Source organism: Sorghum bicolor, chromosome 5 (genome assembly GCF_000003195.3).
Source record: "Sorghum bicolor cultivar BTx623 chromosome 5, Sorghum_bicolor_NCBIv3, whole genome shotgun sequence".
Classification (NCBI taxonomy): domain Eukaryota; kingdom Viridiplantae; phylum Streptophyta; class Magnoliopsida; order Poales; family Poaceae; genus Sorghum; species Sorghum bicolor.
In genome coordinates this window covers 12,738,134-12,810,222 of record NC_012874.2, presented here as the reverse complement: position 1 = coordinate 12,810,222, position 72,089 = coordinate 12,738,134, and the positions used below count along the sequence as shown (strand labels likewise).

At 41.1% G+C, this 72,089-nt stretch overlaps 4 protein-coding genes across 5 annotated transcripts; 2 read left to right on the top strand and 2 right to left on the bottom strand.

Moving 5' to 3' along the window:
* Nucleotides 18,426–19,892, bottom strand: LOC8057171 (probable carboxylesterase 18). The gene has a single exon (XM_002449245.2). The coding sequence runs from the start codon at nt 19,804–19,806 to the stop codon at nt 18,754–18,756; it is 1,053 nt and encodes a 350-aa protein (XP_002449290.1). The 5' UTR covers nt 19,807–19,892; the 3' UTR covers nt 18,426–18,753.
* Nucleotides 25,698–27,011, top strand: LOC8071541. The gene is made up of 3 exons (XM_002450536.2): nt 25,698–25,758; nt 26,005–26,461; nt 26,544–27,011. Exons 2-3 carry the CDS (start codon nt 26,015–26,017, stop codon nt 26,886–26,888), a joined length of 792 nt encoding a protein of 263 aa, XP_002450581.1. The 5' UTR covers nt 25,698–25,758; nt 26,005–26,014; the 3' UTR covers nt 26,889–27,011.
* Nucleotides 29,750–31,375, bottom strand: LOC8057170 (probable carboxylesterase 18). The gene has a single exon (XM_002449244.2). It carries the CDS (start codon nt 31,247–31,249, stop codon nt 30,176–30,178), a length of 1,074 nt encoding a protein of 357 aa, XP_002449289.1. The 5' UTR covers nt 31,250–31,375; the 3' UTR covers nt 29,750–30,175.
* On the top strand, nt 36,461–49,890 carry LOC8057169 (CCR4-NOT transcription complex subunit 11). 2 transcript variants are annotated; one of them, XM_021461837.1, is made up of 12 exons: nt 36,461–36,750; nt 38,801–38,905; nt 39,788–39,871; nt 40,741–40,794; nt 40,905–41,050; nt 41,154–41,280; nt 41,425–41,562; nt 47,284–47,355; nt 47,439–47,512; nt 47,611–47,752; nt 48,325–48,403; nt 49,259–49,890. In XM_021461837.1, exons 1-12 carry the CDS (start codon nt 36,499–36,501, stop codon nt 49,372–49,374), a joined length of 1,389 nt encoding a protein of 462 aa, XP_021317512.1. In that variant the 5' UTR covers nt 36,461–36,498; the 3' UTR covers nt 49,375–49,890. The 2 variants fall into 2 exon arrangements, with proteins under 2 accessions (XP_021317512.1, XP_002450580.1); XM_002450535.2 differs by having other exon boundaries at nt 36,462–36,750; nt 49,277–49,890.

Sequence of the window (72,089 nt, the reverse complement as noted above, 5' to 3'; positions counted from 1 at the left end):
ACGAGCGTGGAGGATGACCTGGCAGCAAGTGTAGTTCCTCTCCTCGTGTACCGCAGCTTTTTCGGAATCTATGATGGCTCACTAGGGTACTGTTTTGTTCTAAAATTTTTTTGCAAAATAGATACTTTAACAATTTCGTCTATATTTTACAAATATTATCTAATTAGATTTAAAAAATTCATCTCGCAAATAATAGGTAAACTACATAATTAGTTATTTCTATCTATATTTAATAATACTTTATATATATACTATAAGATTCCATACAATGTGAAATCTGAAAAGTTTTGTAAAATTTTTTGAAACTAAATAAAGCGTATGCTCAATAGGCTGTCTGCAATTAGAAGTAGAAAAGCTACTAGTCACGATGTGTGACAGCATGCATGCCTACAGTGGGTATAGGCGGCCTTATTTACTTCTAAAAAATTTTATAAAAAATTTAGATTCTCAGTAACATCGAATTTTATGACATATGTATAAAATATTAAATATAGATAATAATAATAATTAATTATACAGTTTGTCTGTAATTTGTGAGATGAATCTTTTGAGCTCAGTTAATCCATAATTGAACAATATTTGCTAAGGCCTTGTTTAGTTCGTGAAGAGAAAAATTTCGCGACACTGTAGCATTTTCGTTTGTTTGTGGTAATTATTGTCCAACCATTGACTAACTAGGCTCAAAAGATTCGTCTCGTTAATTTCGACCAAACTATGTAATTAATTTTTATTTTTGTCTATATTTAATACTTCATACATACGTTTAAAGATTCGATGTGACGGAGAATCTTGAAAATTTTTGGGTTTTTAGGTGAAAATAAACAAGGTCTAGCTACTGTAGCACTTTCGTTTTTATTTGACAAATATTGTCCAATCACGGAGTAACTAGGTTCAAAATATTTAATGCTCCATGCATACGACCAAAGATTTGATGTGACGGGGAATGTTGAAAATTTTTGCGAACTAAGGCCTTGGCCTTGTTTAGTTCAGAAAAAATTCAGATTTCGCTACCGTAGCACTTTCGTTTTTATTTGACAAATATTGTCCAATCATGAAGTAACTAGAATCAAAAGATTCGTCTCGCGGTTTACAGACAAACTGTGTAATTAGTTTTTGTTTTCGTCTATATTTAATGTTTCATGCATGTGCCGCAAGATTCGATGTGTCGGAGAATCTTGAAAACTTTTTTGGATTTTGGGGTGAACTAAACAAGGCCCTTGTTTAGTTCCCAAAATGAAAAGTTTTCGGTCACTGTAGCATTTTTGTTTGTTTGTGATAAATATTGTCTAAATATAGACTAACTAGATTTAAAAGATTTATCTTGCGATTTACAGATAAACTGTGTAATTAATTTTTTTAATTATATTTAATGCTTCATGCACATGCCGCAAGATTCGATGTGACAGAGAATCTTGAAAAGTTTTTGGTTTTTGAGGTAAGGGCCTGTTTAGATTGGAGATGAAAATTTTTTGGTGTCACATCGGATATGTCGGAAGGATATCGGGAGGGATTTTTAGAAACTAATAAAAAAACAAATTACATAACTCGTCAGGAAACTGCAAGACAAATCTATTAAGTATAATTAATCTGTCATTAGCACATGTGGGTTACTGTAGCACTTAAGGCTAATCATGGACTAACTAGGCTTAAAAGATGCGTCTCGCGATTTTCAACCAAACTGTGTGATTAGTTTATTTTTTATCTACATTTAATGTTTCATGTATGTGTCTAAAGATTCGATGGGATGGATAAAAAAATTTTAGGTCGGGAACTAAACAGGGCCTTAAACTAAACAAGGCCCTAAATAAAAATGAGAGTAATAGCTATAACTTTATGTCTAGGATGACCGAGGCGACAGGCGTGGGTCCTCTCCTCTTGCTGGCTCACTGCGCCGCCCACTCCCTGGCTGGCTTGCGGATGACCGAGGCTACAGGTTGCGTGCGTAGGAGTCCAAAGCTACTAGTTCGTGGGTGAAAGCTAAAGGCCTGGTTTAGCTGGTGAATTTTTTTTATTTTACCTACTTATAGCACTTTATTTATATTTAATAATTATTATTTAATTATAAATTAATTAAAGTTAAAAGAATCACCTCGTAAATTATAGATAAACAGTATAATTAATTTTTATTTTTATTTTTATTTAATATTTTATGTATACGATTTACTAAGCAATCTTAAAAAAGTTCGTGAATTAAATCAGGTCATAATACTGCTCACGACTGACAGTAGCATGCATAACTCATGAGTAGCATTAGTTTGACGACTGACAGTAGCATGCATAACTCATGAGTAGCATTAGTTTGACCTTGTTAGTACATCAGTTTTACTATGAATTTAAAATATTGATGTCTTTTATCCAGATTTACTTTGAAATAAAATATTAATGTCTTTTATAGTCTACTACTCTCTTCGGATAACTTTATATGGCGTAGTCAAATATATCATGATCACCTAAATTACAAGTTCACCATTCATTTATCCTATAATATATTTTTTATGATTATCAGGTTTATATTGTAGTAGCAAATATAGTTGGAGCCTATATGTATACTTATTTATCAATTTTAAGTATATTCATTCAAGATTATTTTATATTATAAATCCTTTATATATAAATACTTATTTAAGATACTCTCAAGCATTTGAGGATGTCGCCTTTTTTATTGTGCTCTCACGTAGTTTTTTTTGTTTGTGTTATTCTACTATCATAGCTACCTACTATAGCTACTCTATGCTAGCTTTGAGGTCTAGGCTAGCGCCAGTGTATAGCATGCATGAGCTAGCGCATGCGGCACGGAGCCAGCGCGCCTGCTGCCTACAACAGCACTGAAGACATGTCTTGTCGTGTTTTAGCGCCAAGATCTATGTCTCCAAGCTCGGCGTCAAGATTTATGGCTCCGAGGTACCGGTCACGTCAGCGCCACCTAGGATGCCATGCTGTCGGTGGGTAGACACCTCGGAGCCAAGATCTATGGCACCGAGACGTGTTATCTCAGAGCCACGAGTTCTCGCGCTGACCCCCTAGGTCCAAAGATGAGCATATGTTTTTTAAAGGGCCAAATGTAAATTTTTTCAAAAAAAAGGGCTAAATTGTAAAAAATTAAGAAAGGAAAACACCCAAGAATAACAAGAAAAACACAGCAAACTCAAGAAACAAGTGCCACTAGATGCAATTCTCAATGCAATACACTTGAATATCACTCAATCTCACTAGGATTAGAAATCAAGCAAGGAGATGAGTGGAGGGAGTGTTCTCTAGCTCAAAGTATGTCTTAAGTATGCCAAAGTGCGAGAAGGAACCCCCAAGATCGGTCACCTTCTATTTATAAGCCCCCTCAACAAATAGAGTCGTTGGCTCTATCACTGGGCAAAACTCGGAAGCACCGGACACGCCGCAGGGAACCACTGGACGCTAAAGCCCTGTGTCCGGTGCACAGATGTCAGCCACGTGTCACCCTTTGAAACTCGCACGTCGATTTCTAACGGCTATTTGCGAACCACCGGACATGGTCAAGTGAGCACCGGACGCGTCCTGTGCTCACCGAACACGTACGCAGAGAGGTTTGCAAAACTCTCGAACACCTGACGCTGAGCACGGACTCACTCTGGTGTGTATGTTGCTTTGTCAGAAACCATCGTAGATTTGAACGTTGACCCTAACAACCACCGGACGCGCACATAGCCGATCCCCTACATCCAATGCAGAGCCTCCAGTGCGCTCTACTTGCTCAGGCCAGATTCCGACAGCACACCGGACGCTAGACCCCTGCGTCTGGTGCCTCCGCGCACTGCATCCGGTGGAGTGAGAAACACTTCCACGACTTCCCAACAAATTCCATCGGTGTAATAGAAAATATGCTTTACACCACTCTCAATAGAGAATCCTCGGCAAGATATGATACAATATTTTTTTACCGAGGTTCACTTGCTTCCCAACAGGCTAGTCCTCGTTGTGGCGATACACCCACTTGATGGATCACGAGCTAATTTGCAGTTCAAAGCCAAACCCTCAGTGGGTGTCGCACATCCACTCTAAGATGGGGATCCTCCAAGCCACGAGCAATCCACTAAAGTAGCCAATTGCAATCTCCCGTGGGGAAGGCTCAAGAACCCCTCACAAATCACTTGGTGAGGCTCAAAACAATCTCCAATCATGAGCTCAACACCTCCCTTGCTCCAACTCGTCTAGGACATCGGGAAACACCCAAGAGTAACAAGAAATGCACACTTGCAATTTGCTTCTAGTGCCACAAGAATGAAGTCACAAATGCACAACACTAGGGTTTCCTAAATCCTCTCACCTAAGAGCACCAAGCAATGGGGATGGAGAGGAGAGGGAAGAGATGCTCTTGAAGCTCTCAGATCTATCACTAGAGTTCAATCTCTCACTTGAATGGAGCAGAAAGCTTAGGGAGTGAGAGAGGAGGAACAGAGAGCTTTCTCTACTCTTTGAAAGAGCCACCGAAAATCAGAAAATGTGTTCTATTCAGAGTAACGGGTCAGAAATAAGGGAAACGAGTATTTATAGTGTGGCATCAGAAGTTCCAGTGCCTAGGATTGGAACTTCATCTGACCGTTGGAGCCTCGTCCAAGCAAATCTGGCTGTTGTGAGAGACTGGATCCAAGCAGATCTGACTGTTGTGAACCCACCGAAACTTCTAGTCAGGGACCGGAAGTGAATCGTGACAGGTGAGGGCATGCGCAAAGCCTCCTGTGCGGACTTCTATTCATGGACCGGAACCTCCGGTTATGGACCAAAACATCTGGTCATGGACTAGAACTCCCGATCAGACACCAAAAGTGTTTTCTCAAATGCGAGCGCACCTCTCACAGCCCAACCGGAACTTCCTGTCAGATTGACCGGAACTTCGGTCCTGTATTCTTAGCACCATCTCAAACCTTGTTAGGTTGCTAACTTCTAGCTCCGAACTCTGAATTTAATGATCTTGGACATTTTGAAAAGCTTACTCAGAGGACTATACAATCCATATGGATACTCAATCCAAGTCATAATGGATCAAAGCAGTATTTCAATCTAAAAGTCATCCTAATGTCCGGAAAACACCGAAAAGCCTCTCTCTCTCTTCACCAAGTTGATCAAAATCAACTCCAACACCTTTTCCTTTGAAAATGTCCCAACACCACCAAGTGTATACCACCATGTGCATGTGTGTTAGTATTTCACAAACATTTTTATAGGCTTTCTCATGCAACTCACCATGTCACTAAGTACTACGTATATTCAAATGAGACTCACACTTAGTGACACTAGATAACCATTGTAACCAAAATATTTCTCCTCTTCATAGTACGGCTATCTATCCTAAATCCGATCAATCACTTCTCTACTCATCTTAGATCGATAAAAGTAAAATCCTATGTTTATACCTTTGCCTTGATCACTTTACTCCTTGTCCATTACCATGATCTCCACTTCATGCTTTCTCTTTTTATGATCATGTGTCCACCGCTCATGTCACATTGCTCTGTCTTCAAATGTGTTGCTATGCCTAACTCAAATCACTTAACACAATGACATTAGCAACTTGGTGTCATTAATTACCAAAACCAAACTTGGGCTTTCACATAGGAATTTAATTCCAAGACTCACAGAGAGTTGTAATCGTGCCAAGAGAGTTTCATCTAGATGAAACCTATTTCTTCTCTGTCTTCTTAAATACACCACTATGTTATAAAAAAATCCTATGTGACAACCTATTTAATGCAAATGAAACTTATATGAAACTTCTATTGAGACTGGTCTAACGATAAATATTAAGGGACATCCCTCCCATCCCAAAACGACGGACATTAAGAGATGGAGGGAGTACTTGCTTATGACAATCATAAACCTGTGCATGCATGCTTGCCGGTTCATCAAAATGGAGTTGCTACAACAGGATTATTATTGTACTAATACTAATAACTACTCAAACATTTGGAGGGATATGCAATCATGTTACATAAATGAGGTGTGATATATAATGTATTTGCATAAAAAATATGTACCAATAGTTTTGAATCAGCGTGGCGCATTGCCAATGTCATAGGGTGTGCTCGATCAGAATGGTTTGATAAAACAAAAGGAATTAGAAGGATCGTTCAATATGTTTCCCATCTTTCATTATTTTGATTTTGGTAAGAACAAATATTAGCAATGCAAATTGTAGGCTATGAGGCAGAATACGAGATTCTGAACCGAACACGGTACCAGAGCAGGCGTTCGTACCTTCAGCACCACATAGGCTTCTTCACCAGAAATAATGTTTCCATCCGAACGTTCGGACGGGAGACGTGTGTCGATAGATTTCCGTGCAAATCTTCCCGTGCGACGCACATGTATGGCAGTGATGTCTTTCCAGGTGATGCGGCGAGGCCCACGCATGGCCAACATGCATGCATGTATATATGGGCATACAACCCGAGCCCATCAGCCGGCACGAGGCCTATTTTTTTGCCCGGTCCAAGCATTACCCAACCCGATGACCAGCAGGCCCAGGCTGGCACGACCTGAGCGAGCAGGTCGTGCCTAGGCCTTACCCAGGCATGGTGACTGGCACGGCACGGCCCGCAATTTAGGGGAGGCCCGGTGGCAGCCTAGTACCTGACATGGCCTATTAAAAATCCTCCACTCCCTAGCCCAATACTATTTCTAACTCTAACTTCCTCCAGCTCAACCCCTCACTCCCCACCTTGCGCCGCGCCGCACTCACAACATGCACGCTCCTCGCTTCGTCACTCACATGCCTTTCCCTGTGCCTCCCTCTGCTCACCATTCCCCTCCTCCACATGGCCAGTCGTCCCTCCTGCGTCGCTGCCCAAGGGAAGCCAATGAGCAGCAGTCTCCTCCCGCTGGCGCTCAGCTAGCCGCTCAACTAGATCCCACCAGGCATGGAGGTTCGACCTCGAGCACTGTCGTGAACACACTGCCACCTCCGCGCGGGCGTCGGACACGAGCATGCCTACTATCACGGATGCCGACCTTGCTCCGCCAACTGCCGCACACCGCCCGAGGCTCCCTACCCCCCTTCCCTCTCAGTGGGCCTTGGGCTGCCCTAGCTTGCCTAATAGCTAATGCTTATCGGGCCAACCCGGCCTAAAAATTGGCCTAGCACGGCTGTGCATGGGCTAAAGGCTAGGCCTGCATGCCTGATAGGCACGGCCTTCAGGGCACACGGCGTGTCTTGTCGGCCAACCCTTCATCAAGCTGTGCCGGCCCATTGTCGGGCTGAGCCGGCCCGGCCCGGCCCGTTGTCATCATCTATACATGCATGCAAGCGAACGCTGCCCACTCGACATGAGATTGATTTTTGGCAGCGATAGTTACCTATGTTTCCATTTATTTTCTTTTTATTTTTTTCTTTTTCTTTTCTTTTCCTTTTTTCTGGCAGCGTGGAGTAGCTCCTTTCATATGTTTTTCTTTTTTTTTTCTTTTCTTTTCTTTTCTTTTCTTTTCTTTTTCTTTTTCTTTTCTTTTCTTGCTTCATTTTTATATGTATTTCTTATTTGTTTTATATGATTTATTTATTATTCTTTCTATTCTATTATTTCATTTTTCAAGTTCTCATCTTTCCTTTGTTTTCATGTTCTTATTAATTTTTTATTTCCTTTCTTCAATTTATTTTTTTGTGTATGTTCTATTTTAGCATTTATTTTATTTTTATTTTTATTTCTTTTGTTTGTTTGCTTTGTTTGCTTTTTTGTTTGTTTTCTTTGTTCTATGTTGTTTTTTATTTTATATTTTTACCTTTTATTTTCCTTTTTCCTTTTGATTTTGTTTTATTGTTTTCCTTACTTCTATTTATTCTCCTTTTTCATTTTTTAAGTTTTCTATGTTTCCTTTCTTATTTTATTTTTTCTTTTTATTTTATTTTTTAATTCTTATTTAAGTTACTCATTTATTTTATTTGTTCTATATATTTTATTATTTGTTAATTTGTTTCTTTTTTAATTATGTTTTTTATTTTTTGTCTTTCTTCCATTTTTTACTTTTCTTTTTTTTCCTTTTGAATTTTTCTTTTCGTGCATCATTAATTATTTTTCTTTTTGTGTATCATTAACTTTTTCTAATCATGTTTTGTCTTATTTTTATGGTATTCTATGTTTTTTCTTGTAGTATACATGTGATGTTTTATGTTTTTATTAGATTCACATGCCATACATATGATTTTTTTTATGTTCATGTAACATACATAATATTTTATAATATATTTTTACGATGTCCAAGTAATATAAATGTGATATATACATAATGTTCATATGGTATATACGTAATGTTTTAAATTTTTCTCTATTGTGTGTTTTTTTCTTATGCTTTCCACTAGATTTTATCATTACTTATTTATGCTATGTATTTATTTATTTTTTATATACTATAACACTAGTTTCATAAACATGAAACTATAATATTGTTCTTTTAAACTGAGAACATTATTTTTACAAAGATGGAAGATTGTTCTCTGAACCTAGAATATGGTCTCTCATCAATAAAAGAGAATGTTTTATCGTAATGAGATAAATGTTCGTTAATAAAATTTTATCTAAATATACATATGTGGGATCTTGTTTTGAATGATTTATTACAAGAAATATAATTGTGTAATCGGATTTTAATTTAGACATTTGGTTTAGCAGTTATGGTTTTTTTTACTTCAAAAAAAGCTTTGGCCTCACTTGCGGTCCTCCACTTTCTACATTTCAGCACACTGACAGCCTTGGCCAATAATGCGGGTGATAGAATAGGAGTCGGAAACCTGGAGTGGTTGGATAAAGTGAAGAAACAATCTAGGAATTTTGGAGCATACGCCAATGTCCTACGCGGGAAATTGCCGGATGATGAATTTCATCTGAAACGACTGGACTCTAAGACGCCCCTCTTCTTCACGGGTAAAAAGACCAAGCCCCATGTTTAGAAAAAGCTGCTAGCCCTTCGATCCCATTTGGATACTCGTGAAAAAGTTACTCCCTCCATCCTAAATTGTAAGTTATTCTAAAAATCTTAAAGAGTCAAAGCATTTTTACGTTTGACCAACATTATAGGGAAAAATACTAAGATTTGTAACGTAAAGTGAGTATATTATGAAAATATAATTAAGGAAGAATTTAATTATATTTAGTTTTTATCATAATAATAATTATTTTGTCATATAAATATGGTCAAACTTAGAAAAATTTAACTCATCAAGATTCTTAAAATGATTTATGATTTGAAATAGAGGGAGTACGTCGTGACTTTAAAGTCACCCAATCTCTGTGACGCGGCGCATGGGCTTTTTATTTTTTATTTTATTTTTTTATAAGGCCTTGTTTAGATTGGAGATGAAAATTTTTTGGGTGTCACATCGGATGCGTCGCAAGGATGTCGAGAGGGATTTTTAGAAACTAATGAAAAAACAAATTACATAGCTCATCAGGAAACTACAAAACAAATCTATTAAGCATAATTAATCTATCATTAGTACATGTGAGTTACTGTAGCACTTAAGGCTAATCATGGAGTAACTAGGCTTAAAAGATTCGTCTCACGTTTTTCAATCAAACTGTGTAATTATTTTATTTTTTTATATACATTTAATGTTCCATGCATGTGTCTAAAGATTCGATGGGATGGACGAAAAAATTTTGGGTGGGGAACTAAACAGGGCCTAAGTCTGGGAGTCTGGTTGACGGTGGGCCGTGGGCTTGGGACATGGAGTGGAGATTTGTTGTCTTCTTTGAGATTTGACGAGTAATTCTTGAGTTTTCTTCCCGTAGAAAAGAAAATTAGTTTGAGCGCCAAACAAGTTATATGTAGAGAGACCATAAGCATAAGTAAATTAAGCCCGGTCCAATCCATGGACCTAGTACAAGCCCGTCAGATTTTGGCCTGCCCATATAATCCTTAGTGGACAAGGCCTAAACAGAGTGTAGCTGCCAAAAAAACCATATCGAGAGTTGAGACAGTCCTCCTACCTAAAATGTTTATTTTACTTATTTTTTTTGAACTTATTTTACTTATTTTTCCAACTAGAAACAGCGGACAGTCCATCCAGACTCGCCATGGCGTGGTCGTGGGTAGGCTTTTTTCGACCCAATGTAACCAGGCTTTTTTTTGACCCGGCCCAAAAATGCTTACTCCCTCCATCCGACAAATTATTTTGCTGTCACATCTAAGAAGTCAAACATTTTTAAATGACCAATTATGTAGTAAAAAATATAATATTTATAATATAATACATAATTGATATTATTAGATAAATTACATAATATATTTTATAATAAATATATTTGATAATATAGGTGTTAAAGTTTGACTAGCACGTATCTCATAGCGTCTTTTTTTGGACAGAGGGAGTAGATCTAATAGACTAGAAGCTGAGAAAATACTGAACCAAGGCTAAAATTTCAACAAGAAGCTCAAAATGAACAAGAGAAGAAAATGAGATAGAAGCCAACCATGATGGAACATTTGTTTTGCCTGTTAACATTTATATTATTATATAGATAAATATTTCATTATTACGACAATGGAAGTGTAGGCTTCAGTTAAAGCATTCGTCAACTTTCTTATATTGTTCATGTGTTGATCTGGTCCTCAAATTTATTTATAGTCATATCCTGCAAAAGTCTCACTCTTATTTTTATGCTCATTTCAAAATAGAAATTAAATCAACCCCATGCAGTGAAAAAACAACATTTCATTCAGAAATAAGCATTTAAAAAAGAACATAACTCTTTTTTGTGAGGGAAAAAAGAACATAATTAAAGGTGCAGTGTGCCTCATAAATCAGAGTACCTAGAGGCAATAGAAATCACATCAGAAATCATGGTGAACACGTGGTAGTGGTACTAATAGGTCACTGGTTGTGGCTCTAGTAACACATCCCCGATACTCCATATGAACAGTATGTACATGATCATACATTGACAAATAATAATAAGTGACCATAAACAATAAGCTAGCATGGATGAATTAAGTGAGGGTTTGTTCGATGAGTCTCCAATCCCCTGTACAAATTGAATCGCAGCATCTATGAATGAATTAAGTGAGGGTTTGTTCGCTGTCTCCAATCCAATGGGATTGGAGGGGTTTTGGAGAGATTTAATCTTTATAGGTCAAAATCCCTATCAATCCGCTCCAATGCCGAATAAGCCTTGATTGGAAGAGATTGGATGCTCATGTAAAAAATGATTATTGTTATACTGCCTGGTCTAGTTGACCTAGGTGGCCATAGAAAACCTATATGCGGAATGTTTGACTTTAGCTACTTGTCAAAAACTCTAAGCACTGTTAATTTCATTAATGATAATCACCTTGTTAGTCACTAACCATGAATTCTCACCTTGTTAATCACTAACTATGAGTTAATAAAAAAAATGTTCCTTGTACTTCAACTGCAAAAAAGACAGTCAGAAATTTTGTTATCACTAACTATGGAACTGGCTCTAATGTAGAGTGAGTGTTGCATGTATTGTGGAGTAATGTCTGTAATTAAAAATGTGTTGCTTTAATGTATTGTAGAGTGAGCGTTGGACGTATTGTAGAGTGTGTGTTGCACGTTTTTTCAAAAACGTGCATGGCACGTGTTGCTTTAAGGGAAAATAGAGTTTGTTGATACAACTTGTCGTTTACATTGGCGAGGTGTCGTAGCTCACGACAAGCCAACACACAAACATAGGAATCACTGGCTCTAATGGTGGAGCAGGCAGTGTACTAGACTAGGAAACTAATTTTGTGACCGTAGGTGGGAAGCCGCAGCTAAGGCGCCACTGCACCATGCCAAAGTATCAATGAATCCCCAATTAATGCTGCCCACTGGGACAAATGTGTGCTGATGTTTCTTCTCTTAGGGCGTGATTGGTTACCCTAGGCTTGGCCGTCTGGGATGGAGGGGTCATCCGGGGCAGGGCTAGCAATGGTAGGATGATAAAAGTGCTTGTGTTTGTTTGCATTTCTGTTGTTCATACAAGATGCCCATGTTTGTGACTGGTTGCCCAACCGGATGGTTTTTAAGGATGATGTTGTGCCACATCCTATGTTTCGCTACCCGCACAAAGATAGGTGGAAACACCACTGCATGGTTGTGGTGTGGTTACGCCCAATTTTATAAGAACATGAAAAATAGTAGGATAACAACCATGATTTGCCTCAGTTTAGTTCAGCCTTTTCATGCTCAATGACCTTGGAGCTTCTAATGACATCATAACATACCACTGTTACCGACTAACAAAATGATCATAGTTCCTCAACAAGGTCTGTGTGCTTACATCAAGTGTTTGCTGGCATTGTGAAAACCATCACATGCAATTTTAAACCATGAGATCTACCTCCAGTTTGATCATAGGCATTTGTAACAGTGACAAAGAATAAACCACGTTAGAACTACCAAGGCAACAGACTGCAGGAGCATAAGAACAAATAACAAAGGCGTTGGCTTACTCCCTCCCTTTGAGGAAGGGTGCACGACAATTTTTCCATCTTCACAACCAGTGAACTCAAGCAAAGATGCAACTTCCTCTTCTTGTATTGGAAACCTTTTGTAGCAGCTCCTTGGAAAACCATCAACCTGGGCATGACAAGTTGCCCAGGTTGCATAGACCCTAGGCTGCCTGCCGTAGTATACAACATACTAAGTCATTGTACCCTTGAAGCATCAGACAAAGACAATGAAGATATTAGTTTGGCATGACCTAAAAGCTCTTATCATTGACAAATACAAGCACTTCATATAATATGAAATATCGAATCAATTTGCCTCCGGTATGATATAAGTTTGTATCATGATCATGAGCTTGGAGCATAAGAACAAAGATTATCACAGATAGAAGGGAACCAAGATCATGACAACCATGGAAGCATGAGACACGTCCATCCTAGCCATCACCTCATCATAACCAAGGTGTTATTTGGGAATGGATGTATCGCACGATTTGATGACAATCATGACAACAGCATAACTCAGAAGAATCACCCGTCCAGTACCTCATAAGCTCATGGCATTCAAGATCTTGGAATAGTTTTACAATCATCATAGGCATTCAAAGAAATTGACATACAAAAAATGCTTACTCAGTTTTGCCTCAGTCAACCAAGCATGTAGAAACAAAGCATGTGTGCAGCACTAAAGATCTTCGGTTTGTATGGATACAAATCAATGATCCACTATACCGCACAGATGGTTAGCATCAAATACTAGATAGACAAAACAATTTGACATCATAGACGAAAAAAAGGCCTCAACTAACTTTAATCAAACATGAAGTGATTACTAATCATCATTGGTAGCTGCCATCTAAATGAATAGAGCAAACATAGGCAACTTTAGCAAACTTAGAAAAAACACATGGCAACCATGGAATTTGTCGGAACATGCACTGTTTGCCATCAACTTGAACATTGACCCAAATGTTGCTAAACAGTGGATGGTTCCTACAGATCTGATGAATGACAATGACATAATACAACATTTAGTGAGCAGTAAAAAGGCAGCCACCTCAGACTATTGTTAGTATCATCATAGGCCATCTAGAAGATGACTAACATTGTCTACATATGGTTTGGATTTTACCTGGAGACTCTAAGGCTGTCATGCCTCGGTATGGCATCAGACAAAATAAGGGCATCATGTGGAGACCCTTCCCAACCAACCAACACATAAGTGAACCTCAAATCAAAGTCCACTACTGCTAATACATTCTGTGTGATGGTGTGCTTCCTACCTCTAAAGGCAGCTTGCATCCTCCTAGGCACTCTAGCTAGGACATGTGTTCCATCGATTGCTCCAATGTAGTCCTACGTAAAAAAAAGTTTGTGAAATAGATAACTCCAAGGTGAATTAACTTGTGATGACCACCAATGGAATGGAGGGAACACCAACCTTGAAGAAAGGGTACCACCTTCTGCTCCCAAGAATCCTAGGATGTACACTAGTACTAGGAGGAACAATCAATTCATTCCTCAACTCCCCCACTGCATACAACACTCTCTGAAAACCTGCTGATGGTCTCCACTGACCTTCTGAATGTGAGATCTACTACTCTGAACCTCTCATTGTGGCCAACAACATGCAAAAACATTGCTACTTGTTCTTCCACAGTAGCATGTATAGTGTATGTTATAAGACCAGTGCAAAAAGATCACAAAGCTGGAAAAAGGTGACCTTCTCATCCTAAGCAGATTAACACAGTGGACATCATCTGAATTGTAGATGTAGTTAAGGTTGTTAATCCTCTGTTGGTCCCTCTTTGTTAGAGGCCCGTGATAACTGACCAGGCGTCTGCAACTCTTCTCCTAAACCATACGAAATACCAACATGCCACAACTACAATCATAACAACGGCCACTCGCCATCTAGCTTGGAAGTTCATTTCTACGAATAGGAAGTGCATATGTATGGACTAATGAGCAAGAGAATGAACCATTTGAACTATTTGTGTTGTGAACTAAAAAGTAATTGCAAAGAATAATTAAAAAAAGGCTAGAAATATAGACACGGTTGCCACACCAAAAGGTGCTCCTCCAGCGCCTAATCAGCCATATGTAGTATAATAATCATCGACCTTAGCACTGAGTTCAGTTTCATAATAAAAAAAGCATCATCATCAGTACTATGCACACAGTCGTGCTCAAGATGCACAACAAGGCAAGAAACCACCAGATCTACTAGCAAGAATGCCAGATTTACATCACAATTGCACAGATCTAGAAGGGTACCATGACGAACCCTAACAAAAACATCACGGCCAAAACAAAATCTTATGGTACGAAATAGAGGGAGAGAAGAGGGGTAAGGCAAGGTATACTAGCCGAAGCACTGGAGAATCAAGAAGGTTCTGGCAAATGTGCAAAACGCCGGTGACAAACCAGTGCAGAGAAGGGAGAAGGGAGGGCGCACACCAGAGTAGTGGAGGGAGGAGAGTGGAGGAATGGAGGTGGTAACCCTAACTCCAACCCGCATGCGCGCTTTTATCGTCGGATGGAGCCGTCTCCCACCAAGCGCGCCTAGGGTACCCTCCAAGCGCTGCGCTGTCCTGGCTCGCGAGCGAAGGTCGCGGCGAGAAGACGGAGGCAGCCAGGACGGAGGGGCTGAAATGAACGATAAGACACAGACCAAGTATGTGAGTTGGGCAACCAAACACGAACCGATTGTATCAAATGGAGCCGGATGGGCCATTGCACCGACCCAATGGGGCAACCAATCACGCCCTTATAATTCAGTCCTAGTTGAGTGCAGAAGTTGTTTTCTGCCATTGCCCATCTGTGACCTGGACTGGTTGTGTAATGGTAGATTTTGAGCCATCGAAGCCTTCTGATTTTTTTTTCTACTGCTGCTGCATGGGCTTTCGCAAAACGTATGCTTTTTCTACTACTTCTGAATTTCGCAAAAGGAAAAGAAGTCCTAAACCGAGTCCAAAGATACAGATAGATTACATGATTTTGCACAAGGTAGAACGCGTATGCTTTCTTTGTTCCCTGGAACTCACCGTATGGTAAATTTGATTAATTGTATGTGGGACGACGTCCCCTAAACGGACTCGGTAAGTCAGTATCGACCCGGAAAAGGAAACAAGAACGTCCAAGGAAATATAAGACGAGAAGCTCGTGCGGCGTAGCCCAACCCAACCCAAGTGCACCGTGGCTTTGAAGACTCCCAGTCCCAGCCTCAAATCAATCGATCAGTTACGAGAAGACAGGCGGCAATGGCGGAAGCGGAGTCGGCGGGCAACACCATGTCATCATCCGTGGCGGCGATAGCGGCGATGGCGGAGAAGCTGGCGCGGAGCGTGGGGAAGGCGGCGTGGCAGGCGGGGACGACGTTCCTGGTGCTGGGCCTCCCGCTGTTGTTTGTGGTGGAGCGCGAGATGCAGATCCAGCAGATGGAGTATGAGCACAACTCCCAGATGGAGACACTCCTCGGCGGGCCACCGGCCGTAAACAATTCTTATTACTAATCGTGTCGTGTATATCGGCGGCGGTTGCGGCTCAGTAGGTTTTCGTAATTGTCAACCAGCTTAATTGTATTCTCGATGTAAATTAGGAAAATTTGAGGTCTTCTCTATCTTTTGCGTGTGTGGATTTGATCACTTTTATATGGTCATCACAAATCTATTAATAGGGATATTATAGGTGCTTAAAAGATTAAATTCAATAGTTTTGCATCTATAATCCAGAAATCCAAACAAACTATAATAATTCATAATCTAGGCTATTAAATCTCACTCAAAATCATATTACAATGACCCAGAGGTCATCAAATAGCCTCTATGTCATGGGTTCGTAACCACGGTGAGCATCATGGTTGTTCGTCAGAAGTCGATGTGTGGGTCTTTGATGGCTCAAACACTCAAAACACGGAAGGGACAACGATTTATCTTGGTTTGAGCTTTTGAGCCCTACGTCAAACAATATAGTGATCTTCGTATTAGGAATGTCCATTATGAGGACTACAATGATGGAAATCAAAAGAGTTTGGTAGGGGGTCGCTTGGTGTTATCCTGGTGTTCGCCAGTACTCTTCCTCACCGAGTAAGAAATTGACCCCTAGCTAAGGTTCTCTAGTTCTCTTAGGAATCGTCCCTCTTTCTACAAGAGTCATCCTTCCCCTTATATTCCAAGGAGGGACGGTGTATAAGTCAGTTTGGGTTCTAGTCTATAGTCTATGTATCGGGTGCATGAGTCCTATATAACGGCATGGATGGATGCAACCTTGTCATGTAGGATGGAGTCGATAGTGCATGCCGCAAACTGCCTCCTAACGTCGCTACCACCGTTCTGCCACTTGACTATCAGGAGTTGTCTACTGCAGTGCGGCCTCCTCCAGTGAGCCTTCTTGAGGCTTCGTTCCTTGGGCTGCAAGGCCCCCTGCCTAGCTAGAGGGGCTGATGAGTGGACCCTAGATCCTTTGCCACTAGAATTAGTGAAGTCCCTTGTCCTATTGCATCATGCCAATTGTGTGACCCTGCTGAATGAGTGGCCAATAGGGCCTCACACCCTCTGAATGGGCAGACGGCTTGGCATCTCTATACCTATTAGGTGTCGGATGCCTAAGCATTGGGATGTCAGTTCGTCACTCGAGCACTGGCTCAGGTATGCACTAGGTTGGGGTCAGGCTTGGGCTACCATCGCTCAGTAGAATAGGGTTTTGGTGACCCCACGAGCCTCAGAGTCGGGTGCGCGCGTGTGAGCGTATCCAATGCGTATAGCCCCTAAGCCCTCAGGCAATTTGTGAGATCGGTCGGGGCTCTGTTGGTCGGCTTCCTCTTTCCCGGGGACTTGGCAACACTTCTGTTTGACTCTCGTCACCCTAATTATAGATAAATATTGTTCGGCCCTTGTGTTTGTCATTCTTGGAACTGTAACGTGGCATTTAATGTTGATGTTCCCATTATGTCAAAATTTGGAACTTTCCAAGAAATATTTCTGAAATGGATTCAAAGTTGATGGATTAATGTGAGATTATCCATACTGTTAGTCGCTCTTCAAATAGAAATCCATTTTTTTACTAGCTTTCATTCTTTGTTGAGCTGTCCAAGATTTTTTTGATGACCCATGTTGTGTTGGAAGGGATATCTCAATGATTAAATCGATTGCATAAGACCTGTGGTAGCAATAGAATAAGGAAAGTATACAGAAAAAACAGTTCTTTTCAATTTCGATATTGTATTGCAAAACATAAATAATTGTTCAAATAAAAATAAAATTTATCCCAAAAGCCAAAAGAATGTATTGTATTAACCAAGTGTTGTTTTCTATGTAGGTGAAAGAAATTCATATTTACAAGCTGTAATTTGTAGCCTACATGAAAGAAAATCAAAAACAAAAAATGAAATCTAATGTTTTGGAGCTTGCTGCAGTTTTTCAAAGTAATTTTTGTTCTAGATCTGCCTCCGTCTACAACCTTTTGAGTCTATTTGGGTTCCATATTATATTGTAATTAACTTATAATTATGAAACATACGGACATACCATAAACTCCCTCTATCCTAAAATAGAATGCATTATAACTTCTAAAATTTATACTGAAGTATAAGGGACTCTATGTGATGGCCAAGTTCAGATTTAGCAAAATTTGTAAAAAGGATTTGAGGAGAAATCCTTAATTGGATTAATGTATGGATACATGCATCATTAGAGTATTTTTCTTGAGATGTCTTAAATCTTTTCGAATGCATTGTATTACAAGACGGAGGGATATGTTTGGTTCATCAGGCTGCTGATTTGTTCACTGTCACCATTGTTGTGCAGCTTTCACAGCAATTTTTTTCTTCATAACTTCAACAAAGAACCCCTCCAGATTTCTAAAAAAAAAAAACAAAGCTGTGGCTCCAACCTCAGTGCTGATTAAAAAGTCAAAACTACTGTATTTGTTTCTGGATGTATTTAAGGTGGTCAACCTCATTATTAATCTTCTAGTGCCAGTAGGCTTGTGTCCCCATCAGACACCATGCATCACGAAATCACCAACTTCATTTAGTTAATTATTAAAATTTACATCATTCATCAGACTTATCACACCAAACTTACCAAAGTAACAATTAATAACAATCACACACATTGTCTACTCTCACTTTTTATAAGTCACTTAACCACGCAAGCACACGAGCTATAATCCTCCAAAACGCCACACAGCCCACAGCACAAGACTCTGGACACGTCACTTGTACCAAACACCTCGCTGCACTGCACATGCCACGACGATGACACAACGGCGACGAGCACCGCCTGACCACTGCAGAGTGCAGACTGCTTCTTCTCCAGCTCCGGCTCCGACCACTCCCTAGTCGCTACTTCCGCCACCGGCGCATTCGGCGACGAACTCGGCGACGCGTATCATGAAGTCTCGCGCGTCGTCGAACCCGGGGAAGACGTAGAAGGCGTGGATGGCGTCGGGGTACTCAGCCACCCGCACGTCCTTGCCCATACTCTTGAGCATCTCGCCGTACCGGCGCTGCCAGTCCTGCAGCGGGTCGAAGCCGCCGATGGCGAGCAGCACGGGCGGGAACGCCGGCGAGTCGAGGCCCGCGGCGGCGGCCGGGGACGCGAAGTTTGCGGCCTCGTGGGTGCGGTCGCAGCCTGGTGGCAGGAACGCGCGCCACATCCAGTCGGTGCGGTCGATGGACACGATGGGCGCGGCGCCGTCCAGGCGGAGCTCCGAGGGCGTCCTCTCCTCGCCGCCGAAGAAGGGCTGGATGGCGATCAGGCCGGCGACGCGGACGTTCCTGAACGTGGCGGCGTCGCACGCGTAGCGGCGGGCCACGTGGTGCGCGATGTTGCCGCCGGCGCTGTCGCCCGCGACGAAGCAGCGGGAGACGTCGAGCGGGATAGTGGTGGTGGTGGAAGGGTGGTTCTTGGGGTCGTCGAGGAAGCGCAGCGCCGCGACCCCGTCGTCGTAGGGCGCCGGGAACCGGTGCTCCGGGGCACGGCGGTAGTCGACGGAGAGCACGGCCGCGGAGGCGTACCGCGCCATGCGGCGGCACGCGGCGTCGTAGGCCGCGGACGCCGCGGAGAGGTACGCGAACCCGCCGCCGTGGAAGAAGACGATCACGGGGAAGGGGGACGTGGACTTGGCCGTCGTAGTGGCCGGGTGGAAGAGGCGCGCGCGGAGGCGGCGGGCGCCGTCCAGGACGACGTCCCGGGAGGCGACGCCGCGGCAAGGGGAGGAGATGGCCGGGACACGCGGGTCCAGCAGCGACAGCGCGCAGCGGTTCAGCGTGCCGTCTGCCCGGCGGGTGGCGTCGGTCAAGCGGTCCACGAACTTGAGGGAGAGCCGCATGAGGCGCGACATCGGCGGCTTCGGCTTCCGCGGCGGCGTCGTGGGAGCCTCCGCCATTGCACCCGCGGCGGCGGGCGACGGCGATGAATGGCTGATGCGATGGATCGCTGCGGGCTCGCCGGAGTGGGTGTGGCTCTACTGGCTGAGGCGTCGAAGCTGCAGTTTTGCTAGTGGGTCGTATCGTATGTATTTATACGGGCAGGGCCGGGCCGGGCCGCGAGCGCGGTTTTCAAGATTCAGACGTGTGCTCTACTTTTTCCGCAGCTTAAGTAATTGCCACATAATTGGTTTCCTAGTTTTGGTGAACTTCGGGCCTTCTGGAAGAGGTAGGCAGAAAAACAACTTCACACTTCACCAACTTATATCTTATATATATTGTTATAAAAAAACTATCTTATATATATAATAATACTCCCTCTCCTATAATTGATTATTATTGTTCTAAATTAAACTATGCGGGTGTTTACTTCTAAAAAAATGCAAAATACAAAATACCAACTACTTTGGAATGATAGAATATAAAATGCTAAAATTTTTAGGGTCATGTTTAATTTCATCCAAAATACAAAAATTATTATCCTTATGAGGCCTCTTGAGGCTCTTTTGCGCCTTTTTTTGCCTCTTGAGGCCAAAATCCAAAATGGAGAGTCACCATCCTTTTGCTAAAGAATTTACATGATGTTTAGTCTCATTTTGCAAAATGATGAATCAAAACCTAAATTTTTTTGGAATAGAAGGAGAACTAGACACCCCCTGTATTAAGCTTCACTAAATAAATTAATAAAAATAACAATAATATTTGCATTATCACATGAGATTCATCAAATGCATGATAAATGTATTTTCATGATTTATCTGATATAATAGATGTTAGTGCTTGTTTCTATATATATCTAGTTAAATTTAGAATAGTTTCACTTTAAACAACTGAAATACATTATATTATAGAACTGAGACGTAGGTGGAATCAATTGTGAACAAACATATATTGTTAACTAATTACATGCTTCTGAGAGGAGTTTCGTACAACCTGCGTTGCATACCTCTTAGTGTTTTAATTTTGTTTCCACAGTTGGACCAAACTTATATAAAAGTATATTGTTAAATAGAAGCATACTTCATGTACTATTTTTTTTTGCGAGACCCAATTTACTTCATGTACTGTTGTGACTATAGATAATCTGGAATGAATTAAAATACTTATATGTGTTTACATGAATGAATAAACTATTATAAATGAATGTTACTAGATGGTGCGACATGTTAACATGCACAACTAAATGCATGCTAGTGGATGAGGGCACTCACAATGCAAGACTCTATCACAGAGTCTAAGACAATTAATTACATATTATTTATGGTTTTTTGCTGATGTGGCAGCATATTTATTGAAGAAAGAGGTAAAAAAATAAGACTCCAAGTCTTATTTAGACTCTAAGTCCACATTGTTCGAGATAATAAATAACTTTAGACTCTATCATAGAGTCTGCATTGTGAATGCCCTGATGTGACTCCTAAATTTCATACATTTATTGAGAAGACAACTAAATGCATGCTAGTAATTTAGAATATCGTGAGAGTGGATTAACTTAAATTTAGAAAAGAAAAGAGAATTGTTTAGTTTGGATTTGGGTGGTTCCTGAAGTTCAAACTTTACCTAGATATTTTGTATTCTTATTTACAAAAACAAATGTATGTAAGGTCAAGGTTTAAAATTAAAAAAATAGGTTGCAATCTTCTAAGATCAACTTTAGTACAAACTAAATTGTAAACATAGTTTGAAACGCATTTATGCTAAAAGACAATATCTCATTACCCATTTCAATTTTTTATAAATTCAGGTTTCAAAATCTTAGGCAAAATGGTTACTAACCTTATAGTTTGTAATTAAAACAAAATAGTATTATCATGAGATCTCCTTCTATTATCATAGTAGACACAATGTTTAGTTGTGTGGCCTTGGCTTAAACCACAGTTGTGACAATGTACCTCCCTCCTTCTCTGGTCTTTTTGTGGCCCTATCCTCCTTGGTCTTCTTGCCCTTCACTTTGGCCACCTTGACCTTCCCTGTCTTATGTTGTCGGTTGTTGTGGGGGCTATGATCCCTAGGTGTCTCAAGGCATCAACTAGTTAGCAGAGTGGCCCACTGTAGGTCGGCTGGTATATGCCTGAACGATCGAGGCCTAGCTAAGCTAAGCAACCGGGCCAGATACTAAGGCCAAGGTCAGCCATGACTCTTTCCTTCTGCCTTAGCCACATGCCGCACAAGGGTTTATGACCTCTTCGTCATCTCGACCCCTAGGAGCAATGGGGAGAGGTCATGAACCTTCGTGCGGCGTTCAGCTAAGATAGGAGAAGGGGTCATGGTAGACCCCCCAGCCTTGTTGTCTAGCCTGATCTACTTTTAGCTTAGCTGGGCCTCTGTCGCTCAGGCTCAAACTAGCTTTGGTATTTTGGGTCACTCGGTCTGGTGACTAATCAATGTCTTGAGATACTCGGAGATTATAACTCTGACAGTTGTTATGGGGGGTTGTCTCACTGTTCTTGACATTGCATCCCTCATGGTTATCATGATTGTTAGCTACTTCTGACTAGGTTGCTTGATATGTTGATGCTGAGTATTGGTATTCTTATTTTCTTATGCTCAAGTAGTTAATTTTGTAAGCACATGGAAACATCATTGTAGCACTTCACCTAGGAGTATTTTAGGGCATCGTATTAATATTCTTAGGGAAAGCGATGACTAAGAGTAATTGTTGAATAGATTTTTCTTGACTATATCACAAGTATTGTACCAAAGTCTAGTGGGGGTAACAATAAATAAAGAGGTAGTGCAACACATATTGATGTTCCATTGCAATAAAGATAGAATCTAATGGGAGGGCACTGAATGAGTATAAGATTCCTATACACTTCTTTGTGACTATCGCTATGTAATTGAAACATTAAATCAATACAAATGCATAGGAACATAATTTAAATAAGGTTTCCTAAAAGAGTGGAGGTTAAACCTAGGGTTTTATTAGAAACCTCTATTTTCAAAATACCTAGGGCTTGTATGTAAAAATGATAAATATAGAAACATAGGAATTGATTTTAAAATTTGTGGTCAAAGACTAGCAGTAAGGGGTACCTTATTTTGATGGATGATCTCATTAAGCTGGACTGCATCTATAGATTAGTGGACTTTTATGTGAATTGGGACAATGCTCGGTGGATTTTAATAGTCATAGGGTTTATATTTTTATTTAGAAAAATCATAGAAGGTTCATTTATTAATTAAAAGAGGCATTTTTAGAACATAATAAAATTGTTGAAATTGAATGTTTCATATTTTTTCTAGGTAGGGCATACAATGAGAAACACACACAGATAGTTTCATGATTTTATCATTCACCAATAATTAAATAAGAATTTAACAAGAAATCACACTTTTAAACATTTCTAGAAAAGAATAAAACCGACTCAGACTTTTCTCACTCACCCTCTGGCTACCCACACCCACTAATGCGCGGGTCCTAGGTTCAACCTTGGCTCTGCCCGCATTGATCGCGGTGGTGCCACCTTTGGTCGGTAGGTACTTGTCGCCAGTGAGAGCTCTAGCAACGACGAGGGCACCTATGCGCTTGGGAGGACCTCATGCATCGCCTAGGGGTACTAGCTAGATAGGGTAGGGCTCATGGCAAGCTTGTCACCAGCCATGGTGGCATGGTGGCATGGCAGACAGTGCTCCAGTGACTCCCATGTGGTAGAGGTAGACATGAAGAGTTGGCTAACCCCACGAGGCAACAGGGAAGCCAAATCAACAAAGAGGAGGAATGGAAACTCTATGGTGGGAACTGCCCTGGTGGAGTGGCTACGACGCTGCCCTTAGCCAACCACGAGGAAGATCATGTCACATGGCCAGTTGTGGTGGCCAGAGGCAAGGTGAGCGGTTCAAGGAGCTGTGTAAGGACCTAGCAAGGCTATGCACAAAGGGAATTAGGCAGGGGAGGAGTGGTGGTGGCAAAATTGATCGGTGCGGTGAGGTCATCGGCGGTGATCGAAAAATAAGAAGAGAAGAACGATGTCTAGCTTGTGCAGGCCTAACAAGGAGAGAGAGCGTGAGTTGGCTCCATTTTGGCACAAGGAGATGGCGAACTATGCTGCAGGATGAATTGGATAGAGCTACTATGGCGATGATAAATTTGGCTGGCAAGCTCTCAATGTCGACTGACAGAGCAGAGAGGAGAGAATGGTGGCCGGCTTGAAGGGATATGGGGGAGGGTGAAGCTTCACAACATCCAACTCCTGCATCATGACATGCCTGCAGAAGTAGTTGCATGTTGCATGCGTGAAGGCGACAAAAACGGTCATGAGACCATCGAGGGCGAGCAGCGAGAGCAGCAACCGCCGGTGAACACTGTAGCAGAGCCTCCTATTTCTTCATTTTCAAAATTACTTCCAAATTCATAAAATAACTTGAAAACTTTCGAAAACAAAAGTTGTTTAGTTCAAAATATTCTACAAGTTTGCTTTTAGGACCTAAGTCTAAATTTGGGTGGAATAGAGAGATATGGAATGGGGATGAAATTTAAATTCAAAATTAGGGTTTTGAAATTAGTTTTGCCTAAGCAAATTTTGGGAAATTAACTAGAGACAATCATGGATCAAACATCACAAACAATTGCACAGTTACACAGTACAAACTTAATACTAAGCAATGGAATAAAGTTTGGATAAATTTTATTCATGAAAATTTATTTGAAAATTCATCAAAGATTGAACTTATTAGTTGTCCCTAGGGACTTAGGTAGCAATGACTAAGTTCTAAGAAATAGTTATTGAATTCAATCTTTGAGTAATTAATTAGTGGTTAAACACGTATAAAACATAACAACCAACCACATAGAGACCAAATACACACATTATACATGGTACAAAAAGTGAACTTAGTTTATTTATAAAATTTCACATACTAATTCTCCAAACTTTTAATCTAATAACTGATTTCCAAGGACTTAGCCATATAATGACTAAGTGTATAATCAGCATTTGTTCAACTTTTGGAGCTCAATTTTAAACATGTTTCACATGCAAACATCATCAAACTTTGATTCCTCATTATAAAGCATACTTCACACTACAAATTTTATTCCAACAAAATTTTATTTGTTTAAGCCAATTCTCATATATAAAATCACAAAGAATGTTAAACATTAATATTGTCAACACTTTGAGTATTAACTAAAGCAACACATTTGCAACATATGAAAGCTATAAAGAAACATGAAATGCATTTATGACATGACTCTTGATACTCATGCTTAATGATGCTCATGATCAAATTTTAATTGGCACTTTAACATCTGGGATGTTACAGGAGGCTGATCGACAGCAACAACATGAGGCCTAGATCCATATGGCCCAGATCTGTGTGGCCAAGATCTATGCGTCCTAGACCCAAGGCCATGTGGGCTTTTTTCTTTTCCATTTATTTTAATTGATTTACGAAGATGGGCAAAGCAACCGCCTCCATTAATCCTCCATTTACCATGACCTTTGATTGGGGAGGCGGTTGCAATGCCTGCCTCCATTAATCTATTTGGCCCACCTCCAAAAAGTTTTTCATAGTAGTGTATCTCTATAGATCTATAGTTATCTAAATGGAATGGCACGGTATGGACCAACACGCACCCAGCGACTAGATAAGGATGAGCTAGAAGATATCTAAAAGCTTTAGAGATGTATAGATTCTTGCGTGTGCCACGCACATAAATGTACTCTAGCTTTTAAGAGACTCCAAAGTTGTCACAATGATGACAAGCCATTAACATGACGAAAAGCAATCCATTAGGCGGCATCAACCTTTTCTCTTATTCGTTCAGTGACGTGTACATTATTTGTCCGTTACCTTAAAATCCCCTTGTAATCTTCTATATAAACCACCAAGACCACTATTCCTCTCATACCAATCATCGGCTGTTTGATCAACAATTTGAAGTAGAAGTTCGTAGAAGCTTGAGTAAGGTAATAAGTCTACCTTGTTAATTCTATAAGTTTATCACTAATGGAGAGGGTGACTACATGATTTGTTTAAGGATTATTTTATTATTTAGTAAGTGATAAGTCCTTTATTATGTTCATCTAATTTTGTATAGTTTTTATAGAAGGTCATACATTTTATTGATTATGTCAATTTGTAGCATTATCTTATAAATTAGATAGTACCTAATTCAAGGTGTGTGTGTGTGTGTGGAATCTTTGAACATATAGATCCTTAGCAATGTCAAATGGATCTGAAGATAGAAGTGAGCATCCACAAGAGTTGAATGGATCATCACCAACACCTCTGATGACACCACAAGAACAAGAAATTGATGATTTTTGGAGGAGAAGACAAGAGGACATTGAGAATTTGATGAACTTCAACAATCACAATCTACCCATAGAAAATATTGAAGAAATCATTAGAGCCAATCTTGGTAGTGTCATGACATCATCTGACACTCCACCATATGTGACAAAGCTATGTGAGCTATTTATCCAAGAACTGGCAATCCGCGCTTGGATGTGTGCCTCATCCCATGGCCGCTACACCATACTTGAATCAGATATCACAGAGGCCATTAATTCGACCAAGCCTTATAGTTTCCTCAATGGTGTTCTCCCAAGGCATGGGACAAATCATGATCAAGAATCCACATCCAGCAATATGTCCCAACTACTACAGGTTCATAATATAACTTTGGAAACTCCATTTTTATCCATTATCATAACTCATTTAACACAAAATGTTCAATTTGCTTTTTTAGGAGACACAATTTCTTGCAGCAAGTGATGAAAGTATCAGAACTGCCACACCAACCATAATGACTCCTATAGTAGGCCATGGAGAAGTTGTTGATGGTGATCATCAAAATATTGGTGTGCAGAGATGCCCTGAGAATTATGATAGTGCAAGTGCTAACAACACTGACTCTACTAAGGATATGGTGGCTTCTGAGTCTACATTGCACAAATTAGTGAAAGAGGAAGACTCACAATTTCCTGAAGAAAACCATGTTCTTACAAGTAGCAATGCATTGGAGATGAAGAATGATGAAGATCTTAACAATATGTCTACCACCTCAAGTGGAAGCACTAAAGAAACCAAATAAAATACAAGTTGATCATTTATCCATTGTGTCATCAAGTGTTATATTAAATGATATGGCAGAAGCATCAACTATGTATGCCCTACATATAGAAATAAATTATGGGAAACCTTGTCTTGAGTTTTCTATGATTGGATTTTACTTGTATTTCCATCCAAATTTGTTAAAGTTGAACTCATAAAGGTTGCCTCTTCTTTTTAATCCAATAGCTATACATATTCCACTTGATGCATTGAAGTACCAATCGGAGTATCCAAACATAGGCTGGTTACACATAACAAAAAAATATTAGGTGGCTTGTTGTAGTTAGCAGTAAATAATTATCACTACTACACAAATGATTTTAGAAGATAGTGTCCAAATATTAACGGAGACGGGCACAAAATTCAGTCGCCTTGTAAAATGGTAGGCTATTAACCGAGGCAGTCATTTCTATTTACCAAAGCAATCATGTTTGCCCACCTTGTAAAATCAATTTATGGAGGTTGTCCTAAAATCACTTTATAGAGGCAGGCCTTTCAAAAGGCCCACATATAAAAATAGGTCCATATAAAAATATGTCTATTAAAAGGTCTGCCTCTAGAAATAGATCAAAAGCACACCAGCATACCCAAAACCACAGTCGCATGTACAATAACGTGTTAGGGTTTGGAAGGCCATCAGTGCCCTTTTCTCTTCCTCTCCCTCAACTGCCAGCAGTGCCCTCATCTCTTCTCAATGATGACTACCAAGCTCTCTCCTTCTTCCACCCCATACTATTTCTCTCTTGTTTCTTTTCCTCCCATCATTGCACCTCCTCCCCTCCCTTCCCCTAGTGATGCACCCCTTCTCTCTATCTTCCCCCCTAGTGCCGGATTCGACCATCTCCTCCTTGGCGGCGGTGGTCTAGCCCCACGTCCTCAGTGGTGGTGGATCCACCCCTCTACTCCTCGGTGGCAGTGGTTTTAGCCTTCTCCTCCTTGGTGGTGGTGGATCCGGTCTCCTCCTCCTCCTCCTCCTCCTCCTCCTTGGTGGCAGCACATCTGGCCCTGTCCTCTTAGTGGCGGTGGATTCGACCAGTGGCAGCGGATCCAGCCCTTCCTCCTTGGTGGCAGTGGATCTGGTCCTCTCCTTCCTAGCGATGGATCTAGTCCCCTCCTTAGTGGCAATGGATCTAGCCCCCTCGGCAGTAGTGGATCCAGCCCTTGCTCCTCCTCGACAACGAATCTAGCCCCCCTCTCTTCCACGATGGCGCTAGGGAGATGACTAGAGCTGGGGCAGCAGATCGACGGTGGCAGCGTGAGGCCTAGATCCGTGTGGCCTAGATCCAGGTCTATGTGGGCTTTTCTTCTTCTTTTTGTTTATTTTAATCAATTTACAGAGGTGGATCCTCCATTTACCATGACCTTCGATTGGAAGTGGTTGCAATGCCCACCTCCATTAATTCATTTGGCTTGCCTCCAAAAAGATTTTGTAGTAGTGTATCTATATATAGTGGTGAAGGACAGACAGAAAGCAAGGTGTGGCATGGTAGATCGTTGGAGCTCCCTGCAGTGACTAATTGCGTAGAAATTGAGAGGCCATGGCAAATTTGAGGTAGGAGAGCTGGCACACCTAGCCCTGTTGAGAGATTCGCCACTGTCTATATAGATCTATAGTTGTCTAAACAGATGGCATGGTATGGACCAACACGCACCCAACAAGGCGTGGTAGGGATTTATGGAGCCTGACATGACATGGTTGAGTTATGAGGCTATCTCATTCGTGTGGCATGATAGAGCCTTACATGTGTCATGTGTGTGAGCCTAGCAAGCCTATGAAACTCGATGGCATGACAAAGGCTCTAAGTTGGAGACCATGGCCGGTCACTATAGCCCATAGATGAAGATATGTTGAATATGAAGCCCGATGGCATGACAAAACCTCTAATTAGAGACCATGGCCGGTCGGTTGTAGCCCATAGATGAAGATATGTCGAAGGTGAGGTAATGACAGTCGACAGCCAAGGACATCTAGGCTACCATGCCCTCGAGGGAGAGATAGATTTGAAGGAGCTAAAGAAAGTTGGCTTTGGTGCGGAGGCGTCAAATCTGGCCATGGAGGCCCAAGATCCACCAACATTGATGGTGGTCATGGTTGCTCCACCATTGTTTTGTAGGGGTGAAAGTGGTGTGGATAATGGTCTAAACAGGTCTGATTTGAATCCAAATTTTTAGGATACGGAGAAGAACTTTTAATATCCATACGGATACGGATAATGGATTATCTGCAAATTCTATGCGGATTATCCGATGTTCAAAACAGGATATCCAAAAGTTTCTCTCCGTGACTAAAGAATTCGGGATTTTAAAAAGTTTGTTAGTTGAGAACTTTTTTTTGTGATGCGGCTATTTGATGTTCTAATTTTTAAATTGAGAAACTTGCTAGATATTATTATTTATTGGCAAGTAACTTATCATTTTCTAGTGAAGATATCATGTAAAGGATTAATTATCAGGGTGAGAGCCGCAATATATGGAATGCAATGCAAGATTATTATCTTCTCCTGTTCTAGTTCTTTACTAAATCAATTCTTGATAAGCATATGTTACTCGACTATTTAAATTCGTCTTCAATCCGGTTCCGCTCCATATCCGTACCAATTCCAACTTCCTGCACATGGAGAGGCGACCTGTTTTCATCCCTAGTTGTTGGCACTTTAATCCTCCCTGCACATGTATTGTTGTTTATGCACATATTTTATTGCATGTTTTAGTGATACTTTCATACATATTTGCATCATATGTGCCACTTGCTGGCTAATATTGACCTTGTGTTTTCAAATACGCTTTGTATTTCTATTCATGTTTATAAGAAATAAATATGGCATAAATTGGACACTTGCGTAACACAAGTTGTGTTTATATGGACAATGGACTTGACATGGGCTTAATTGCACACGTGATAGAAGAGGCTCGTTCATTAGTACAAATGATGAGCTAATCATGGGCCTGGATTTGAGGTCTTCGTGTGTCTTGATCCTCTAGCCCAAGGACGATCCACTAAAAGCCCACATGACATAAAGATGGTTATTCATAGGCCTGCTGCCACGTCCATGACATGCCAAAGACCATTTTCGATCGTCATCATGACCTCACACTAGTGCAACTATGACGCGTCCCACACGGGTTGCATTGCATGATGAGAACCACGTCACACTCGACACCACCGTCCCAGTCCACGTCACCGACCCCAGTCACTCGACACCTACAGTAATCCTCTGCTAGCAGAAGCATCTCGGCGACAGCTGCGCCTGCGCCGTCCGTCGCCGGTCACTCGCTGCTGCTGCTGCCGGCGACGATCTCCTTGATCCGTAGCATGAGGTCCTTGGACTCGGCGAACTCCGGGAACACGTAGAAGGCGTGGATGGCGTCGGGGTACTCGAGCACCCGCACCTCCTTCCCCTTGCCGCGCAGCGCGTCGCAGTACCGCCGCTGCCAGTCCTGCAGCGGGTCGTACCCGCCGACGACGACCGTGGCGGGCGGGAAGGAACCGGCGGCGTCGAGGTCGATGCCCGCGGTGGCGGCCTCGGGCGACGACGCCTCGTGGTCGCGGTCGGCGCCGTGGGGCAGGAACGCGCGCCACATCCAGTCGGTGCGCGGCACGGAGACGATGGGCGCGCCCACGAGCCTTAGCTCGGCGGGCGTGCGCTCCTCGCCGCCGAAGAAAGGCTGGATGGCGATGAGGCCCGCGAGGCGGAGGCTCGCGAACGCCGACGGGTCGAGCGCGTAGCGGCGGGCCACGTGGTGCGCGATGTTGCCGCCCGCGCTGTCCCCCGCGACGAAGCACCGCGCGGCGTCGATCGGCGGGGCGACCGCGAGCGCGCCGGGGTGGTCGGGGTCCGGGCCGTCGAGGAAGCGCAGCGCCGCGTAGCCGTCGTCGTAGGCGGCCGGGAAGCGGTGCTCGGGCGAGCGGCGGTAGTCGACGGACAGCACGGCCGCGCCGGCGTACCTGGCGATACGGCGGCACGCGGCGTCGTAGGCCAGGGACGCCGCGGAGAGGTACGCGAACCCGCCGCCGTGGAAGAACACGACGACGGGCACCGCCGCCGCCTCCGCGGCGTCGGCGGGAGCAGGAGCGCAGGGGTAGAAGAGGCGGGCGCGGAGGGGCAGGGCAGGGTCGATGGTGACGTCCCGCGAGGCGACGCCGTTGCGCGGGGTAGCGGACGCCGCGACGGGCTTGTCGAGCACGGCGAGCAGGCGGCGGTTGACGGTGCCGTCGGCGCGGCGCGTGGCGTCGGTGAGGTACCCCGCGGCCAGCACGGAGAGCCGCGTCCGCCACGACATCGGTGGCGCCACCCTCCCCTTCGCCGCCGCCGGCGCTGGATCCGCGGCTGCTTCTCCCATGGTGGTCGCCGCCGTCGCCGGCTGGGCGAGGATCTCGTGTGGCGTTGGTTGGACTCTCTCTCTCTCTCTCTCACTCACTCTTGGAACCGAGCGGGGGAGTGACAAGTGACAAAGGCTGTTTTGTTTTGTCCACCCGCCGCCGTCACGATCTTGGTGCTGGTGTCTTGATGGGATCGCGGGACAGGGGTAGTAGTAGACGCACGGTCGCTGATGTGTGGAGCCGACCGGGTGCGGGACGACCTGTCAGCAGCGTAGGCACACAAACACACAGGTCGGTCGCGCGCCGGGCGGTTCTCGTGGATATTTACGAGGAACAGGCGGACGACTCGTGGCGGGGCCGAGGTGTCAGCGGGGGGGAGAGGCGCGGCTTCGACGCCGGAAGCTAGCGCAGCGGGTGGGTTCTGGTTGGTTGGCGTTGGGACGGGGACCGCGCGGATGGCATTAATTAATTAATTAATCAAGATTAATTAAGGCCACGCCGTGGGCCGTGCCGGAGGCCGGCCGGTGGCGACGGGGGGAGGGGACCGGACGGTGGTGAACCGCACGCACGCAGCTTGTGACTGCAACCACCACGGCGGCCAGCATCGAATGCGCTGCCGTGGCCGCCGCGCACGGCGCGACGAGAACGGCTGGGCAGGACGCAGACGCAGGAGGGGCCCAGAGTCCGTCGCCGGCAAGCTAGGCCTTGTTTACAGGTGAAAATATTTTGGTGTGGCACTTTTATTTGTTTATATTGTCTAATCATGGAGGAACTAGGCTTAAAAGATCCGTCTCGTGATTTACAGCAAAAATGTGTAATTAGTTTTTATTTTTATCTATATTTAATGCTTCATGCATGAGCCGTAAAATTTAATATGACGAAAAAACTTAAAAAGTTTTTGCAAAATAAGAATGGTAGCATTTTCGTTTGTATTTGACAAATATTGTCCAATTCTAGACTAACTGGGTCAAAAGATTTATCTCGTCAATTCCGACCAAACTGTACAATTAGTTTTCTATTCTCATCTATATTTAGTATTTCACGTATACGTCTAAAGATTTGATATGACGAGGAATCTGAAAAATTTTACAAAATTTTTGGGGCTAAACAAGGCCTTAATTCTATATCTGCAACTGCAACCGCACGGCATGGATGAGCGGGGAGCCGTGTTGGAGACTTTGGAGTCCGTCGAGGCGTAGAGGAGAAGGAAACTCTTCAGCCGACTTGGGCCCAGATCCAAGGCCCGGATACGGGTCATGGATCGAATATGGCCCATCGATTTGGTACGGGGGAGTGCAGCCTTCTACTAGCTCAGTCCGGGCAGGTTTTTGCTGCCTGAGCCCCAACGTTAGCCACAGCCCAGCTTCTCTCTTTCCCCTTTTTTTTTTCGAGCAGAGCCCAGCTTCTTTCTGGTATTGGGTGGTTTGTCAACCGACAATAACTAGAAATACTGGCGCGGCTTTGCCGCGCCCTTGATGAGAACCAGCCTATCGTATAAGAAAGGATGGCTATGGTGTGGAGACGTGGATAAGGTGGAGCGAGAAATAGTGCAGATCAAACTCCTATTAAAACATTGTTAAAGAAGCATATGCGCTTAAGTTTGTATAAACAGATAATCTGAATAGTGATAGTACCTCGGCATACAAGACAGAATCTTAGCTTGAGGTTTATCTTGCAAATTTTGTAAATGGAAATTCACAATAATATCTTTCTAATTTATGATGTTTGTTGCATTCCTCACACCAAAATATTGCATTGCAATATTGGCAACTGTACTTAGGTATTCCCAAGTATGATCTTTGCTCATATATTTCTTTTAGGTATTTAATTTGCTCGAGAGAGAAGTATATCATGCCATAACGTAAAGATAAGTATGTATGTTTCTTATTTGTTTGTATGCATCTTCGTTTTACAGCTTCTTGTATAATCTGGTTGTTCGTGTGTATCTTTTTTTTGTCAACCGAATAGGTTTGTTTCTATTCTTTATAGTTACTACTATAAAGTTGATCAGATTGAGATGCTCTTTTTTTCATTTCTATAACGAAAATTGTATTTGCCGTTGTATAACAGGACAAGAAGAGTTAGTAAATGAATAAAATAATACCAAAAAAATCTTAATAAGATCTAACAAATTATCAAAAAGGTGCTATATATAAATGAATTAAAAGGTGGAGAAAATAGTTTGTTTTGGTGCTTGTTATTAAAATTACTATGTCATTATATTATAATGTTTTTACCTTATTATTATTTTTCTTCTTTCTTTTTTTTCCATAGGAGATTGGGGTGGCAGCAGACAGTAGTTAAGGATATTGAAGGTTGCTGCTACAAAAATTAAGAGAAAAGTGGTTATTACCTTGCGATCCCAGATGGGGATCCCCAGTTTGTTATTGATGTTGAAAGTTGGTGATGTTGGCGTTCACCAATTAAGACTTTCAACTGATGAAAAGTAATTGCGAAGGTGATGACCAGAAAGAGTTTGAGGGATGAGTGACTAGTTATACACTTGAACTATCCCAGGTGTCTAGTTGGAAGATGGGAGAGTTATCTAGAATGTATTGTTTTTGGAGAGTTCTAGAATATGTTTGCTGGAACAAAAGCCAGTTTAGAACTTATTGCAACTTGCAAGGGTGTTGCTGCTTGAAACGTGGCTTGGTAGCATCCTAGAAATGTGGCTGTTTTTTCTGCTTGACATGTGGCCAAATGAGAGGCAAGATTTCATGGTGCAGGATTCGTCTTTTAAAGATGAGTTTTGTTTTCGGCCCAGGCTCTTCACTGGACGGTTTCCTAAAAAAAAAAAGGGACGGAGAAGAAATATCAAAAAGAAAAAAGAGGGTAAATTCTATCTCCGTGTGCTTTTACAGATTTCTTTACAGTTGTCTCGTCGTATTTCTCGCTCTAAAACTAGACATCTTACCACTTCAACTCTTAGAATCATTCAAATTAACGTCATGTCATAGTTTAGAGTGGGTTTAATTTAATTGTTAAAAAGTGTTTCCAAACCTTTTTAGTTAAAAAATGGTAAATACTTGAGAAGATTTTAAAATTAAATAAGACACCTCTAAATTTCTAAAATTTTATTTTTTTCCCTAGAGATACATTTAAAATAAAAAATATTTAAAGGTCGTGAAAGCATCTTTAGAAGTTTTTAAAAATAGATTTAACTCGTGACAAATGGGTAAAATATTTGGAAACATGTAGAATTCACAAAATATTCTAATCGATGTATAAATATGTTATAAGTTTTGCATAGAAAAAATATGAGATGCAACTTGCATGAATGCAACATACATTAATCTTGACTGGCATTCGCAAAGACGTCACATGTTTTTTTTTTATGAATGCATTCTAACTATGTGATATACTACTCCGCATTCAAAAACATTGCCTACTACTATGAACCTAGATACACGACATTCCAAACTACTTCTGAGTTTTGTGTAGCTTGTGTTGGATGCCACACGAGAACAACCTTAAAACACCACCTGTGATATATTCGATTTACAAAAAAAACTAAACAAGGTGGCATCCATATCACAAATTTCACCTGTCATTTTTTTTCAAGAAAAAAAATACAAATAATAGGCAAATATTGTGAAACCAAAACGAGTGCCTTGTGGGTTTCAAACTTAGGAGCTATGACGGAGTGCTTTAAAACAACCTACAAACACAAAGTGCTCGAATGTTATTTTTTTTCTTCACCCACCATAGGCCTCCAATAAGCATCCACCTATATGTGAGAAATAAATGTTTTAACAAGATGTGATACATGGTTACAATTAAAAGATAGAGAGATTATCCTCAAAATGGAAAGATGTTTGATAAATTTTGATTGTTTAAAGCTATTGAGTATTTAAAAGATGAGCAAAACTAATAAACTTACACTCAGTGAAGAGATAGATTGTTGGATAAAAGCGAAATAATATCTACTTTTAATCGTTTTTCCTCCTCTAGGTTACTAAAAGGATATATCATATAATTTTAAATAAAATTGGACACTTATATTTACTTATCTGAAACGTTGTACTATCGTAAATGGATATCAGCGAATACATTTCACATTGATATGTTAACTAAATGCATGTTACTGTATGATGCGACTCATTGACTTAGATAGCTAGAAAGTAAAGTAACTATGATATTTACATGTGCTAGTGAGCTATACTTGTACGTGAAAAAATGATTGCTAAGGTGAATAACTTGCAAGTTGAGATAGAAGGCTAGTGGAGTTTGCACTAGAAGATACCATGCACGTTGTTGCAGAGATTGCGAAGGATTTAGGATGAAATTAAGTAGAGATGATGTGGATAACTTATAATTAAGGGGCTGAAAGTTAGCATGATGACATGACTATTAGTAAGAGATGATATGAATAGTTAGCGCAGATGATGTGGATGATTTGCATGTGAGATAGACTTATAGTAGGGATTAGCTTATAAAAAATAAAAAATATAGAATATATATAGTTATAGATATAGATATAGATATATAGATAGAGATAGAGATAGAGATAGAGATATGAATTAGACTAATGCTTTTTTTATGTTCCGTATCTTCGCCATTGGTCTCCGACCCTGCTTTCATCTCTAGATTTGATCACTAACTTCTCACACGCATGACTCTTTGCTAAACCAATGCATATTCATTGTATGTACTAGTTGTTGCGTCACTCATAGCAATCTATTAATAAAACCCAAAAAATTTCCAACTTTTAAAAAAATCTTACATAATCTGGAAAACTAAATCTGTCTATGACATACTTAACATATTTACTAAAAAAATATAGTCTATGTATACTATATTTTTTACAAAATTAATTGATGGTGTACAATAAATACACGCTAATATAATGATAATAATAATATCTAATATAATATATTTTAACAACCTCACATATTTGCCCTCTGTGTGAATATTCAGGTCTTGTTTGGTTTCCAACAAATTTTACAAAATTTTTTAGATTCTTCATCACATCGAATCTTTAAACGCATGCATGAAGTATTAAATATAGACGAAAATAAAAACTAATTGTATAATTTAATCGAAATTGATGAGACAAATTTTTTAAATCTAGTTAGTTTATGATTAAATAATATTTATCAAATACAAATAAAAATACTACAACAACGTCGGTTTCTTAATTTTTTTTGGAATTAAACAAGGCCTCACCTAACCCGCAAAAAGCATCCAAAATAAACAAAAACTCAGGCGCCCGTCGGAGCCCAATAAACCCATTCGACGTCTCGTAACCCCTCCCGTCCCCCGCGCCCCAATGTCTGACAAGAAGGACGACGAGGCCGGCACTTCGCCGCCGGCGCCGCCGAGGGTTGCGGCGGCGGCGGCGGCTCCTAAGCCATCCACCTACGCGCCCATGGGCGCGCTGCGGGGCGAGGAGTGCGCTGACCTCCTGGCGCTGGTCGCCGCCGTCTCTCGCCCGCTCGAGGACGCCGTCGCGGATTTCCTCGCGCGCGTGGCCCCCGAGCGCCGCCTCCGGTTCGGCAACGCCGTCCGCTTCGTCCTCGAGGTGCGTGACTCCTCGTCACCAGAGACCCTCCCCGCCGCTTACGTCTAGTTTCAGCACGCGCCGCTCTTGTTCGAGCCGCGTGCCGTTCGATTGTTGGGTTCTCAGGTTTTTAGGGGTGCTTGTGCAAAGCTGGTGGGCGTGGTGGTTGTTGGAGGTCCGGGGACCAGGATTGTTTCGGGGAACAGTTAGGTTCGGCAATGGCAGGGCCTGGCTTATTCACTTTTTGGCTTGGTTGTTGGATTGAATTTGTGGTTTTTGGATGGGTTCTAGCGGCAATTCAGTGAAAGCTTACTCTTTTCGGTTTCGGCAGCCATGTCTGTGATTCTAGCTGCTTTGTTTGAACTAAATCTTCAGTTGAAAAATCAGTGGAAGTTTTGGCTTTGGTCGATCTTAGAATTGTGGCTCGTGGTGAGCACACTAATAATGAAATTAAAAATATAGCTGCAGCCTTCTTATATCTCACTCAGTTGTCTGCTTGGGCTGTGGAGGCTTCAGTGGATGTGGATTTGACAATTGTGGTTAGTTGCGTGCACAAAGAATGGCAACATAATTAGCTGCTTTGGTTACTGTTGAGTTTTTGTTGGAGTATTTGTATGGAGCGTAGCAGTGCTGCAGCGGATTGTCTGTGGGTCAAGTTACTTCGCACAAATGAAAAAAAGATATCAGGTAACATTCCAAAAAAAGAAGTACCAGGTACTGATGAGGTTGTTTGGTGTCTGTGTAGTTTGAATCTTTTACTATTTTAGCTTTTGTCTAGTGGTCTTACCATGATCCTTATCCTAAAGTTACCAGTGCAACCATCTGGGATCGACACAGCAAAGGGCAGTGCCACAGCATTTCTATGCCTGTGGAGAGTAACCAAACCCTCCTACAGCCAATGCACGAGATATCCAGAGTTCTGTCCTGGGAACAAGAAATAAAAATCATATAGTCAGCTAGGCATGAAAATCTGTACACATCATGATGTCTTCTTACCTGTTAGTTGGCATAATCAATAGGCTAAGCTGAGATTTTTCTACATTCTTTCGATCATTTTTGCTGTAAACTGTAGCTTTTGGTTCTTTTATTCCACCAAAGGCCGTGGGAAGTATGTGTATTGTTCCACGTGTTTTGTAGTTTCAATATAAAGGGAAGTATGCGTATGGTTCCACGTGTCTTGTAGTTTAAATATAATAATAAAGGGTAGTCAAATGCAAGTTTTCTAACTCCTAAAAGCAATGCAAGGTTCTGATTTAAGAAGAGCAATAATGTGTTTCATAAGGTTTTGTTACATTTGTTTCATTTATACAGTTTTATGAGTTCTCCATGGCAAATGTTCAATTTATCTCATCTGTTTCATAATTGAATTATTAATTTTTCTGTTTTAGAGAATTACAAATAAGAAGGCACAAACACAAGTGGCTTCCAGAGCAGATAGGCTTGACTATATTTGTCATATCACCATTCCCAAAGCTTAGCATCATAAATTTGTTTGAATTATAGTAATAGTCCACAGTTCAGGCTTAACTAGTGTGTTGATTAAAAAAAGACCGGTGGGAGGAAGAAACTTCCTGGACATTTTTTTTATTTTTTCAACACAGAGCATAGACTCTTGCATGTCCAGTAAAGTCCCTGAAGGTTGTTTTTTCACATGTGAGAATTACATCCCCTTGGCGGCACCGCTCTTTGGGACCAGCAGCTTACCGCAGTTCCCCTGGCTTACCAGGTTTATTGGATAAAGAGTATGAACCAACGAGGGGCCTTTTTTTTTTTTTCTAACTCAGCCTGAAATCCGTTGCAACAGGGTACTAGTTGAGCTCTGTTGACCAGTCATATTGCAGGCTTCTTTGCATAATCTGTGGATTCTAAAGGAAATGCTGTTCTAAGCAAGCACTTTACTGTGTCTTTTAACCTCAAGGACCTTTGTGCTCTTCTATCACTGAAATGAATAGAAAAATAAGCAGGCCCGAAGTTTACAGTCTAATTGATGTTCTTTTCTTCCTTGGATTTATTCTCTTAGCATAGCAGTATTAAAGCCAGGCTTTAATTATGTTACTTTTTCTCGAACCAGGACAAGATGATGCTTCAACCTGCTGAGCGTTTAGTTGCATTTGCAATTCTACATCAAGGTTATTCCTCACAGTTGGCAAATCCATTTCTTCCTCTTTTAATAAATGTAAGCTGTAAAACTTGTCTATTCCTTTGTTATTTCAGTTTCAAGTAGTAAATCTGTTGCCATATGCATTAACTAAGCAATAACTGAATGGGAAAACAAAAGTCTGTAGACCCACTTTATATGTCACCTACTTTTTACTTTCCCATGGTATTACCTGAGGCCTAATATCTGGTTTGACTGAGGGATTACTTAATACATGCTGACCTGTCCATTTTGTTATTTCAACGAAAATTGCCAAATAGTAACTACATTCTGTTATTTTTCTTTTGAGTAAATTATATTTTGCCAATTGCCACTGGCAATTGAGCTACAGCTTCAGCAAATCCCAGGTCTAAGCTGTAGTCTCACTTAATCCTATATACAAAGTGACATGGCTGCAAGCGAATGCCATCCGGTTCTGCCGTTAGCAAAATAAATTATGCCTGAAAATTTATACTTGATATGTACATTTTTCTTGCTATGTTTTGTTTATTGTTATGACTATTCAAAGGGTTGTTGTGTACACAGCTAGTAAATGGTTAGCGCTACATGAATATTGTCCTGCGATTTACTTATCGTGGGATTCGTGGCTTCCTTGAGTCCTTTGTATAGAGCCATGTATGAACTTGTTACCTTGAGCAAGGTGAACCTGTTGCAAAGTATCTTAAGTTTAGAGGTCTGATGTAATGTTATACCAATCTGCATAATATGGCTACGTTACCTTTTGTTTATCATCGTGCTTAGCTGTGGCTCTTTTTGCCCATATAAGAAGACAAGTTACTGTTGCTATTGTTCTTATGTACCACACCAATGTTTTGAAGATCTTTGTGCCTTTTGAAGTACAACAAATCATGTAAATGTTTCGACTCTGGAGTCTTTCATGACTTTTTTTGTTTCTTGCAGGCTGCATGTGATGAAACTTCTGAGAAAGCAGAACAGGCATTTCTCCACGTTTTGTTAAGTTCGACTAATGGGGACAATAGTGAGGTTGTGTAGTTGTCCAATTATGTATGATGATTATTTTGGAAACATTATATGAATTCAGGCTGCATGAGTGCTGACATATTGCACAGGACAGTGATGAAACATAGTGCTGACATATACTTTCCTTCCCTAAAATATAATTGTCACATCTTATATCTGAAAATATAAGGCATGACTTAAGTTGAACTTTGATCATTTATTCTTGCTATAAGTTGGTACCAATTAAAAATTATGACCTTACAATTTCAGTTATACCACTTCTGTATCACAAATCTAGTTGAAACCTACAAAGCTTAATTATTGAAATACACACGCACCATACATTGTTGGATGGAGCAGTGTAGATGATCTGGAAATAACAAGGAATAAAAGAGTTTGTTTGCCGTTAGATGGCAGTGCAAACATTCTGTATTGGATGACTTGCAGTTGCAGCTGGCAATTGGTGACTGGTTCCCACACTGGAATTTGTTTTTTTTTTCTACTACTCTGCTAGCTTATCCTCTAATTCTCCACATTTTATTGCCTGTATCAAATAACCAGATAACATCATATTACAGTCCAAGGTGGCGAGATTATCTTGAAATATGTGTTTGGGATTTAGGTGTTCTGGCATGAGAAGATTAGGGAGTAGGATATTTGGTTTCTATGTTTAGGGGATTGTAACTGGATATAAGTTACTAAAGTTCAGCATTAGTTTCTTGTCACATTGCTTACATGCATAAAAAAATGTTAGATCTGCTGAGGCAGTTCTCAATTTATATGTTTACTAAAAGATATACTTCGCAGGTTTGTGAGGTAGATCTCAGTTTGTACATTTCCACAAAAGATATATTTGGCATTGTATACTAACTTTGCTTTTCATTAATGTTCAGATTCTGAAGCAGTCTGCTCTCGATTACTTGAATGGATCTGATTATGCATCTCAGGTAGATGATTGTATCTTCATACAATTATGAAACTTAGTTGATACACTTGGTAGGTAAACTATGTCCAATATATGTAGGATGAGTTGTTAAGATGGGCATCTATTTTTTAGGTCTTTTTGCAAAGAGAACAGCTCGAGAAACAATATTCCTATGATGCTGCACGACCTCTGCCCTTCTCTAGTAATTTCAGAGATGCCACTGTCAGAAGTGCTATTCCTGACCCAGATGTTTTTCAAAGCTTCGGTAATTCATTGGAGTATGTATACACAACTATCTGCTTGCAATGATTGTTTGGGCATCCGTTCATTTTGCTTCTACTGGTTTGATTATGAACCAAGTTCTTCATTCATTATTCACAGGGTGTCCTCAATAATACCAAATAGAGATGACATGGTTGCTACATTACTTCAACAAACATCACTTAAAGGATTGCCTCCTCAATGGATACGACCCTCTCCACCAAGACTTGAAATTTTTGAAGGGGAGGTAAGGTTGCAATTTTTTAAGAGTTCATTTTTTTCTTGAATACGCAGGAGACCTGCACATCATTGCATTAAGAAGAATTGTTTGTTCATACACTAATTTAATTTCTGAACATATGCATTTATCTATGAATGTACTTATGTACAGTTACAGTGGCTGAACATAGACAACAACCATGAGCTACTATGGGATGGTACCATGTGTGCAGACACTAGCCGAGGTGCTGTGATTCGAGATCTGGTCGACCAAGCTTGTAAAGGTCCACTTGCAGTGGCCCAGCAAGAGGTTCTTTCTGCAACCTTATTCTCAAATGGATATGCTGATAGTTCCGTCTACTGAAATAGTACCTGATCCATAGGATTTTGCATCATTTAAAGAAACGTGGTTTTGTTAGCGCTTGATTATTTTACCATTTGTTTTTTTACTTGATTTCTTTAAATATTTTCTATAAAATAATAGAACTAAGCATCTAAGCCCTTCATGCTACTTATTTAGTTGGTGTACCTGTTGCTTCCTTGTGGGTAGAGCCCATACCCGCAATATGTGGGTGAGGCTGCATCCATCTGTGCTCTATTACTATCTTGTTCTCTTCAATTACTATCTTGTTCTCTTCAAAGTTAGCTTCACTGGTTCTAATCCTGAATTCCTCGCTGATAAGCATTGGATATTAAGATGTTACTGAGTGTAGGTTGTGTAATTGGTGGCAACTGGCAGTGAAAGCATTGAGTATTGATGTGTTGCTGAGTGTTAGTTGTGATTGTGGATGGTCCAAGGGAGCACCTTGTGGAATATGTTAGCGTGTGATGATTAAGATGACAAGTGATGGTGTGCAAAGGCATAGCGTTGGCTAGGCAACTTTGGGTCCCCAACGCTTTATGCAACAAAGGGCTGACCAGTGCGAGTAGTCTCAATCTGTGGCGACTTGTGATGATGTGAAGGGCAACTAGAGAAGTCCATGGGGCAAGAGTTAAGTTGGGAATGTCACTTTTTCATTGCATGCAAGAGGATAGAGCTGTAGGATTAATAGCTTACTTTTCTCTATAAGACTAGAGAAGATGGCATGGAGATTGTCCGTTCCAACTCAATCAAATTGGCTGGTTTATGGAAACTATAATTTGTTGGATTGATCCTATTAACTATTGCTTTGTTTAAAAGGAGTAACTAAGTCACTAATATAAAAAGCATGAAAGGGTGTTTGGTTATTTTAAGTAGATTTTGTACTATACATTTTTTAATATGCTAATTAACTAGAAACTGAGTTCTATTTGAAATTAGTCTTAAAAGTGAATATTTATAGTTCATATAGAAATAAGGGGCCTAGTAGAGATATATAAATAAAAGAAAATAAGGGACTCACACAAAGCAACTAGAAGGGAGTTTGCTGGACCCTCAAAAGGATGGTCTTTGTTGAAAAGGCTAAACAATAGTTTTTTCTTTTTCCTTGTGGTATGGACTATAAAGGGTAGAACACCTTGTTTTTTTCTCATTCAATATCATTCAATACAATGCATTTTTTTACAGTGAAATACTACACGTACATTACATCCATAGTTTTTCGACCAGCTGGTGAGCAAATGTGGTAATGAAGTTTTGTGATAGCAGATAGTGATAAGCGTGACATTTGGGTGAAGAAATGCTCTGCTATGCTAAAAACTTAAATCACATTATTCAAAATCAACAACTCCAGGATGTGTTTGCGCTTGTTGCAATTTATTTTACTTAACTTTTAAAGGTTTATTGTGTTGCAAATGCTGGATTGACATTTTTCTGGATGGTACTATGTATTGTTCTAATGCTCATCTTATTGTTTAATGCTAATATTTAGTATATATGCTATAACAGAAATGCATAGTTATGCCTCCTAAGCCTAAGGATGCATTCCGCTATGTCTACAGGAGGCGCAACCGGAACCATGGTAGCGGGCCAACCCAATCATTGGGTTTCGAACAGCATTAAAATTGGAAAGATAAATATTATAGGCATATTTGTTTGTTGAATCGTTACTATGTTCCAAGATTTAATACACTATTTGATTTTCTTAGCATAATTGTTAGGTACTTGTAGATAGGACAATGTGGAATTGGTCCACAGAAGAGAGAGAGCTTATTATAAGTATTGTGAGAATGTGAATATTGTGGATATTGGATTATCTGTATTGAGCCCTGTGAGTTGGTTAAACAATCATAGAGATAGAGATGGAAACTAATCCTATCCTACCATAACAACTTGGATTCTCATGGATCCTTGCCATAATCATAGCATGAGCAATGTGAATGCTTAGACTAGAGTCGAAAGCGACAAGGTTGTTCAAGTAGATCATAGCCTCTTTTTGTTGCCAATGTTGCCGAGACCTATGTGTTGTTTACATGCCTTGGAAAACAAATTTGCAGGCCTAAGGCACCAACATGAGCACGCGCGTGCAAATAATCAACTTGATCTTCATTGTATGCCCCACTAGCGGCTTTGAGGGCGGTAGATGGTGTTTATTTGGATAGTGGATGTGTTGCATTGAGCCCTTGGGTAGTTTATATATAGTACAAGACTTGGGAGGCAAGACAACCACGACATATGAACTACCAAATATATAACATCCCTCCACAGTCATAGCGGGAGCATTGCAGTGGAGAAGAGAAGCCAAAGGCTAACATCCGTCCCCTCAGAGTAGAAACCAACAAGGAGCTCATGCGATTATAGCCCTTTGTGCCAATGTCGAGGTAGCCAAACGCGAGGGTGCAAAAGGTATGGTCGAAGAAGCTATGCTGGAGATAGCCGAGGTTGACGTAGTTGTGAAATGGTCGCCGATGTCGAGACAGTCGCACATATGAAGCCGTAGGCGCACAAGAGGCGCCATGGTGGCGACGAAGATGCGTCGAGGCAATTGTCGTGGAAGGGGGTGATGCCGAGATCATCGCATTTAGGGCCAGCGTGGACATAGAAGAAAGGTGACGATGCAATTGAGGCAAACATGGTGGGAACGGGAGGGTCGATGCCGAAGTCGATACAGTCAAGCCACTTGAATCGAGATGTATGCCAGGTTTGCCAGACCTAGCAACATGTTGGGGATGAAAGCACACGCTGGTGTTGCCAATACCAGGCGTACAAGAGAGAGGGCTCCAACCAGGAGTGGTTGTGTTGGATGAAGAAACAAGTGCTGGAATGGACTCTTCCAACCCGAAGGTGTAGTTGGATGGATGTATTGCATTGAGCCCTTGGGTAGTTCATATGAATTACAAGGCTTTTGAGGCAATGCAACTGTAGAAAGATAGGAGGGGTGACCTTTAATATATATAGCCCAATGGCCTAGGGGTACAACATGTCCCAATAAAACGTATACAAGACTAGACTGTATATGTCTAATACCCGCCCGATGTCGCAGCGGGAAGTAAGCCCTTGGGCATGATGTTCGAAAACCGACAAGTCAACGGGACATGGAGCACTCGAACCTGTCCCAAGGCAACCTTGTTGCGGATGAAGTGAATGTGGATCTCGATGTGCTTCGTGTGAAGATGGTGGACAGGATTAGCGGTCATATAGGCAACACTAACATTGTCACAGTACACGATGGTTGCAGAACCCATGGTGCCGTTGCCAGTGGCCGGCAAGGTGCTCGCGCCGAGGACAGGCATGGAGCCGTCACTGGTGGTTCGCATGGTGTTGGAGCCGCATGGGAGGGAGAGCGCAGTGGAGGTGGATGTACGGGCGTAAGGGTTTCACGCGCGTGGAAGAGGAGTCGTGTGATCGTGGGGAAGTCGCAGTGCTCGCGTGGGCGAGAGAGGAAAGAGCGAAAGCGGAAGGTTACGATCTAATTGTGAATGATACCATGTAGAAAGATAGGGAAACACCACACACTCTCTTGGGGGGGGGGGGTGACCTTTCATATATATAGCCCAATGGGCTGGGGGTACAACATGTCCAAATACAACGTATACCAGACTATATTATACATGTCTACTGGCAACTCACAGATACATATGACCGTGTACGATACACAATACCTAAACTACCAAATATACTCTAAAAAGATAGCCCACAACTGCGAAAAGAGTGAGTAACATGAGGCAGACCCATTGCCTGGCTGGGTAGTGATCTCAACAATGATGGTGTTGACTCATACTTTGGTTCTCGGAAGTGCGACACCTCATGGTTGTGGATGGTAAGATAGTGATTATCTAGCGTTGGATGACAACTGGGTGGATATGCACTTGGATTGGCGCAAATAGGGCTTGGCCTAGGCGGGAGGGGCGACTGCCTTTGGCCTACGCGGCTATGGTTGAGAGGGGCCCATCAGCCGATATGTGCACTATGAGGGATAGCAGATGCAAAACCTGCAGAAGGTTCCCAGGCCCAGTAACAAAAAAAAAATGTCGCATGTGTAGTTGCCTTGCCTGTCGGCCTTTAGTATGTTCTCAGTGCTCTTCGCCTTGCCTTGATGGTGCCTTAGGCTCCTCCGTCCTTACTTGTTCACCACCATAGAGAATAGAATTGGCAGCAAAACCATCAGCAAGCTAGTTTTCTTCAAGGTTGTACGGATTGTTTGGATTGTCGCCGATTCTTTTGCCATTGCGTGATTTGATCTGCGTTTATTTTTGCTGTTTGTCAGGGGTTTGAATTCTGAGAATTCAATTTTGGGTGCTTTTGCATCTCTAGAATTGGGAATACTGATCTGTTGCTACTATTTTAGTTTTAGGTATACACATTGTTTTTCAAGAATTAAGCATACTATTATTATTACCTGCTTTATCATTTTATAAATGATAATGCCCATTCACCCTAGGGCCCTCGAACTATAGAGCCGGACCTAGAAGCAAGGGACGCAGACCGGTCTATGATCAGGGAAAAACAGAGAAAACCTGATCTTAAGTGTTTGGAAAAATGTCTACATGTTAGCATTGCACTGTGTTGACAGCATACCAATAGTGTGCAAACCCCATGAAGATCATCCCTTTGGGGGTGGTGCAATGTTGAAGCATGGAGATGATAGTTCAGGAGCTGTGGAGCGGTGGCGATTGCTTTGATACCATGTGAGAATATGAATACTATAGAGAAATTGGATGATTTCTATTGGGCCTTGTGAGCTGGTTGTATAGTACATGATGGCTTGGATGTTAAGATATCCTAGAGATATAGATGGAAACTAATGTTACCTACCATGACGACCCAGATCCTTGCCTTATATCGAACAAGTATTCCTATTTTACCGGCATGGCCCCAAAGAAAGATCTACCAAATTTCTTATACTTCCTCTGGATGTTAATACTTGATGCTCCGGCTAGTAGCCGACCTAGGATTTGTAGTTGGGTGCTCCCAATAGAAGCTTTTATTTCACGTGTAACTACCGAGCTGGGTGTAGTAGAGAGCTAGCTCAGTGGGTTCTAGGCCTTTACTTCTAAATTTAGGTTTGGTTAACTAGCCAACTAAACTTTATTTAGCTTCCATTGAAATTGACATGTTATTATTTTATTGTAGTCTCTTGTGTTGTTTGATACCAACTTCAAACTGAGCTTACTGAGCCAAGCCAAAAGTTGAAAGTCATTCAAAATCACCTAATTTGATTTTAAAGAAAAATGAGTTCAATCACAACATTTTTGAAACCAGCCACCAAGCTGGCCTGCTGGGTGTATAACTATTCCTAGGTGCTGCCTATGGGCATGCCTAAAACCTTTGTTCGTCTATCTTGAGTGATTGGTTAACCACCTTGTTGAATGAAGAAATAAAAAAATAGGAAAAACTAAAAATGAAAGATCTAGATAGGGAAGTCAGTTATAGGACTAGGAATACAAAATTTTAGTGCTATCTTTAGAAAGATGGAGTACAAAAGTAATAAATCATAAATAAACTTGCACGTATTTGAAGTATACTGGTAGTAGCCGCAACATGCAATGTGGTTCTAGGTCAATGAAGTGTTTATCTGGCATAATGTTACAGGATAACAGCAGACGCTCTATAGTGGTAAATTTTGAAATTTTGATCATTTTACATATCTAATGAATTTATTACTTCTTGCAGAAAATTATTGAAGATCTGGCGAAGGACTGGAAGCTAGTCTATCATTGTGGAATGACACCACAGAAGCTCCCTGTATGTGCTTGCTTCTGACAAAGTGCTGAATACTTTGCCTGCTTTGCTATTGGTCTGACGGTCTGACCACTTTCTGTTTTCAGGACCTTGTTGAACATAATCCACTTATAGCTGTTGAGGTTCTTTCAAAGCTAATCAACTCTCCAGATATGGATGCGTATAAATACTAGCTTTTTCATTTGTTTTATCTTTATCCTTATAATTATTGCGTTTTTTCTGCATGTCAGGTTTCACACTTGCCTTCGTGTTTGACAGATACTTCGATGTTATTGTCCGTATGGATATGAGCTTGCATTCAATGGAAGTAGTAAACAGGCTCACTACTGCAGTAGTTTTACCACCAGGATTTGTTCATGACTATATCTCAAACTGTATTCGATCATGTGAAGACATTAAGGTCTGTTTTTTAATCATGCATTCCATCTTTTCTGGTAGATCATCTTTTGATAATCATGGTAACATTGTTCCAACGTCAGTTCTGGGCTGCTAAAATGTTTATTGGGTTGAGCACTGCTTGTTTTCGATCAAATTCTGTTTATCCCAGGAATATGAATTTCATTTATATGTAAATTAAAAGTATTGCATTATATGGACCTAACATCCATTCTTCAATACCAAATGCAGCCACCTCCTGGTGGAATCATTGCATTGATTTATGCTTCAGAGACCAATTCAACATGTTTTTTTTTGGGGATAAATAATTATGAGTTAATGATGTTGTCTATGAAGTGTTGTATTCACACTATAATATTTCAAGTACAGCAATCTATTTATTACTCCTGATGTACTATGATGTAGTGTTAATATTTTCCTATTTACTGCTTCCTCCCTGCACATGCTAAAATGAGGGTCCACTTTTGTTTCTGTTGACTATTTGAATGAAAACTGAACATTCCTATAATGTGTCAAATGATACACATGGCACTTTGCTAAGTGTTGATAAACCTTCTTAACTAACATTGTTTGCAGGACAAGTATATGCAAAATAGACTAGTGAGACTAGTATGTGTTTTTCTACAGAGCCTCATTCGGAACAAGATAATAGATGGTGAGCAATTCTCATATTGCACTTCTAATGCAGTTCTCTATCTACTTTCTCTATTATACTGAGGAAAATCATTAGAGATGTCTTTAGACTCAATTTTATACTTTTAATCGATCTAAACTAGTATAATTAACACTCAATAAATTATCATATTTTATCTTCTAGAAAAAGTAATTACAACCTTTCATGCAGATCTTTAGCTTTTCTAGTTTGATGAAACTAATTTTCATTCGTTCCTTTTTCATTGTGTATCTGTTGTAAATCTGTGTTCCAATTCAACATGTTTAATTGTTTATCTATCTGTTTATGTGGTTTAGTCATTAGTAGGGAGGTGCCTCATTGTAGTTGCCACTTACCTGAGATTTTTAAAGTTTTCATCCTTTTATAGGAAGGTTTCAAATGGAATGTAAACTGGTGACTGGTGTACTTATTATATGTGAAAATATTGAATTGTGCGAATTGTGTGCATAGCAAATTAAGTTACCTTCTGGAACTCAGTTGGAACAATCATAGAAGCATGGATAATCCGTCTTCCCAAAATCGACTGAAATTTTAAGTGGTCATTTTTTCCTTCACTTTTTGATGTTGGGATGTAGTAAAATCTGTTGCACAAAAAAGATGGACAAAATTGTGTCCTTTGGGCCCCTCACATGATATCTGGACTTGTTTTCAGAGAAAACTATTTGGTTTCTTTCACTGTTCATAGAAGAATGCTATTTCACACACGTTGATTTTCCTTCTTCATTTGAGGGCCTGTTGATTTAGAGTTTTAGACTTGCGATCATTTGTGCGTTACTTATTCTGTTATTGATTTTAAGACTGAAATTCAATGTTGTGCAAAGGATGACATTTTTCTAGATGCTTGGGTTTGTGCAGTACAAGATCTCTTCGTCGAGGTGCAAGCATTTTGCATCGCCTTCTCGCGAATAAGGGAGGCAGTGGGGTTGTTCAGGCTCCTCAAATCTCTCAAATGAAGAGCGCCGCGCCATCTGCTGGCTGTTGGATCCTGTAAACAGAAGTTTCCATTGTGTACATCCATGGCTCTCTGCTTTCGTTGCCAAACTGGTTATCCTGGCATAGGTCTGGTCTGGACTCTGTAGGGCATGGCTTTTGTTGGTGTATTAGTTATCATCAAGCTGTGTTCCCTTCATCATCTCAGAAAGACATTGAGTAAAAACAAATCCATAGCTCTTTGACAGGTTGGGTTGGAGGTAGAATTACTTCTAATGGGAGTGTCGCGGCAATCTGTAATGTGCAATGCGATTCCCCGTGGGGCTTGGCGTTCTTGTGCATCAGGCAACAAAGGCAAGCCCCTTAGGTCACAGTTGGCTCGAGATGAGGCAATGGTGCGACGAACTCCGAAACAACTGGGGTAGAGTAGCCTACTGGTATACTTTCTCTATGACATTGTACATCTTTTGAGCCTCAGAAACGGGTGCTTTTGCTTGATTGCACCCTTCTAATGAAGTTTGCCATACCTCTATTTCGAAGCTCACTGTTACATCATACATATGTGAGACAGCAGCTATTGCCTGGTATATCGTACCATGTATGATATGAATGACAGCAAAGCTGTGTCAAGTGGCCTCCATGAGTCGTCTACTTGGCTTCTTTATTTTGAGATGCAAAGATGGGTTGGGTTGGCTTTGGGTTCGTGGTCGTCGTGCATCAACGTAGACACTGGCTGGAGGAACGCAGCAGGGGCACATGATGACATGAAGCAATCACGAGCCTATTTTCGCCATGCTTGGCGTCACGCACGCACGCCGCAGTTGCCGCCACCGCCGTCCACCAGCTGCGTCACATGGGAGGCACAGGGTCCATGCCGCTGACGGAGTTGCCCTCCATTTCGCGGACATGCGTCGTGCCGCTCGCCGGCGCCGGGAGGCAAGCAGAGGGCAGCGTCCCACATTCCCCTGTGCTGTGCCTGTCCTTCGCAGCGTGGTAATGTTCTTTCCCGGTGTTTGTGGCCGCAGATTATTTCTCGCAAACCTCGAAGCCGAAAATGCGCTAAAAAAAAATCATGTCTAGCCTCCTTGAAAGGGCTGAAAATTTGGTGAAAAAGAAACATGCAGTTCAAGAGGAAAACTTAGTAGTTGTAGTATAGATCAGCTGGTTGGTTTTCTTGTGGTGGAATCTGCTCATCTGAATTTAAGTCCCCGACTTGGTACGGGTGCTCGTATTTTTTTGAATTTATTCCACGATTTAATAACGCTATGCTTTCAGTGGTAGGCGACATCTCCGTCAACAGCGAGACACCTGTGATGACTTCGTGGATCTCGTGATGTGGGGGCTCAATTATTCGGAGGTGCTCATAAGGGTAGGTTTTACGTACGTGTATTCATAGGGGTGAGTGTATGTGCATTGTAAGTGTCTGCATTTACCGTGTAATTCTAAAAAAATTTGTGACAATTCCACATAAAGAAAAAAGAATTTGACATTTCACTGCAGTTTTTTATAGAAGAGAAATATCACTAACTTTTTTTTTCTTGTCTGGATGCTCTTCTCCATTGTTCAGTTCATGGGCGAGCTGGGGTTAGAAGAACCTGCACACAGAGAGACAGCATCACTGGCTGCACGTTTCAGGGTCGTTGAAATGCTTCCTCCTTGGCTACTCTTTCTTTTGTTGTCCTTGACAGCAACAAAATTCGTCAGAACAAAAGTGCTTTGTGTTCCCTGCAAAATGCCAAAGCACGCATAACCGCTCATCAACAGTGCCCCTAGATGGCTAGATTAGTTGTACAACATTATAGAGCAGGCACAGGTGCACAACAGAACATGACCTAATTAATTAAACTAATTGCAGCCATGCTTAATCTGTCAATACTTAAGGCCTGGTACAATGCATTAGTTTGCAAGTTGACGGCATAAAATACTTTCAGTAGCTACCAAAAGCTAGCTTGATTTGATCGATCATGACACTTTATCCAGCGGCTTAATCAACTATTACCATGTCTACCATCCTGTACGTATGGCTTGTACTTGCTGCTTGAAGATCTGAAGTACTGGCCTTTCTACACTTCTCCAAACCTTTTTTTAAAGATACTTTATACTGGTATTTAACTTTGATATCTTTGACTAACAGTTAGCCTAATTATATAAAAAAATGTTTTACAGAAGTAGTTACATTAGATTTGTATTTAGAAATACTTTCCAATGATCAAACTTTTGTTCCTATAAATTATATACTATAAGAGAAATATAAGTTAAAACATGTTTTTGAAGACCGCACCAAGTCAAATTGTACCTTATATTTAGGGACACATGGAGTATATGGTCAAAATTGTGAATAGTTTCCCAAATTACTAAACCGTTTCTCTATTTATTTTCCCCCCTCTCGATTAGCATTTCTCCATTCTATATAATTATTGTTTGGGATTTTTAAGAAATAATAATATTATTGCTTAGTACCACCAACCGCCACAAATACCCTTTCCATGTTGTTTCATTAGGATAATGCTTTCACCATTAGCTACGATATTAACATTTTATTTATATGATACAAAATTACAATGATAAATAATTGTTCGAATACGAATATGGTAATATCAACTATTTTATAAAAGTTATGTATTATTTGAATAATTATTGGTCAAAGTTTGTCCCATGGAATGAAATATAAACCTTGCAAATTTATATGACAAAGAGTATTGATTACTAAAGGCACTTTGGATACAAGCAGCCTAAAAAAGTAATCAAAATAAGGCCATGATTTCCTTTGGCCCAAGACAATGGCTACTTGTTTATGGACAGTAACTTTCAGAGCAAATAAATAAACCAAGGAGAAAAATGCTACCCTCTCTATCCCAAATTATAAGTCATTCCAAGAATCTTGGAGAGTCAAAGCATCTCAAGTTTGACCAAAGGATAATAACAGTTATGATATCAACTGAGTATCACTAGGTTATTCATTACTTATATTTTTATAATATATCTATTTGACGCCACAAAACTTTGTAATTTTTTCTATAATTTTGGTTAAACTTGAGATGCTTTAACTCTCCAAGATTCTTGAAGTGACTTATAATTTGGGATAGAGGGAGTATGTGTTTGCCTCCAAAAGCCAATGCATAGCGGTTGATGCATGCTCAGATTTTTTATTCAGTCATGATGAATTGTACGGTTCAGGATCATCAAATAGATCGATCTTGATCTACGTCGTGTAATCTTTATTAAACCATCGATCCTAATGCATGGCACATGGCCAAATGGTGGCTTCAGTGGTCTTGAAAAGTCAAGAATAATATGATTCCTCTTCTTTGCATAGATAGAAGGTTGATGAGGGAGAGACTGACAAAAGGGACCAACACTGCCACACGTTCGGGCATTAGCACCGGTCGGGAAGGGCCTGTTGCCCCGGTTCCCGAGCCGGTGCTGCCCTTCCGGGACTAAAGGCCCACCCTTTAGTCCCGGTTCCGTTAACCGGGGCTAAAGCCCCCCCTTTAACACCGGTTGGTAACACCAACCGGTGTTAAAGGGTCCTGCCAGGGCTGCCACGTTGCAGGACCCTTTAACACCGGTTGGTATAAAGGGTTTCTTTTTCTTTTTTTTTTGGTTCACTTCTTCGGTTCTGTTTATTGTTTATATATAATATATAATAATAGGTTTTTCAATACATGTTTTGCTGATACAATAATATATTTATATTACATGCATATTAAGCATATATAAATGAAAATTATAGGCTAAGCTTAATAGTTAAGCTTTGCCTATAATAAAATGAATAGACCACATCAAAAATTAAATATATATGTAAAAAGCTTTATATATATATAGTTTTATATGTACAAAATTCGTAACACATATATACATAGAGTTTGTTCTCCCAATGTCTACAAACGATACAAATGATCATCGTTGTTTGGTATAAGAGTTTCGTTGCCGTTGAAGTGAAACTCGCCGTTTGTATTGATCACTTGGTCGCGGAGAAATCCTGCTATCGTCTCTTGGATAGCTTTGATTCGGTCTTGTTGTAGGACCTTTTCCCTCAGCCATTCCGTCTTTAATTTGAAATAAATAAAAAAGGTATTAGTTATCTAAGTTATTCAATATAATTCAGGAGATAATGAAAAGAGACATGTAACGTACTCTGAGCGTCTCTGTGGGTGTTTGATTGACTTGTGCCATCATGAATTTGCACACGTAATATGCACATAGATTGTTCCCCCCTTCTTGTCTTAAACACCACTGTACGATGTATATATATATATAAATATTCATGACCACGACAATAAGAAGGCTAAAAGTTAGCGAAAGTTTGTTAGCTAGTAGAACTTACTTGTGGATGTATTATGTTAAGCGGCGCTTTACATCCACTGAGATGTTCACGGTCAATGAATCTTTCCCAAACCCTATACACAGCCATTGTGGATCGTGAACTAATAATTACAGAGTCATATTATGATATTTTTGTAGCTGAGATCGACATTACGTACCTTTGAATAACGTTTACCATTTGTTGATAATTTTCTTGTGGTTTTCTCATTGAGTCAAAGATTATCAATCGGTTCTTGGGAATTTCAATGACCATGAGTATCCAGTGAAAGCTGTTTACACACACATATATAGGGTCAGTCCTATAATGTAAAATAAAATATGCATGCACTTAATAACTATATAACTCACTCGAAGTTGAAGGGGAAGAGTATTTTTTGTTTTTCTTTTTGGTTTACAAAGAACCTCATAAGATTGGTGCAGATTTCTGTCTCATAATCTGCTGTCCACACTGCCTGCGGAGCCTTGAAAACAATATAAGGGTCAACGAACCCAATACTATTGTCATTTCTCATTCTGAGCTCTCTCATTTGGTGCCTGCATATATACATACAAATCCTAAGTGTGTAAGGATTATATACATGTAATTAAAGAAGTTAGAAGTATAATAAAAAGGAAAAATACTTACAGACAAAAGCAGCTGACAAGAGATTTGTCAAGAGCGTCGAGGTGGCATAATTGGTGCAATTCTTCGAACTGCACGTATATGAGGTCATCTCCACGGAAGTAGTGATGTTGTCTAATACGAACAGAAATCCAATTCTCTCCCCTTTTAGACGCCTCAATGCACCATTTGTTTATTGCAAACATTTGTGTGCCGAGCTCGTGTAAACGCTTAGGGTCGAATAGACTCCTGCCCGGTTCATATCTTGCCCTCCATTGATCAACTACCTCGGCTTTTTCAAATGTATGGCATCCAAGAATGGCGGTAATTTCTTCTATATTTAAACCGCTCTGTCCAAAGTAACTCTCAAGCAAGTCTAGCTCAGACAACGCTAAGGATTTCTTTGGCATCAAGTCTTCATTTGAGCCGTATTGATTTGGCACAATCAAAGGGGGCACCGGTTTTGATACTTCTCCGAGCTGTGGGACCCCCTTTCCTACTCTCTTCTTAGTAGGCTGTGAAGACTTGACCAGAGACCGCTCATAGTCCGAAAGTGCTGGCTTTTTCTGAGCTTCGCGTTGCTTCTTTTGATGGTCCGCCACCTTCTGCCTCAGTTCCGATGGCTTCACATAAAAGTACGGCTTTTCTGGGTTAAGCCGTTTTTTCCTTTCCTCCTTTATTTTATCAAAAAATTGTTGGACCTCAGCTTTAGATGTAGCAATTACCTCCTTTTCACTCTTTTCGTAAGGTAATTTTTCTGGCGTCTTAGCTCTCTTTGCTGAGGCAGCCTTCTTTGGAGGTGGGACCGATGACTTCGGTCCTTCTTGGACGGACCGCTTCTTACTACCTCGCTTTGGAGGCGAGGGGACCGACCGTGCACTCTTTGGAGAGGGCGGTGCAGGCGGTGGAGGGGGTGGGGCCGATCTTTTTGGCGTTGGAGAACGCGGTGGAGGAGTTGGAGAACGCGGTGGAGGAGTTGGAGACCTCGGTGGAGGAGGTGGAGACCGTGGTGGAGGCGGTGGCGGGGTCGGTGTGGCCGCCGCAGGTGTTGGAGGAGATCCAGCATTGTCACCGCCCGCAGCACTATGATGCGTTGGGGAGAGAACTGGACTTAGGTTGGAGGAGTCCCTGCAAAGAAAACAATTACAAGTTTTGTGAGTAAACTTTTTTTAAATTTCAATACATAATAAATAATATAAGAAGTAAAATCACACACAAACCTATGCTGAGGAATAATTATGAAGCGCTTGCGCCAACAAATAAATGTCTTCTCAGCTTCACCTAAGGTCTTCTCTCCGTCTCCCCCTTCTATGTCTAGTGGCACATTGCCACAACCTTTCTCAACCCTATCAACCGAGACGCTAGCATATCCACCAGGTACTGGTCGATTATGGATTCTTGGAGTGCCCGTTCGGTCGATAGGGTTGACAACAGCGATAGCCACCTTTTTGGTGGCATTCCCATCTGGTACATGCAGCTCACAGGTAGTAAAAGCCTCTGTGACATCATCCACGGGGAAGTGTAGCTTCGTGTCATCCTGAATGGTTGGTACTTCCGTGGATGCGCAGCTGCTTTTCAACTGGCCTGGGGGGCTAACATTGACCTCAGGCTGTGATGTACCTTGCCCTTTCGTCATTTGACTAAGTGCTGCTTGCACTTGCCTTTGAATCTCTGCCTGCATCCATTCTTCACGAGCTTTCTCGCGCTCTTGTGACTGCAGAACAAAAGCTTCCAGGCGGCGGATCCGCTCTGCCTCCTCATCCTTCTTTCTCTGGCGGCTTCTGTAGGTATCTTGATCGGCTTGGAATGATTGCAGCCACGGAACTGCCCCATAGCCTCTCGTACGCCCACCGTGCTCAGGATTTTCAAGCGCATAGGTGAGTTCATCCTTCTCCCTGTTAGGCCTGAACTCACCAGACTGAACCGCCTCTCGTGCACGGACTAGTCTCTCTGCTGCTCTAGAGATTTCTTGGCCCCAAACTAGCGCCCCGGTGTCTGGGTCCACGCTTCCCCCATGACCGTAGAACCAATGCTTGGAGCGCTCGCTCCAATTCTTTGCTATTGTCTCGGGTGTGACCCCCCTAGCAAGCAGCTCCTGTTCCATTCGGTCCCACTTGGGAACAGCACTCTTATAACCACCTGATCCCATATGATGGTGGTATGTCTTTTTACTGGCATTCTCTTTGTTTCTATTGGCTCGTTCCTCGCCCTCTTCTGATGTTTTGTACTGCACAAAGTCATCCCAGAAGGCCCTCAGCTTTACATATTGCTTGAGGTTGAAATCTGGAGTCTCGTTTTTCTTGACATATTTATTGTACAAAGACTTCTTCCAATTCTGGAAGAGTACTGCCATCTTCTTCATAGTCCAGTCATAAATTCGCACCTTCAACTCTTCATCGTTGGTGTCGAAGGTGAAAACGTCTGTGACGGCTTTCCAAACTAACTCCTTGTCACGATCAGAGACAAAACTGATCTCAGGAGCACCTCGCTTCTCTCTCCATTCACGACAACTGATCGGTATTTGATCTCTCACAAGATATCCACAGTGATTAACATATTTATTTGCATGCTCACCAAGTGGTCTGCCTGTAGCTATCTCAAACTCAGAGATTACATAGCGGCCCTCCAACGGCTTCTTTGGCCCTCGTGGAGGTACGCTTCTCCCCGTAGAGGTCGATCCAGAAGGCTACACGTACATATAGAAACAAAAATACTAAATTAATAACCAAGTAATAAGTTTAAAACCTAATGTAAGAGATGCATTATTTATATATGTTTACATTTACATACCTCGCCAGTATTTTCTTCTTGTTGCACGACAAGTTGTTGCTCAGGGGCATTGCCCTCTTGTTGCTCAGGGGCATTGCCCTCTTGTTGCTCAGTAGGATTGCCTTGCATGATGTCGTGGTAATCAACGAAGTACTGACTACCTTCGTCGATTATATTTTGAATGGCAGCTTCCATATAATCAGGATCATCATGAGGACGGTCAGCCATTTCTATGTCTGCAACCATACATATATATATTCTATATAAGATAAGAAATACACTAATACTACTACAAATGAAAGTGTTGGAGTGCTCTAAAAATAATACTAGGATCTTTTAAGCCAAGTAATACATTAGAATAAAAAACAATACTAGAATAATACATACATACAAAAAATATTACATATATATGTGTGTGTATATGTACAAAAAATAATACATATATAAAAAAATAGAACATACATACATACTATATACTAAAAATACTACAAGAATATATATTACAAGAATACTACAAAAATAATGAAAGTGTTGGAGTGCTCTAAAAAATAATACTAGAATCTTAAGCCTAGTAATACACTAGAATAATATACTAAAAGAATAATACTAGAATAATAGTACAAACAATAATATATACAAAACACTACAAAATAAAATATAATACAAGAATAATACAAGAATAATAGTACAAACAATAATATATACAACACACTAGAAATAAAATATGATACAAGAATAATACAAGAATAATATACTTCAAATATATACTAAAAATACTACAAGAATATATATTACAAGAATACAACAAAAATAATAAAAGTGTTGGAGTGCTCTAAAAAATAATACTAGAATCTTAAGCCTAGTAATACACTAGAATAATACAAGAATAAAACAAGAATAAAATAATAATACAAGAATAATACAAGAATAATATACTACAAATATATACTAAAAAATAATACTACAAATAATATACTAAAAAAATAATACTACAAAATAATACAAGAATAATATTAATATATTACAAATATATACTAGCATAATATAATTTATAACAGGTCAACACTACACTTATACTAATGTACTAAAAACTATTACTAGAATAAAATACTAACATCATGCATTATTTTTTAGTGTGTATATATATATACTTAATATATATACTAGCTAGCATTCATTAATTATTATTTTTGTGTACAAATATATAGAAATCACTAAAATTGCAAAGTGATTGACATATAATTCATAACATTTATTTATTTTATATATAAACTGCAGTGGAGTATTTATTATATATATATATATATATATATATATATATATATGGTTTTGGATTATACATTGCAGTGGACGCGCGCGGGGTCGGGCGTGGAGATCGAGACGTAGATGGCGGCGCTGGTGGAGATGGTGGTCGCGGCGGCGGCGCTGGTGGCCGGAGCTGACCGCGGCGGCGCTGGAGACGGCGGCGCTGGAGATCGGCGAGGTCGCGCGCGGGCAGATGAACGGGCGGCGGCGCTGGATACGATGAACTCGACGAAGACGAACTGCTCAGATCCAGGACGCCCATGACTTAAATAGAGGCGGACCCTTTAGCACCGGTCCGTGGCTGGAACCGGTGCTAAAGGGCCTTTAACACCGGCTGGTGTTACGCGCCGGTGTTAAAGGGTCACCCTTTAGCACCGGCTCGTGTTACCAGCCGGTGCTAAAGGGACCCTTTAGCACCGGTTCCAGCCACGGACCGGTGCTAAAGGGTCCTAGGCGGGCTCGGGCGGGGTCCTGAAATTTTCAGGACCCTTTAGCACCGGTTCCCACTATGGGCCGGTGCTAAAGGCCCATTTTTTTAGTTTAGGGTTTTTCAATTGTTTTATATATACAGTTTATATTATAAATTGTATAGTAAATTAAATATTTTGCATAATGTTTTTTAAATAGTGACATATATTGTAATTTGTTTTAATGTACACATGAAAATTTTTAAACTTAAATATCTTATTGTATTTTTATAATTTACAATGATTTTGTAAGAAATGTTTAGTATTTTGTTAATGCAAAAATATATTATTCCAATAAAATTACAAAAACTATATCCAATGAACTGGAAATTTATTTTCACATCATATTGACGTAAAACTTTTTATTTTTGTTATTTATTACTAGGAATGCTAGTTGGGTATAATTTTCATCAAATAAAAAATCATATAAAAATATATATCTTGATGAACACACCCTTTGACCGAACCCTAGATTGTCCCAAATGGAAAAGTCATGAATACAAAGTTTGCTACACTCATCAAGTTCTACATTTTGTCTAATGGTCAACTTTTCATTTGGAAAAGTTTGAACCACTGAATTTTGAATTTTCATAGAACTCATAGCCACGCAGCGGTTTCGGAACCCTACATGGTCTCGAATGGAAAAGTCATGAATACCAATATTGTTCCACTCATCAAAATCTACATTTCATATATAGACCATTTTTGCATTTGACAAAGTTTTGGGAAGGTGTAGTTGAAAATCCACAATTGACACATATAGTTTCATATAGTTTGTGTGAGATTCAAGAATTGGTGGGTATTGTTAACTTAGATTTTCTCAAATGGAAAAGTTGTGTATATAAAAAGTTTAGATCTTGAAGATATCTAACAACTTGGTATTCAAAATATTTTCATTTGAAGTAATTTAGTTTGTCATTTGACCAAGTTTGACCAAGTTTGACCGAAACCCGTCTTGGATTTTATAGAAATGTAACTAGGATTGGCTCAAAATTATCCAAATGGAAAAATGGACAATATATAAAATATAGATTTTGATGATCTCTAACAACTTTGTATTCAAACTTTTTTCATTTCAAGTCATCAAATGGGCTATTTGACCAAGTTTGACCAAAGTCAAAGCATTGGTTTTTACAAACACACCCTTTGACCGAACCCTAGATTGTCCCAAATGGAAAAGTCATGAATACAAAGTTTGCTACACTCATCAAGTTCTACATTTTGTCTAATGGTCAACTTTTCATTTGGAAAAGTTTGAACCACTGAATTTTGAATTTTCATAGAACTCATAGCCACGCAGCGGTTTCGGAACCCTACATGGTCTAGAATGGAAAAGTCATGAATACCAATATTGTTCCACTCATCAAAATCTACATTTCATATATAGACCATTTTTGCATTTGACAAAGTTTTGGGAAGGTGTAGTTGAAAATCCACAATTGACACATATAGTCATGACAAATTTTGCATTTGATGATCTCTAACAATTGGAAAAGTCATGAATACAAAGTCATGAATACAAAGTTTGTTACACACATCAAAATTCACAATTCTCAAATATAGTTTCATACAAAGTCAAGCCGACACAACAGTGAACTTCTTCTTGACGTATGACCCTTGGTTATGATCCTGCCGTAACCATGGAGTATCCTCATTGTTTAACAGAATGCTTGGGTCTTTGTTGACTATGAAGGGCGGAATTCGATCATCCCTTTCGTAATCGCCTGACATGTCTGACTTGTCCTCAATTCCGACAATGTTTCTTTTCCCAGAAAGGACAATGTGGCGCTTTGGCTCATTGATGATTGAGTGGTCATCATTTTTTCCTCTCTTTGGTTTCGTAGACATATCTTTGACATAGAACACCTGACTCACGTCTGCAGCAAGGACGAATGGTTCGTCTTTGAACCCACTATTGTTAAGGTCCATGGTTGTCATCCCATACTCCTTGTCGACTGTTACCCCACCTCCGGTCATCTTCACCCATTGGCACCGGAACAAAGGAACTTTAAAATTAGCTGCATAGACTAGTTCCCATATGTCTTCTATGCGTCCATAATATGTTTGTCTGTTCCCATTTGGATCCGTGGCATCCACGCGTACACCACTATTTTGGTTGGTGCTCCTTTTATCTTGGCCAACTGTGTAAAATGTGTTACCATTTATCTCGTACCCTTTGTATGTGAGGACATGCCATGATGGTTGCCTGGCCAACAAATAAAGCTGCTCATCAATGTTTTCATCACCTTGACATTTTTTGCGCAACCAATCGCCAAAAGTTTCCATGTGCTGACGCATTATCCAAGCTTCATTCTTCCCGGGCCACTGGGACCGTAGGTAATCTTTGTGTACCTCAACATATGGTTCCACCAATGAGGAGTTCTGGAGAACTGTGTAGTGTGCTTTATTGAAGTAATCGTTTCCCGTACCAATATATGTTTTCTTCCCAAGTGTTCCCTTTCCGCTGAGTCTGCCCTCGTGTCGAGATTCAGGAATGCCAATTGGGTCAAGGTCTGGAATAAAGTCAACACAGAACTCTATGACCTCCTCTGTTCCGTAGCCCTTGGCAATGCTTCCTTCTGGCCGGGAACGACTATGGACATATTTCTTTAGGACACCCATGAATCTCTCGAAGGGGAACATGTTGTGTAGGAACACAGGACCGAGAATACGAATCTCTTTGACCAGATGAACTAGGAGGTGTGTCATGATATCGAAGAAGGATGGAGGGAACACCAACTCAAAGCTGACGAGACATTGAACGACATCATTCTGCAGAGTAGCTAGTTGCTCTGGATTGATTGCCTTCTGAGAAATTGCATTGAGGAATGCACATAGCTTTACGGTGGCTAGACGTACGTGTGGAGGTAGAATTCCTCTTAAAACGACCGGCAGCAATTGCGTCATTAGAACGTGACAGTCATGGGACTTCAAGTTCAAGAATTTCTTCTCTAGCACATTAATTATTCCCTTGATATTGGAGGAGAATCCAGATGGGACCTTGATGCTGCTAAGACATTCAAACATGCTTTCCTTCTCTTCTTTGCTCAGAGTGTAGCTAGCAGGGCTTAAGTAATGACGTCCATCATCTGTCTTTTCTGGATGCAGGTTGTCTTGTTCTTTCATGCGCTGCAAGTCTTGTCGTGCTTCAAGTGAATCCTTAGACTTCCCGTAGACACCCATGAATCCGAGCAAGTTCACACAAAGATTCTTTGTCAGGTGCATCACGTCGATCGCGTTGCGGACCTCTAGGACATTCCAGTAAGGTAGCTCCCAAAATATGGATTTCTTCTTCCACATGGGTACGTGTCCCTTAGCATCCTTGGGAATAGGTTCGCTGCCTCGTCCCTTTCCAAATACCACTTTTATATCCTTGACCATTTCGAGTACATCATCCCCGGTTCGATTGAGAGGTTTGGTCCGGTGGTCTGCCTTGCCTTTAAAATGCTTGCCTTTCTTTCGTACTGGGTGGTTCACAGGAAGAAACCGACGGTGGCCAAGGTACACGACCTTTCGACATTTTTTCAAAAATACACAGTCAAGGTCTTCATAACAATGTGTGCATGCATTATATCCCTTGTTTGACTGGCCTGAAAGATTACTCAGAGCTGGCCAATCATTGATTGTTACAAACAGCAATGCTCGCAGGTCAAAGTGCTCTTGTTTGTACTCATCCCACACGCGAACTCCTGGTTTGCTCCATAAAAGTTGAAGTTCCTCAACTAATGGCCTAAGGTAGACATCTATGTCATTGCCAGGTTGCTTCGGTCCTTGGATAAGCACCGGCATCATAATAAACTTTCGCTTCATGCATAGCCATGGAGGAAGGTTGTAGATACATAGAGTAACTGGCCAAGTGCTGTGACTACTGCTCTGCTCACCGAAAGGATTCATACCATCTGTACTTAAGGCGAACCGCAAGTTTCTAGCATCATTTGCAAAATCTGAGAATTCTCTGTCTATCGCTCTCCACTGGGATCCATCGGCAGGGTGTCTCAGCATATATTCTATCTTACGGTCTTCTTTATGCCACCGCAACAACTTTGCATTGTCCTTATTTCTGAACAGACGTTTTAATCGTGGTATTATAGGAGCATACCACATAACCTTGGCTAGAATTTTCTTCCTATGACGTTCTTCACCCTCAACATCGCCAGGATCATCTCGTCTAATCTTATACCGTGATGCCTTACATACTGGACATGCATCCAAATTCTCGTATTCCTCCCCACGGTAGAGGATGCAGTCATTAGGACATGCGTGTATCTTCTGGATTTCTAATCCCAAAGGGCAGACAACCTGTTTTGCTTCATACGTAGTGGTGGGCAATTCGTTGCCTTTCGGAAGCATCTTTTTTATGATCTTCAATAACTGCCCAAATGCCTTGTCAGATGTACCATTCTTTGCCTTCCATTGCAGCAATTCTAGTGTGGTATCCAGCTTTTTTTGCCCCTCTTCAGCGGTGGGATATAGCGATTTCCTGTGGTCCTCTAGCATGCGCTCGAACTTGGCTTTCTCTTTATCACTATCACATTCTCTTTGTGCATCACGGATGGCATCACCAAAAGCATCATCACCCCGATCATCTTCTGCCGCCACCTCTTCTTCATTATCTCCCCCCATTGCAACATCATTGAAGCCACCGTACTGAGCAATAATATTGGCATGGTCCAATTCTTCTTCTTCTTCTTCTTCACCTTCATCCATTATAATCCCGCTTTCTCCATGTTTGGTCCAACAAATATAGTTTGGTACGAAACCAGACTTTAATAAGTGTGAATGAAGAGTTCTTGAGTTAGAATATTCCGTCAAATTCTTGCACACGGCACATGGACAGCACATGAAACCGTCCCTCTTATTTGACTCGGCCACACTTAAGAAATAGTGCACGCCATTAATGAACTCTTCGGAGCGCCGATCGGCATTATACATCCAATTACGTGTTACCATCTGCATTAAAGATAACATATATATTATGAAAACCATGCACACATATAGTTTCTCATCTTATTGCACAACATGTCTAAGATACATAGTTGATTAATTTAGAAAAGCTTGGCTACAACAAATACAATCGCAACTAGCATTAAAAAAAACAAAACTAAAATGCACTTAAGCAACATAATTAGTTCGCGTCCGATCCCAACTATAATAGATAGATCATTCGCTTGATCAACATCATTGAACTTCTTTCGTCGGCTCACTGCCTCACCACCTTCAGCCTCAACCACCTGTGCAAAAGATTTCTTAATGTGTTCAATGTATTCTTCCTCCCAGTACCAACCTGTACATCCGCCGGTACCGTCCCACTGAAATTAAAAGAGAGAATCAAAAGTTTAATTAATATCATTTAAAAAAATATGCACATATATAAGCAAATGTCTGGAAATAACTCACATTACGATCTGGACACTTGTAGAATATACGACCCTTGTTTACTCCCTCTTTCGACACTTTGTACTCCATCAAAATCTTCTGCCCACACTTGCCACAAGTAATGAGAGGGAGTTCCGGACGGTATCGCTTTTGAACCCGTTGAGAGACTGAAGACCCGGTCACGGTTGCCATCTACTATCCATACTCAATTTTAAAACAATTATAAATTCCACATTTACTAGTAAACATGTATGATACAATGGACATTATATGTAGTAATAAAAATAAATCAAGTGATATTAACAAACCAATTAATTTGAACTATCCTACTTTCTATGATCATAAAAATATACTATAATTCATTCTTGCAAAATACATTAAAACTAGGTCAACCATGAAATATGATATATATATATATGGATACTAATTCATGTGAATGATTCAAAATAACAAAGTGGATTTGAGCTAAAAAATGATGGGAACATCACAAGCCAAAAACAACATGAAAAAGACAAGAAAGGCTGAAGTTAGTCACCTCTAAGCGCGAAGAGACGATGACGGAGTCGAAGAAGATCAACGATGGGCGTTGGAGATGAAGAACAAATGAAGAACAAGCAAGAAGAAGCTCCAAGAACAACAATGGTGTTCTCGGTTTCAAATGGGCAGAGGGGAGGAGGGAGCCGGCCTATAAACTGGACCTTTAGCACCGGTTCAGGGAAAAAACCGGTGCTAAAGGGTTACCTTTTAGCACCGGTTTGTAACACAAACCGGTGCTAAAGGGTTTGCCTCGGCCCGTGGCTCTGGCCGGTGCTAAAGGGACCCCTTTAGCACCGGTTTGTAACACGAACCGGTGCTAAAGGGTCTCTGCCCCGACAGCACATGTCAGTAGCCGTTGGGCAGGACCCTTTAGCACCGGTTCGTGACACAAACCGGTGCTAAAGGGGTCTTTAACCCCGGGCCGCAAAAAGGCCGAGGTTTTTGGCCATTTTAGGCATCGACCAATGCCTCATTCTGTAGTAGTGCAATGTGATAGTTTAGTTGAGCAGACATGTGGGACTATGCATGCCAGATACCATTACTGTATATTTATAGCTAAAATCCATATCTTATAGTTGAACTAGCTATACATGTCTAGAGCTTAAAGTTTATTCAGATTTGTGCAAGTTTTGTTTTATTGAGCTTCGGGCTCAAATTGGAATTGTTAGTTTCCAAACTGAAAGCTGTCCAATATATAAGTTCTCTAAAAATGGCAAATTTTCTCCTTTTGGATCTATTTGCTGCAAAAGATGGTTAGGGCAGGGTTTCCTTGAGAATCCTCGCCATTTTCTCTGGAAGCCTTTCTAGTACCTGATTGCATAAACTGATATTAATACCACTATTACATAATACATACTTAGTTAGTTCAGTGCATCTACAGATAAACAAAGGTGCCGACAGAAGCAAAGTTGGCAAGGACAGTTGGTCGTACACCCCCACTAAGCAGCCATATGCATGCATGCCGTATCTCCATGTGCTTCAGCAGCAGCATCTGCAGAAATCTCGCTGTTAGATTTGCTCACTACTATTCAGTGACACATGAAACGCCATGCATTCTTAGTGCGGTTGCTGGATACTCTTGGCCCTGGTTTGCTTGCTTGATCACTCACTGCTGCTTTTATTCTTGATCCAGTGGTCGGATGTTGGATGTCAAGTGTTTATCTAGTTTTGGTTCCATGTCCAAGTAGTGACTGCTGGGTGCAGGAAGAACAATGGTGCAAATATTAGTATAGGTCTTGGGATTGCTAGGGCTGTTAGAGGTCACTACAGGTAGGCTGCCTATGGCACGTACGTCAGGGTTTTGAAGGAAGGGAATACTCTGGCAATCACGGATTTTTGGGTAGAATTCTGCTAAGCTGTGTTGGAAGTTGGCTCTTATGTAATGTAGTAGTAGATATCATGAACTTCGGTTAGCAATTTTTTCATCAAAGCAGAACTTTTCTTGGAGATGAAAAAAAATCTCTTTATTCGAATGTTTACTAAAAGTAACTATTCTAGTTGGGTTGTGATCGAACCGAGTTTTTTTTTTTTTTTGAAAAAGACATGAAAAACCTTAGCCAACATTGTTTAAGTCATGCCATAATGGCATGCAACTGCTTTGTTTGATGTGATGTTTGATGAAAGAAAAGGGTCCATTTGGCCGTATGGGCAGACAAACACTTGCACAGAAATTTAGCCACTGATTTTATAGGAATCCGGCACCTTGATTTATTAAAAACAGATCCCATTATTTTCTTGAAGCATCCAAATTCTTCTTCAAATAATTGAACTTCCTTTTTTTATAAAACAAATCAAAACAAACTGCATGCTGAGAGCCTTGGCAGAATACAATATAGCAACAATTCACCAAATGATTTTTCCATGCACAACTTGAGTTGTGCAACGAGCATACATAACTAACTTGATTGAACAGGCATCCACTTGGATCGATGTAACTGATGCAACAATATTGGAACTTGAAGCCACCTCAATTCCAGTCAGATTAGAAACCTACAGCTGCCACTTTGCTGTTCATGTTGGATTCTTCTGGAGACCTAAGGAGAGCTGCATATATAATTAACACCTCCATTTCTAAATGATGCAGTGCTTAGGGACATACGTGTTCACCTCGTCTCCCACTCGAAGTATAACGTACCTACAAATTCATCACAAATGCACAACCATCACAAGGCAATCACACACACATATTAGTACATTAATGACATCCTTGTTGATGCAATCCGGAGCAGGATGGGGCCTAAACAAATGTGGCTGGGAGTTGATCTTGGCCCTGCACCAGGAGACCAAGGGGCACCCAAGAATCTAGCGCGGTCGCCATCCTGCCGCCACGCTGAGATTCTCCCATTGTCAAGCACATGACCGTAGGGCGGTGCTGAAAAGGCTGTGTACTCAAGCAAAATAAAATAAAAACCATGCGTACATAGCTAAGTGAAGTGTTGTTGTTGTTGTTGTTAGCTCCATTTTGGCGTGGAATTGTGGTTAGTGATTAATTATTAGTGGTTAGTGTCGAATAAAGTAGGGCGGAGATGCCTTTAGGTTAATTGCCCGGTGTTAAGTATGCTCCACGTTGATTAGGGTTGCGTTTGTTTCAGTTTAATTATGGGGTGACGAGGACATGAGGTGTTCCCCCCATATGCTGTTGTTGTTTCAGTGGAGGGAACAAGGGTCAACCGCGGAACTAACACTAGGTTAAACAATGAAGATATGCAAGTAGAGATGGGGAGTAAGGGTAGCATAATGCAGATATTTCTGTTTTCTTGACACTGTGCTTATGAGGACAAGGGAAGAAAATTGTATGAATTAACATCCGGTTACTACTGGAAACTGAAATACCTTGTCGATGTGCATCTTTCGGGTGGATATCCAGCACCAATAGAAAAAATATGGATTGAACTTTCAGTTTTCATAAAACCGATATAAAATTTTGAGATTCTTTTGAGATAAGAACCCAATATAGGAAAATTAATTTCATGGTCGGTTATGTGTAACTCATATGGAAATAGGAGAGTCACTGGGAAATTATGACAAAGCCAAAAAAAATCCCATCAGGCCACACAGGTGCCACAGAAATGACCCAAAAGCCCCAGATGCGCGTTTTCTACCCATGGCCAATGCAAAAAGGAAAATAAAGAAAACCCCAAACCCTATCAGCCTATCTAGATGTTAGTGTGATGTGTACGAGCATTCATGATTAGTTAGATAGTGGCAATTTGAGTTGAAATGTTTGAAATTGGTGTGAACCCCTTGTTCAAACACCAACAATCATGCTACACATTATCCCAAGTGCTATTTCAGCCTGGCCATTTTTTGGACAAAGATCTTGATTTAGGACAAAGTTTACATGCATGACCCACTTTCTATACACCGAACTATGCCAGTGCAATGTTCTTCCCATATATAGCATATCTTTCTTTTCTGGGAATTTGAGGCCTAAGTAGGTTTCCAAAGGCAATATACATTCTAACATGCATGATTATTCAAAAAATTGACATTCATTTAGTTTGCACTTGACCCTGTCAAATGCCGAATGGCTACACAAATATAATGGAGTTTCATATGCTTCTAGTTGCGCCACCGTATATTGTCTCACACAATAGACACTCTTGCAAAACTCGATCACACTATCAAAATGAAAGAACGGAAAGAAAAATTAAAAGAGCGATAAATCTGATCGAGTGATGATTGTGTGGCTACCATTCCAAGCAGCCTAACTACTGACTATGATCCTACCCACAAAAAGTGTAATATTACATACAGTGCTAGTAGTACATGTACATCCTAGAGTTACTTTTCCCACTTGAAAATGTATAGGCAGGATCTAATTTAGCCCTTCAAAATATAATAATTAAAAAGAGAGCTAAAGAACATGCACCACTTTTGAACGACAGTGGATCAGGTTCACACATATGTTGATTTTTCTTTGCTTAATTTAAAACGAACAATCGATCGATGTCCTGTATACATCAGCTTGTGTGCTCACTCTCCCAGTCTCCCACCGAAAACTAATAAAAAAAAAAACAGCTGGCCTGATGTGCCTAGATCAAGAAGCTCCCAAATGGAAGCAATCAGGACCTCGCAGTGTCACAGCATATGCATTTTCTAAACACACACCACCGTCTGAGTCCAGACTTGAAAACCATGCCGATAATGGATGGCTTATGGCTTGTGTGACGTGTGCCGGGGGCATGATTGGCACCAGATCGCACCCAAACAGGCGCTGCACCCGTGGTGGCCTCCCATTGCAAGTTCACAACAGCAGGGCTGCCTTTTGGCGAGGTGAGGTGAAGCCTGTGTACCAGATGCACGTCTTTCTATGCATGAATTCCACGTATGCCCGGCCTACGATTATTCGTGGGAAATGGGAATCGACTAGGGTTAGGCGAGGCAGGGGGGCTAACTGTGTATTTGGTTGACTGCATGCATCTTCTCTGTTGGCTGAGAAACTTAGAGGGTGTTTGGTTCCCCGCCACAGCCTGCTGCCTCAGGTTCGGCTTGCCACCCGCATATGGCAGCTGTTTGGTTCAGACTTCAAATATGGCAGCCACAGATTTTCTCTGTTATAAATCTCGCCACAGCCAAGGAGCTGGTTTCAACCACCACAGCTTAGGCGCCGCCACACTCGCCACGAAATGTGTGGCCGTGAACCAAACACGTCCTTAGTAAAGCCATACATGACATATTCTCATATGAAGGAACAAGCAGGTAGGTTATTTGTTATTATATAGGTAGCCTCGTGAAGCTGTTTGTTGTTTGCTGTGGACGCTGTTAAGTGTTTTTTGCGCGAACATGCACCCTAGCGCAAGTTCTTCGATAAGAGGAAAGGAGTTTTTTTACCACATACATATGGTCTAGCCATTGAAAGGTTCTTGTTTGGTTTTGGTAATTGAGTGACAATTTTAAGTGAACTAATAGTGTTTATGTGAGATACACAGGTGATTAGTTCATAAGTGAATACATGATGGTGGAGGAGCTCATTGCATATGAGACATGACATTAAGTCATGTGACCAAGGTGGAGAAGATCAAGATGAGGCTTGGCTCGATGGACTGGTTGCAAGTGTGAATGGAAAGTCGAAGGCTTTGAAGCGAGGGACCGCATGCGACGGTGAAGCTTGAGCAAGACTTGGCGCCGATAGACCGAGGCAACGGTGAAGAGCAAGTGAGGTCAAGATCGATGAACCAATACGGTCACAGGATGATATAAAGTGGATTTACAATTGGTGATTAGTTGGTGTATGTGCTGCATCAACATTGGAGGAATTGGAATGAAATGCGCAAGGCTATGGTATAATCTAGGACATTTATATTTCATCAGTCATAGGTGCGTAGAGAAGTTGAATCGGGTTTAGAATAGATGGCCATACTATATATCAAGAGGGCAAACTTGTTTGCATATCGGTCATCTAGTGCCACTTAAGCAATCTAACTTTGCATACGTGTTAGGATCGAGTGGCATGACAAGTTAAGAGGCTAACTCCTTTAGAAAAAATATTTGTGAAAATACTAACACACTTGCACATGGTGATTTACATATGGTGGTGTTGGCACACTTGCAAAGGACATGGAGTTTGAGGAGAAGAGAGGGGTTTGGGATCCATTGCACTGGCGGACGCTGGAGGCATCGGACGCTAGCTGCGTGCTAGCTAGCTAGCGTAGAATTGTGCAGTGCATCAGTGCGTCCGAGGGTTTTGCATCAGGCATTGGCCGAATACTATTGAGCGTCCGGTGCAGAGTGACATCAGTGACTTTCACGAGTGAGAAATTTGGTTGTGTGAGCATTGGACGCAGGCCGCGTTTGATGGCGTGAAACTGATTTTGGGACCTCTCTAAGTAGCATCCGACGCTGAGGCTCAGCGTCCGGTGGTTCTCGTCGGAGCATCCGGTGTGACTGTGTTAGGTGCGCATGCGAGTTAGCCGTTGGCGGCAACGGTTAAGTTCAAGCGGTTAATGACACATGGAGCGCGTCCGATGCCTTGGTGTCAGAGTGTCCGATGCCCCTGTTTTCCAAGCAGTGAGGGCTCCAACAGCTCTATTTAGGTTGTGGCCATAAATAGAGGTGGAGCTTAGGCCTGGCTCAAGTTGAGCACCTTGGGGATGTGTTGCCCTTGTGTGTGCTTGGTTTGAGAAGCCTCTAACTCATTTGTGCTTGCTAGATTGTGAATCAATAGCGAGTGAGTGATTCTAGTGCGATTGCATTGAGAGATTACTTCGAGTGGCACTAGGTGTTCATGTTGCAAGCCAGTGGTGCTTATTACTCTTGGAGGTTTCCACCTCCTAGACAACTTGGTGGTTTGTGACTCCGTCGAAGCACATAAGGAGATTATACGGTGCTCCGGAGAAGAGATTATGAGGGGCATTGTGCTCGTCCACGGGGATCGTGAAGAGCAACTCTGGTTGAGCGTATCATTGATCTACCACACTTGCGGTAGGTTCTTGTGGTGCCCTATTTGGGGCTCGGTTTGTGGGAATATCGATTAGCCACCGAACTATAAAGTGTTGGTCGACACAACGGGGATATAATTTAGTGACAACCAAGTGAACCTCAGGAGAAAATCATCATGTCAATATTGTTCTTCCCATTAGTTTGTAAGTCCCCAACACAAGCTTGATTTTATTCATATACTTGTGCTTGTGTAGTTGCTTTTGTAATTAGTTGGCTTGTGTAGCTTGCTAGTTACCTTCTTGCTTGTGTAGCTAGAAGTAGTTTCCTTGCATGGCTATTTGGTTTGTATAACCTTGTTAGTCGCATTGCTTAGTTTACGTAGCTAAGTAAGTTGCGCTTTCTAATTTGGCATTAGTTGCCTTGTTATTGAGTATTGCTAGTGAGCTTAGGCTTTGTGTACTTTGCATCACAAGATTGTATAGGTGCTCCTAGGTTTGCTTCAAGTATTAGTTGTAATTAGGTGAGCACTAGCTAGTCCGACATCTTAGTTGTCTTATTAGGATCTTTTTTAGGTGATTGGAATTTAGATAGAGAGGTGTAGTCTTGCTAGACCGATAGTTTATATTCCGGATTTGTTTCGGTAAGCCGATGCAATAAGTTTTTAGAAAGGACTATTCATTCCCTTCTAGTCCGCCATCTCAACCCTTCCATATATAGTGACGCAAGGTGCATACAGAGCATTGCTAGAACTAGCACCTGTGCATGCTGTTAAGGTTACCATTAATTGTTATTAACATATATAATGGAAAAAGTCTACTTCATCCTCTCAACTATGGGAGCTGGACTACTTAACCCCCTTAACTTTAAAACCGGACATTTTACCCTCTAGATTTTCTAAAACCGTTTAAATAACCCCCTCAGACGATTTTCGATGGTGGTTTTGCTACAATAACAATGGTTTTGTCTTTTTCTTTTT

What these genes read in the sequence shown, in the direction of transcription:
- LOC8057171 (XM_002449245.2), bottom strand. Translation starts at nt 19,806, where the DNA reads ATGGCGGAGGCTCCCACGACGCCGCCGCGGAAGCCGAAGCCGCCGATG.
- LOC8071541 (XM_002450536.2), top strand. Translation starts at nt 26,015, where the DNA reads ATGTCAAATGGATCTGAAGATAGAAGTGAGCATCCACAAGAGTTGAAT. An exon ending in ATATGTCCCAACTACTACAG is followed by an intron (nt 26,462 to 26,543) that starts GTTCATAATATA and finishes TTGCTTTTTTAG; the next exon opens with GAGACACAATTTCTTGCAGC.
- LOC8057170 (XM_002449244.2), bottom strand. Translation starts at nt 31,249, where the DNA reads ATGGGAGAAGCAGCCGCGGATCCAGCGCCGGCGGCGGCGAAGGGGAGG.
- LOC8057169 (XM_021461837.1), top strand. Translation starts at nt 36,499, where the DNA reads ATGTCTGACAAGAAGGACGACGAGGCCGGCACTTCGCCGCCGGCGCCG. An exon ending in AGCTTCGGTAATTCATTGGA is followed by an intron (nt 41,051 to 41,153) that starts GTATGTATACAC and finishes CATTATTCACAG; the next exon opens with GGTGTCCTCAATAATACCAA. An exon ending in GATCATGTGAAGACATTAAG is followed by an intron (nt 47,753 to 48,324) that starts GTCTGTTTTTTA and finishes CATTGTTTGCAG; the next exon opens with GACAAGTATATGCAAAATAG.